General features: G+C 35.1%; 2 protein-coding genes across 2 annotated transcripts; one reads left to right on the top strand and one right to left on the bottom strand.

The window, feature by feature from the left end:
• Positions 1 to 492: 492 nt before the first annotated feature.
• LOC130640844 (beta-1,4-galactosyltransferase 2-like) lies at positions 493 to 10,650 on the bottom strand. The gene is made up of 7 exons (XM_057447411.1): positions 10,035 to 10,650; positions 8,492 to 8,625; positions 7,321 to 7,437; positions 3,917 to 4,104; positions 3,237 to 3,359; positions 2,533 to 2,637; positions 493 to 2,365 (listed from the first exon to the last, which is right to left on the bottom strand). The coding sequence occupies exons 1-7, from the start codon at positions 10,513 to 10,515 to the stop codon at positions 2,218 to 2,220; spliced, it is 1,296 nt and encodes a 431-aa protein (XP_057303394.1). The 5' UTR covers positions 10,516 to 10,650; the 3' UTR covers positions 493 to 2,217.
• A 5,005-nt stretch (positions 10,651 to 15,655) lies between these two features.
• LOC130640845 (proliferation-associated protein 2G4-like) lies at positions 15,656 to 27,799 on the top strand. Its single transcript, XM_057447412.1, has 13 exons — positions 15,656 to 15,857; positions 15,994 to 16,122; positions 18,117 to 18,222; positions 18,304 to 18,373; positions 18,551 to 18,643; positions 22,009 to 22,072; positions 24,610 to 24,688; positions 24,816 to 24,973; positions 25,052 to 25,103; positions 25,369 to 25,463; positions 25,734 to 25,791; positions 26,131 to 26,200; positions 27,221 to 27,799. Exons 1-13 carry the CDS (start codon positions 15,761 to 15,763, stop codon positions 27,356 to 27,358), a joined length of 1,209 nt encoding a protein of 402 aa, XP_057303395.1. The 5' UTR covers positions 15,656 to 15,760; the 3' UTR covers positions 27,359 to 27,799.
• The last annotated feature ends 33,149 nt before the right edge of the window (positions 27,800 to 60,948 follow it).

Here is a 60,948-nt window from a genome sequence, read left to right as displayed (position 1 = left end):
GAAAGTCCCGTACCTACCTCTGGTCTCCGTCCAACAGCACTAAGTAAAAAATAATTAAAAAAATCCATTCGCTTGAGCTCTCCGCCGATATAAACTTTGAGATTTCTCTTAACGTTTTTGAAAAACTGTCACCTCGTCCGATCAGCGAATTTGATTATTGTAGTTTCTTTTCTTTGTTATTTAGCGACCTGAGGATACTGTTTGCTCAATAATATTTCTTATGTTATGGACAACCAATACATCAGTACACATTTTTTTCGTCGTCCAATAATTTTTTTCCAGATGATGAGCTATATTTTTATTATAAAAAACCTATCGCGAAATTTAGGTTGCACGGAGCTTTTTAAATTTCAGAGTTCATTTAACATTGGTGTTCAGCTAGTTTGAATTCACATCAAGGTATATATTCCTTCTAGTTGAATCCTCCTGCAACGTCCATTTTGAAATTGATCTATGTTCTAGCTGGCGTTAAAAATAAAGAACAACAAGGCATCAATTTAATTTTTATTTCTGTTCAAAAATTCATAATTTTGAAACATAAATAAATTAAGGTAGACAGTGTTGGTATCTTTCCATACATTACATTATTCTCTCCTAACTGCGTAAAAACAATTCTAAAATTTCAATATAAAAACCTTAAAAAAAACTCGAAAACGGGGCATACTATTTCGAAAGCAGGAAAGATAAAAAAGAGAAAGCTACACTTCGATAAATCTTACAATACGATGTTTATATCGTGTCTTATAAGATAAAAAATGTCGCACAGAGATGACGAATTTTTCTGGAGGTGACGAATAACTAGGATGTTTACATTTAGGCCACGGTGTTGAAAAAAAACATTTTCTATTTTACCCAGAGTTAAAAAACATTAAAAAAAACGAACTTCAGCCTATGAACGCCGAACTCAAATTTAACGAGAGGAAATATGACAACAAAAAAATACAGAAATGAAATAATGACTACCTTAACGCTAATTTTTGCGCGTACTAATTTTCGCGCTTTCGCTGATTTAAATGAATTCGCAAAATTAAGAGGGAGAAAGTTTCATTCACATGTTAAAAAATCATCAAAATGCGTGTCCAGACACAAAGGATTATTAACAGTGTAGTGTAAGTTTCATTGTAGAGATGCTTTTTAATTAAAAAAATGTGAACTTTTTCCTTTATTAGGGAAAATTATATCCTCGTATTTTTGCACAAAAATCCGCGTAATTAAATCCTCGCGAAAACTAGTACTACAAGATACGCTAGCAAGGAATACGAATAGCGCGAAGCTGAAGAAAAACATTAAAATTTTTTGAAAAAACGTAACATTTATACTCAACTGAAAAGTTTCCATTTCGACCATCTGGTCACGCTTCTTAAAAATTCACTAAAAACTTTCCATTTTACTTGTTCTTTCAAATGTTGCTAGCGCAAAAATAAAACGTATACATTAAAAAAAACATTATAAATAAAAAAGGACTGTAAAATATTAACAAAATCACCCTCAATTTGTTGATAAAAACGGTGGTATCAATAAACATGAAAACGAGGGCTTAACAGCGATTATTCTAAAGATGTCCAGTAAATTTGGGAGCATTTTGCAGCTAGGGTGAAGCAATGTAAAGCTAACCATGAGTACGTTCGCACATTGCGATGTCATTCTAGAGGGACAATTTATTCCAAAATATGTATACAAGTAAAGGAGCGACTTCACGAGGTAGTCAGCTAATATAATAACAAACAATTTGAATACCTTCTTAATGTAGCTATTTTAACTTCAAAGCTTACGTTTTTCAAAGTTGTTTTCTTAATGAAATCAGTTGGATTTGAAGAAACTTGTAGCTCAATTTCAAAAGAATTGAACATCTCGTTGGTTTTTTGTGTATTTAAGAATTAGCAATACAAACGTGTCTACTATTTATATCCACATAATCATGAAATACCAGCCCCTACAATTAATATGAATAACATTGCATACAATATATCATAGCAGTAGAAACTATCCTTAACAGTCTTCAACAGAACTTTTACCAATCCATGACTTAGCGTAAAATTATTTGTAATGCATGCGATGATGAACTTGCAACATTTTAGTCATTAAAAATTATACATCGATTGATTATTTACAATTTGAAACGATTTCTTGCCACCTTAACTTCGACAGATTATCTTCACTTACTATTTTGAATAGTAACTTAACATTTCCAAGATATTTCTAACAACCCTAAAACAGCTACCTATTGGACATATACATACTTCGTTTCATTTCTACTCGTACGTACGTTACTATAGGATCTTGTACTACTTCTTTAAGATTATATTTTAGTGTGTTCAACCCATCCGCCACCATACGTTGCTTAGAATTTTGCAGTAAATTCATCCTAAAAGAGAGTCAAGTAGTTTCCTAACAACAGCGTAGAGGGCCGGGCTTGAAGGGCTTATCACGAACAAGTTAAGAACAGTTATTTTAACGACTATGTTTTTGCCTTTACAATTTTTCTACAAGGGCACCTATGAAATAAGTGGAGAAAATCGATATTTTATTTACCTGTTTGGATCAGCCTTAGAGCTTTGGAAATGATGAATTCGAACCATCGTATATCTTCCAATTTGAATTGATGGTCTTGTCAATTTAAATCCCATTTGTGTTATTCTAAAATAAAACAATGCAAAAAATAACACTAAATAAAAACTCTTCCATTTCGTTGGTATTGTCTTCCATTGACATGTCTATTTTCAATTTCCTTAATTTCAAAAACATTTCCAAACACTATCACCTCGTCAAAATTATGTAACACAAATTTGAACGTGGTAAGGTGCCAAAATTTTGCAGTGATCATTTTGAGCATGTTTTAAGAACAAAAATACAAGGATTGTATTTTTGCTTATCAAGTGCTATCACAAAATAGATTTGAACCATCCCCATCGCAAAAATTCTACTCTCTCCTTAATTTTTACCATTTTGTGTGAAGTCCTTTTCCGAAATATTGTTACAACACAATGTTTTCTTATATTTTAACAATCCTTTACAGACGCATTTATATAAATTGTATTTCTTCAATGCTTCATGAGTTGGAAGTTAAAGTGATCAAGTCTTATCAGTCGTGTTTCTTATAGTATGTTTGTTTCATGCAAAACACCAGTGCATAAGTAGTCATTATTCTTCACCTAAAAAGTTTGCCAGCATATAAAAACTGTGAAAAAAATTGTCAAAATTACTACCAATTCAGATCGATTGAAGGGAGATCATACCTTGCATACAAGTCATCGTCTTCGCCACCCCATCCCCAAAACATATTCGACATTCCGTTTATTTTTTCGAAGTCATCTTTGGTAAAAGCACCAACTCCTCCAAATATGGTTTGATATGGCAACCTAAAAAAAACAAAGATGTTTTTAATATTACAAAAATTTGAGTATACTTGAGGGGGAGAATTTTGTGTCTGTATATATTACTTTCATGTAACCGAAAATTATTGCACAAAGTCAATCACTCTACTAATTTAGCAGTAGTTTCGCACCTCCTGTTCTTCACAAAAACAAACTTCGTGAAAATTGATGAGAATTTTTCATCGTGGGGGAAAGAAAATTTGTCCTTCCATTTTTTAAAAATGTCATAGAAAAGAAAACAGAAAAATTTAGAGTAACAGCAGTATGATTACTGCCAAGTGGATTTCACATTGTGTTTTATTTAGCAATACTTGCTGCTGGTAAATTATCCACATGAAATACTTATTTGACAGAAGGTTTTACTGTCTTAAGATCCGTTTACACGTTAAATCTCATTCTGGGATAAGTTTCATTCCAGGATGAGATTTCATCCCGCCTGCGTGTAAACGTGGTCATAGTCTATCTTGTTGTCAAAACACTGTATACACTTAACAAGGAAACTATTTAGGACAACTCCCAGTGGAAAAAGAAACTTAGCTTACTTGTAATTAAATTTATCGACCCCAACTGACATATGTCTTGGTGATGTAGGGCAGCCATAATAATTACGATCGTCTTCGGGTAAAAGATCAACATCAGTAAACACAAAACAATCAAAGTCTGCCAGTTTCAAGGCTTCAACAAAACCAACGTTAAACAGTCCAGCTCGATTAAACGGATCTTCTAAAAGCTAAACAGATTTAATAGAATATGCCATCTTTATGGATTCTAGCTATAAAAATTGTAACCCAATGATGAAATGTATTATTGAACAATTAAATACATCGCAAAACTCTCAGAAAAGAAGACTTTGAAACGAAAAAAATATTCAAAAATGTCCAAAGCTTCGCATCGCTTTAATACGCAAACAGAGATAAAAAAAAAACGACTATGCCACTCCTCTGTAAACAGACGAGTGAAATAACATATTTACAAAATTTAAATTTCGGAGGTACATTAAAAGGATGATTGTTTTTAGAGCCTGTTTTTATACAAGAAAAAACAGCTAGGAATAAATTAATTCATACCAGCGAATCCTATAAAGGACTCAGGAAGAGCTTTAACAGCAAAATCTTTAACAAAATAAAATTATATAATTATAATGGTTTATAAACCGTTTATCCTGTCATTACACAACCAAGGTTATTGTTTCCCAGAGTACCAACTGAATAAACGGTTAATAAACCATTTTAGTACCTGGTAGCTAGCAAATAAAGTTACAAAAACAATGGGCAACATTTGGATAAAAGAAAAATTAGAACATGTCTGTGCAGAAACCATGTCTCTCAACAATAGCATAGCAGTATTGGATACAAATTGGCAAACTTAATGCTACGTATGTATGGATCGTTTCCAAGAATTTTGCCTAAATTTTTCAAAAAAAAAAAAAAAAAAATGAAAAAAAGTTTCTTTTTAAATCCTCATTTCTATGGTAAAACCTTCTACAGGTATACAATTTTCAATATTTAAATGACTTCCACCTTGATCTATTCCAGAAATAAATATTTGTTACTCTAGTCCCGCCAGGTAGTAATATTTTGCCCCATACGTAACAGCTCTTACTTTGGAAGTTTATCACTCTAAACAAATGCTTTCGTTCAAAAACTTAATTGAAAACACTTTCAGGGGTCCTAGGGCACATTTTGTAAAAGAAATTTTGTTTACAAGAAAACCCAAGATAAAGAAAAACAGTTTTGTGTTACGTATCGGATATTTTTTACCGCCAGGTGCTAATGCCAATGCACTTGAAAACCAAAACAGAGGGCGTACAGGAAATATAAACTTTCTAACTGAATATCACACATCTGTGTTACTTTATGACTGAAAGTCTTACATATTTGTCAAGTCAAGGTTTGTTATCTCAGTTAGGAATAACTTAATGTATCAAACCAAAATTGTTCCATATGTAACATTTTTAATTTATTTTGCTTTCAAGTGCTTTTTTTAAAGCTATATTGAGAGAAAATCTAACTAGTCATGATAAAAATTAAATGGCTTAGAAAACTGCTGAACAAAGTACTGTATGTTAAAGGCTAAATCAAATTAGTTTAATCTTTGAAAAAGTTGAAGAATTGTTAAGGTTGAGTACTTTGTCAGACAAATAGCATTCTTTATTAGTTTTGATTTAAACAATTATAACAGTCAGGTTGTCACTGGGAGAAAGCATTAAAAAGAGCTCACTTTATGTCCTCTTTTTAAAAAAGCATTACGTATGGGACATTTTGTTACGTATGGGACATCAGTTTTTAGGGAAGGGTGACAAAGTACAGGGAAAATGATTTTTGACAGTAATAGGTTCTCATTGTTTCATACCATTGAAAAAATAATACAAATATACAGGCTTGGACAGGAATGCCGTGCGATCACACGCACACGCCTCCACACACGCCATTATTGTTTTTGGCGTGCACATGATCGCACACCTAGAAAGTATTTTGGCGTGTTCTTAAAAGGTGGTGACGATTTAACCAATGAACCCCAAACACTGGAGACTGCAAAAGCCTTTAAACATATAAAACAAAATAAGCACGTTTCTGTAGCTATACATCTCCCCTAATAGAACTTCAAAAATTAAAAATCGAAACATGCAAAATAACGAGATAATTCAAATCTGCCTCTTTTAATTAACTTCGTTTGGCCTCTATTTCGTTTTGTTTTTAACTTCCATGTGACATCATGGAAGTTTCATACTCCATGATCACATTTACCACAAGTAATAAATGTGTGCCAGGTGCCGTTTAAAAACAAAGCAAGGCTGCACATTTCAATAAGCCAAATAAATCGCAAAAATGCTGATGCTAAAGAAAACTTAAAACATATAAAACAAAATAAGTTTTTTTAAGTTTGTATTATTATTATTATTATTTGTAAAGTCATCACAAGAGATTAGGAAAAAAAATGCTTCTGGTAATAGAACGTCGATCGCTTGTGCTTGAAAATAATTGTGTCTGTTCCGCCTGAAGTGCAGTTTTGCAGACTTGCTTCATCTGCGCTCCATCGGTGTTCACCTCCACATTAGTTAAGAACCGCATGGCTGGATTTCTTGTGTAAGACCTGGTTAACAACGACAACGGGGCCAGGCAATAGAGATTCATGTCTACGTAGTTCTTTTAACAAACTTAGGAGTTGGTGAATAAGCTAGGATGACGAGGTTGGCTATAAATAGGCTTACTCGTGGATTTTGAATGATAGAAAATAAAATGTATGCACGCCAAGTATTTAAGGCATGTTCTACGCATGCCTAACTTCACTGTATGGCGTGCGGTCTGTTGCACTCTCCAACAAGATTTTGGCGTGTGATCGCCCGCACGCCAGAGATTTTAATCCTGTCCAAGCCTGAATATAGGTGTTCCGTATGGGACATTTATGGTGGTTAAACCCCAATTCCATAGCTTATTACTCTAATATTTCTTACAGAGTTAAGTAAAAGAAAATCTTGATATTGTCAAAATAGCAGGGACGCAGAGGAAGACATAATGGCTAATTTGGTTTGAAATTTATAATGTGAAATTTTTTATGGGCATTTTTAGAAAATGTTACGTATGGAACACGAAAGTCTGACCACACAGTCTAGAAGCCAATATAGCTGACTAGTTAAAAATGATTTTTCTTAAAAAAACAAGAATTTTTCCTTAAAAACTAATACAACTAGAAACACTAACTTTTCATTTATTCAAAATAACTGAAAAGAATAAATATGAAATGTTTGAATGTGATTTGGGGTATTTAGCTATAAATATTTCCACTAATAATTGTTTTGTTTTTTGTCAAAGATGTGATGGGCTCAATAGAACAGACTAGTATCTCAACAAAAAACCACATTTAATGAGTATTGAAGCTGTCTGCTAAAATATGGAGTCATGGGACACTTTTTTTTAAAATTTGGGAAACAACCCATATTTCTCACCTGGTCAACCACTATGATTCTGTAGTAAATCTGCTGTCTTTGCAAAAATGGATGCATATGTCTCAAAAATATCTTCAACTGTTCCAAACGATTTCGGTATGGGATGATAACAGCAACCTAAGGTAAATGTCATTTTAAAAAAGCTCTTATGAAAAGAATAGCAAACACCACTTCTCCATAAAAACATAGTTATCAATATAATTGTTTTTTATATACATATATATGCAGAATGTTATTCTTCCAAACACTTTGTAGGTTGTTAATATATTTTGTTCATTTTGGCCACTATTCAATACTTTTGTCATAATTTTTTAAGATTCTTAAAGTACATAGACACAAGGAAAGTGCACATGTATATGCAACCAAGACAAATAAAAAATCCTATTAGATATAAAGGTGTTACATTATTAATAAACTAGTTATAAGCCTGTAAGAAAATCCATTTCAGCAGGACAAATATGGTAAAGAGCCATCACTTGAATTTTGATGACCTGACAACACACAATATAGACATTTGTTTACACTTTACCTCTGTTGTGTGGATATAAAAATGCTGATAATGAAAATATATCATGTACTTTTTTCGAACGGTTCTGAAGATGGGTTTAAAAAACATTTTTGAAGTCAGCAAATATCTGCCTAAATACAAAACTTTTTTTTTAATAATTTGTATACCCGTTGCCTCCATTGTATAGAACTTGAAATGCTGATCAAGACTATAAGATTATGTACTTTTGACAAATGGGTTACAGAGATACTTGGGTTTAAAGGTTTTTTGAAGAAGTTATAAACCTGTCCGTTCTAAAACAGGTGGATTGACCCAGCTTTAGGAAATTAGTTCCATTTTTGTTTTAGGTGGTCCCTAGTTAACCAGAAAAGAGATGACATTTCCAACCTTTTTAGTGCAATGCAATGGCATCACTAATTTGATAAAAAAACATGTTCATCTGATTTATCATTGTTGTGACATAACGTCGAAATAAATTATTTGTCGTTTAGCAAAATTTCTCATTTATTTCTAAGGAAAAAAGTGCATATCATCATTGCTTGAATTTTTGTATTAGTATATAAGATGATTTTTAAGGCACAATCATGTTATTTTGAGGAATTTTTGGAGTTTTCAAGGCCTGGCAGACACACTAGAGTTGTGTATACAAGTGATCAATAATACCTTTACTCTTGGTTTACATGTTGTAGGTTCCCACCAACCACCATTTTCAACAGTCCCTCCAAAGTCAACACTGAGAATCTTTTCTACATCTTCGATTTTCTTGGGTATGGTTTGGTCAATAAATAATGGTCCAACTGATTAAAAAAATAATAAATATTAAAATTAAAAAAAATATTAAAATATTTTAACTTGCACATCTTTTTAGGAAATATTTTTATATAATAATCCAAATACAAGGGTAGACATTGAAGTTTATAAGGAAAAATAAGTTTACATTGACATATGCTGTGACAAGATAAATATGCTAACATATCTCCTAAAAATATGAACATCAAACACATCAGTCTTTTTCAGGACAGGCGTGCAATCACACGCTTGGCACACGCCTAAATCGTTTCAGGCGTGTGATTAATCTTACGCCTAAAAAATAAATATTGACTTTTTAAAATCAACCTATAAAATCCATTTTGTAGCGTGCGATGATATCCCTCGAAATAATTTCCAGTTTGGTCAGACATGTCCGTAGCTTGTTTTGAACTTTCATTGGACAAAACGTCTGATAGATTTCCCTCTTGTTCAACACTTTTAGATCTCAGAATTATTGAATAGTCGTGGCCCTTTAATCCATGAGCAAGCCTATTCATAGCCAACCTGACCATCCTAGTTAATTCACTGACTCCTGACTTAGTTAAAAGAACTACGTTGACGTAAACCTCGTTTGCCTGGCCCCTTACACAAGTCTTACACATGGTCTTACACAAGAAATCCAGCCATGTGGTTCTTAACTAATGCAGAGGTGAATGCAGACGGAGCACTGATAAACCAAGTCTGCAAAACTGCACTTACAGGCGGGACAGACATTTTATCATGGATTTAATTGTATAGATAACTTCCTTATTTGACAAAACAATTGGAAATTATAGCAGGTTCGAATTTAATTGATATTTTTCTTTATGCCATAAGTGTTACTTTTATTCAAACAATTTTAAAAACAAAACCTACATGCGGTATAATTTTTCTCTGTCTAAATTTTGTTAAGTTGTAGCTGAACTTTCTGAATGAATTTTGAAGTTTTATTAAAGCCATGTGGATAAATATTTTTTTTAATTTAAAAACGATGCATATTTTTGCCTATTTGCTTGGATAACCTGAAAAATAAACAATAAATTTATGAAAATGACAGTATAGTCATGCATACTATTTTGGACATGTAGAAAAGGAAGTTAAGATTGAGAGAGTTGTTATACCAGTAGATCACAGCTCGATCATAGTGTTTGGGGTTACGATTCAAAACGTCCCTCTCTTTTCTACCGCAAATCAATGCTCAATGAAGATTAACCTTGGAGCACGTATCGCAGGCGTAAAATCCTTTGCACTTGCGTTTTACATTGCATGTGTTACTTTTATTTAAATGAAAACATATAATACTTGATATATAAAATCATATGCACTTATCTTAATTATTCCTGCATCAAGTGTTTCGTAATATTGATTGATTTTTAATGGACACACATGAAATACAGAAATTATTAATGAAGCTTACCTAAATTTACTCCTCTTTTCGAGCAAGCAGGTAATTTTGATATATCTTCTTTCTTTTCCTCTTTTTTGCTCAAAGGTACGTTTTTTTCAACATTTTTATTTATGTTGACAGCACTTTCAGTAACTTGTGTAGTCTCTGTATTATGCTTTTCTGAATTAGTTTCTTCTACATTTTTTATATTAGTCTCATCAACTTTAACATTCACAACAGGTACTTTTTCCCCGTGTTTCCGAAATGAGTCTTTATTTTTATCTTCAGTGTCTTTGTCTGCAATTGCATCGTTAATTGCTTGTGTATTTTGTTTATTCTGTTCAAATTGTCTTGTTTCTTGATTCTCGTTAAAGTGATTATGAGTGAAAACATTAACTGAATTAACAAGTCGAAAAGACTTTTTATTGAACACAGATAAATGTGTTATAAATAGTACTACAGATCCACATATTATAAGAATTACAAATAGTCTTAGTTTTGATACCATCATACTGTACTTTTAATTACATATCCATATTCAACCGAATTTATATCACTATTAATTTAATAATTTTTCTATGATTTCTATAAGCAAAATTTCAAAAGTGAAGAATTGCTAGCATTACCTAGTTACAGTATAGAATGGTATGGGTACAGGTACAGGTACCGTATAGAGTATAGTATAGTATATATAGTATAGTATAGTATAGCATAGCATAGCATAGCATAGCATAGCATAGCATAGCATAGCATAGCATAGCATAGCATAGCATAGTATAGTATAGTGTAGTATAGTACAGTATAGTATAGTATAGCATGATGCACTATTAGCCTGGACGCACAACGGAGCATAAAAATGATATTGCCATAGTGCCATTCTTTGACGAGTGCACGTTTTTTGATAGCGCACCTACTAATTATTTGACAAGCCTGAAGAGTTGCTAGAAACAACATAGACTTTTATGTAAGCAAACACTCTTTTTTCTATACCAGTACTAAACGCCAGTCAGGTCTATATGCGAACATTCCTAAAATTGGCTAGAAAAGAATATATATGTTGAATACATATTACACATCATGCTTGCATTACACATTTAATCATGGCATAAGAATAGTAAAAACAAATTTTGTTCTGCCCTCGTCACACATCATTTTATAAATGTTTGACTGTGTTTTGAGATAAGGCAATAAGTTGATTTGGCAGAGTCCTTGATGTAGTGATTGATAGGGGGGATCTGAAAACATAACTTACCTTAGCGCTCTAAATTTTTACATATATACTGATAGTTTTTTAATCTATTTTTTACGTGTTGCGTAATTTATTTTGTTTGTTGTACAAATATTAAAATCTTAAAAGCTATAGACAAGTTTACGATACTGACGGACTCAATTTTGCAATCACCTTTCTTTTTTTATGTTCAGACTCATGTTCAATTTTTCACAATTCTATTATATTGGCACACATCCATCAGGCAATGTATATTAACATTTGATCATGCTTGCTTTAAAACTTGCTTTTTTTCAACTGCAAGAAGAATATCAGGAACATTATATAGCATTTAATACATCTGAATTAGGGATTTTGTTCCCACCTATTCAAGGTTAAACGGGAAAATAATCCCAGGTATATATAATAGCATTACACAACTTATGACAATGTTTTGAGCTTTCTAAGATCTGTTTCGATGGTTTTAAAAGAATTTACGACAATGTTTTTGCTTTTTACAATCCTGTTTTGATAGTTTAAAATGAACTGCGGTGATGTTTTTATTTAAAAAAAATTTGCACAAACTAAAACCATCAAACGAAAGGTCAACTGCTAACTTAAAGCTCATAACACTAATAACAAAAGCAAAAATCAGCAAGTAATTCTTTATAAAGTGTAACAAAGGTAATATTCAGATTACAATGATGGCTATCTTAAACTTAACGGTATATGAGTTGCAGTGTGAGAACAACAGACATATTCACATATATACACAGAAAAAAATTACAACAGCAAGACAAAGCGCAAGAGTTATAACTATTAAACTATGGTGTTATGAAGTGACGATTAAAATATTAGGTGAATAAAAAAACAAAATCAAAAATTGGTTAAGTCTGCTCTTAAACACAGAGAAGATATATTTCAGAATGCTATGATGGGAAAACTTGATTGCATTCCCTAACAGATACCTCAACAAATCAGAAGAAAAGGTCAACTGCTAAACTACGTTAAATAAAAAAACACTGAAACAAAAAATAGTAAGGTCTGCTCTTTAGCAGGAAAGATAATAGTTGAGAAAAAACAATTCCAATGTATTTTCAATTTATATTGCTAAAAATCTACAAATTAGGATAAATAGTCAATTTAGCCTGTGGTTCTTCTTTTCTTGCCTGTCCGGATGCCGCGTATACACAGAACTTTTTAAACATTAACAACGTACCTACCAGTCAGCATAAACTTTTAAATATGTTTTTATTCCCTGGTCGTATCATGTTTTGTATTTCAATAGAAGGAGTAACTTCAAATTTAGCTTTGTTGATAAAACCATGCTTATTTACCAAGGTTTTATAAAATTACATGTTTTTAGCCAAGTTATAGCTTAATTTACCAACAAACAGCATTATTAAAATGTATGCAATCAAAATAAGGAGTGGAAAGATTCATTTAATGTTGTTTCTAGCAGCATATTTAGCAAGGGAGTTTTTGCGTAAAAACATGTATATATATATATACGTTCTTTATCAATTTTTTAATTGGTTTAATAATTGGATTTGGTCACATACATATAGCTACAGATGAAAATCTTGACTAAGTGTGTAAATTTTGGAATATTTTGCTTTAAACAAAAGTAATTTGCCACATTAGGATGTCATTTACGCCTAATTAGGAAGTGCAGTTTATTTATAGTGACAGCATATTTAAAAGTTTTCCCTAGCTCCTCCTTTTTTAATCGAGCTGGAAGAGCTTACCGCTGAAAGTAAAAATTTAATTCCAGTTCCTCTTAGATCTTATGCTACACCAAAAAATCTTTGTGCATGTTCTGCATTAAAAACTACTTTACCCTGTGCGGGTCATGTTTTTTTACTTACACAATAGTGCTCGCATGCCCATTGTTCTCAAAATGAAAACAAAACAACTAAGTCAGCCGGAAAGTGGTCTATAGTTAGATAGCTAGCATCTAGCTAGCTAATAATATCACATATATACAGTATTCGGTAAACAATTTGTATATATAGCTAATTGAATAGAAAATAGAGCAGACAAGTAGTAGTAATCAATAGACAAAAAGTACATGATTTTATAGAAAAATGATTATATAAGTATTGTTTTAAATAAGTCTATTGAAAGGAGATCACCACAAAGCAAAATAGCTTAAATGAAAGTGGTGACCACCTAAGAAACAGGACATCACAAAAAGGACAAAATACAAGAAAGGACTGGGACTAATACAAAACACAAAGGTAGGGGTTTATGTAGATAAGTCTAGTCAAATAGGAATTTACCCAGAAAAATTTAAGTACAAGGCATGATGCAAAAAATATGGAGGCTGATACAGTTAAAAAATATAATAAAATTTAGTAGCTGTTTAAGAAATGCTGATATAGGATAGGTTTTATCTCAGAAGTAGATTTACTAACAAGTCGAAAAGGAAAAGATTTTCGTACCTCATTCCATGATTTTAAAGAGTGAAATCTAATAGACTTTTTCCCAAATGATGTTGAAAAAACAAAAGTAATTTTAAAAGCCCTTGTTGATCAGCACGAGTGTGTTGAGCATGAGAAAATTTAATGGAAAAAGTATCTTTGATAGTGTCAGGAAGGCTATTATGAGCTAAGTTGTGCAGAAAAATAATATTTTGCGTAGAGATCATGTCGGGGAACTTGAGAAGTCCGAGATTGAAGTAGAGTGAACTGAGTGGTGTGTAGGGAGTTCCAAAAGAAATGAGTCGGATAGCATAATTTTGGAGAATTTCAATACGATATGTACGATAACTTTTTTGACCCCAAACTTGTGAACAATATAAAATACGTGAATAAAAGATGGCATAGTAAATCAGCAGGAGTATATTTTTGGGGACAAGGTGACGGATTTTGGCTAGAGCTCCATTAGCTTTCTTTAGACTAATAATGGTATTATTAATTTGTGATTTCGAGCTTAGGTCAGAGACTAGAATGATTCCAAGATATTTGACTTGATCACTGAGATAGATTTTTGTACCATTAACATTTAATTTAAAGTTGAAATGAAGTGGTTTAAAATGACTTTTGAAAATAACATATTTGGTCTTTGTTTTGTTGAGAGAAATCTTATTGGCATTAAGCCAATGACATAGGAGTTTAAGATCTATATTTAAATGCTTGGCGAGTTGTTTAGGCGATTTACTGATGTGATCATCAGCAAAAAGGTGAACTAAAGAATAATTGATAGCAAAATGAAGATCATTTATGTACACTAAAAATAAAAGTGGACCAAGTACAGACCCTTGTGGCACACCATGATTGATAAATTTCTGAGAAGAGATGGTTATTGATACATACAAATACACCTTTACGATAATTCGGGAAAACTAACACTCCATCGCAGCTTATTTAGCGATCGGAGGAGGTAAATATCACACTTTTATAAGAGTTTATTAATGAGAAAATACGTTTTTTTGTGATAACTTTTCTTGCCGCATTGTGTTTTTAATGAAAAGTACACATAAGTTGTATGTTATTATTATTAACGTTTCCTGAAAATTTGAAAGAAATTAATACGACGGAAGTTAAAAAACTCCTTTTTTCCGATATTGTAAAACAGTGGAGAGCCGTAGGAACACATGTACAATTGAATTATCGTAAAGGTGTATTGTTTTCTATTTGTTAAAAAAGACCTAATTAAAGAAAGTGGGATGCAACAAGTGGGATGCCACAAGTACAAAGACTCCTCCCCCTTATGTTTCTTTGTTCGTTAATTTGCGATCCCCTTCCTCCATCAGGACAAATTGAAAGCTAAAAACATTTTGAATTCCTCATACATCATAGTGCGTTAAGCTATAATAACTCTAGCTAGCTACCACCTCTAGTCTAGACCTACCTAGGTAGTTTTATTTAAATAAAAGAATTGGATGTAGAAATGGCATCTTTTTGTGGAAAACATAATAACTTCTCTTTCGTGTAATGATACTTGCATAAAAGTTTGTGGCGCAAGGTAATATGAAAAAGAAAATGTAAAGAATCCTTTTCTTTCGGTCACCAAAATAAAAGCGAAACATGCAAATGAATTTAATACGGCAACCGACAATCTCCAGCGCGAAAGTAGTTCATGCCAGGCTCATCTGTTACCCTATAAATAAAATCAGGAGCAGTTAAATCACAAAACCAGGCCCAGTGAAAGGAGACATGGAGGCGCTATACTTTTTTTGCAAAGAAGTGATTTACAAAAAATAAACTTTTCTTCATAGTTAAACTTGTTTAATTTTAAATCAAATAATATTAAACGTTTTTTTCACTTTTAATCACTGCCGTCTTTTTTCTAAACTTTTAAAAAAGTCTCACAGATCACTATTTATTTACCAATTTTTTGATGATTTTTAAAAATTGAGATCTTTCCCAAGAGAACTACTGCAAGGTTATACAGCTTTTGGACCCAGGTTGTTTAGTATGATAGTTAACCCGAACGGCTTGCGAGGTTTTTTCACGTGTGGAAGCATTTACCAAGGCGTCCTTTCATACTCTGTTTCTGTCAACCGGAAGGTACTGCTTAACTTTCCACATAGCTAACGTTAACTATGGCTGACAGAGACAACAGCGATGATGAGCAAGAAAAAACTATTGAAGATGAAGTTGTTGTCACTAAATACAAAATGTCTGGTGACATGGCAAATGGTATGTTGCCTTTCTAGTGTCTGGCAGGCTAGAGGAATGTTGAAAAGCATGAGTAGGCTAGCTTTATAACTGCATAATATAGCTCATTGTGGAACAATTTTGAAATTATTTCTATAGCTCTGTTATAATATTTTAGCTATCTTGAAGAAATTGATTGCTGAATGTAAAGATGGTGCATCTGCACGTGCAATTTGTACGTTAGGTGATAAGCTTATTTTGGAAGAAACTGGTAAAGTTTATAAAAAAGAAAAAGAATTAACAAAAGGTACCAGTTGTTAGCCTGTAAGAAATTCTATTCTCCCAGTCAGAATGTCACATGGCACAACTTTCGGTTCGGTTGAGTGAAATACAGACATTTCACAGTTATATCCTCACAGAAGAAGCTTTGGTTAACCAGGAACTAGTTACAAGTATCTAACTTACACTAAGGCCACCCTCAAAAATATAATTGGATAGCCGACTCACTTCGAAAGTCGAGTCAGGCAGTAAATTTGTAAAAAATAAACCAAACAATCCACGAGCAATCTTTGACACGCAACAAACCCGCCATTTAACTTTTCAGTCGTCCTATGAATTACGGTTGTTACGTCCGAATGTTATTTCTATAGGGGACTGCGTTGCTACACCTGCTTCGCGTTTATACGACAATACAAGCAAAAACCATGCGAGCGACGTTGACTGACAAAAATTGAACTTGAAACGGACGCTAAAAATTCACCTGGCGTACATTTAAAACAAATAACAAAATATGGTTGCAAAATATAGTATTTTTGTAATTTTTTGGGAAAAATTTTTATCCGACCGACTCACTTTTGTAATTAGAAATGACGCTAACCAAACATATTTTCGACGGTGGCCTAAAGCCAAACTAGCAAAAACTCTGAAAAGTACACAATATGACACGTTTGAAGTTAAAAAACTTTGGTTCAATGAAAAATTTATTTTTAAAGAGGTGTTACCCTTCAAATCATAACTACCTGAAAAATATGGACAAGGGTGCTGACGCGCCGAAAACGCTGTATATGTGCGGGCGGTTTTTCAGGATTTTTTTAGGGTTTTCATCTGTAACTGCCCGGAAAAGCCTAGGCCATCCGAAACTTCCCTAAATGCAACATGTGCGAGCTTATTGATTGTTCTCATTTAAATTTTGTCGTGAGGAAGGAAGGTGCTATTTTGTCGTTGTACTCTCAGTTTATTATTTGTAGGATTTTATTACAGCTATTTATAAAATAAATGATATAAAAAACATTTTTTTCAGAACTCTACTCGACATTAAAGGAATAAATTATACATGGTAAAGAATGTTTTAAAAAAATGTTGTTTCCGGATGACAGGGCTTGAACCATCCTTGTCGTCTATTAGTAATTAAATTGCTTTTTAAGTAGTTCAAAATACAGCTGTACACAATCATTTTAACAGTCAAAAAAACCCAAAGGTAGATAGATTTTGGAAATGGTTTCTCTAATCAGAGGTTTTTTGTGCAACTACGGAAACTCATTCCATACCTCCTCTTTATCCGTAACTAATATTATATATATGTGGTCACATATATATAATATAATATTCATGCCGGGCTATTACAGCTGCATCAATGCCAGGAGGTCGATTCAGCTCACCCCCTTGTATTTTAAAAAAATTAATACATATAGAACTTACCACAGATGTTGCCCAGACCTGAAGTAACAAACTTGATCAAAGAAAGTGCTGATGTCAGCGTTATAGCTAACGATGTCACAAATTTGCTGAAGTTGCTATATATTAGCCCACATTTGAGATTTGCAAAATACTTGTATTAATTGGTTTGTATTTAGTCACACCAATGTGACAACAGCAATATATAATAAGAATTCCTTGTGATCTTATCAAATAATTCAAAAAAACTTTAAAAAAATTAAAAAAAATAGTTACTGTGGCAACACTTTTCCATATTTTTCAACAAAAATTTTCTTGAAGATAAAAGCTAAGAAAAAGTCATAAAATATTAATAAAATAATAAGTTAAAAATAATGTTAAACATGACAGCACCAATAGGTTTAACCCAGAGTTCCTGATAAACTACAGTTGTTAAAGCAATTATTTATTAAATTGTTAGCATTGGTGGTAAAATTTGGCAACCTAGAAAGAAATCTTTCACTTGTGAAGAGTTTTAAATCCCCTTTCTATCATGTACGCCTCTAACATCCATGTTAAAAGTCTGCATAGGGTCATAATATGCTTATAATAGAAATTTTTTATAAAGTGTTGTATTTTTTTTATTAGGTATTGGTTTTCCAACGTGTATTTCAGTCAATAATATAATTTGTCACTTTTCGCCACTTCTCAGTGAAGCAGATATAGTATTAAAAGACGGCGATTTAGTAAAAATGTGAGTTTTACATTTTTATATATCTAATGTTCTTTTTAATTGTATGAGTAGCATGACATATCATACAGATTTTCTTATTAGAGATATTGGTGTACATATTGATGGTTTCATTGCTTGTGTTGCACATACAGTTGTTGTGGGAGCTTCAAAGGTACCTGATGTAGAGTTTTTGTTTGTTTCCTTTGTATATTATTATGCCTATATTATATGCATTTCATTTTGATACCTTAGTGTGAAAGTCCTAGTTCGTATAAAAAGTGTATTAAATGGCTTCTTTTGTTTTGACATTAAACTTCTTTCTGAAAAATAAATTTGTATCTGGTTTCAGGAAAATAAAATAACTGGTCGAAAAGCTGATGTTCTGCTGGCTGCTTATTATGCTGCAGAAATTGCTCAAAGACTAGTCAAACCTGGAAATACAGTAAGTTTGATCAGACTTAGATTTCACAAGTTACTATTTATAGTTTTATTGTCATGTTTTCTCTTTTTGATAAAATAATTAAATATATACTATATACTTTCTACAGTAAACAATGAAATGTAAAAAAAGTGGGAAAAGGCGGGATGAAATAATGGCGTAATTTAACCCTAACCCTAACAAAAGAACGAGTTTCAACTCATTACAAAAAGTTGAACCAATCAGATTCTTTCATATATAATTGGCTGAAAATCATGTCACGCACATAGTTGATTCAACTAGATATTAAAGAAACTGTATCTTAGAAATTTTGAATCTGTGGTAGTAAAAATTATTTGAGAAGTTGATGTGGTTCTTCTAATGATGTTTATACAATCCAACTCAGATTATATGGATGTTGACAAAATCAATTGTCTCTGAAGAAGACCATACTCTTAAAAAACAATGATTTGATTTGTCTTTTACCTGTTCCAATGTTCGATTTTTTTATCAGACAGTTTCGACGGTTCTTGATAATGAAAAAATACTGAAGTTTTGTCATTCCAGCTCTAGTGATCACACTTGCACTCTACGCATGTGTCTAAAACAGACTTATCATGTTGTATTCATATGGTGGACATGACTCATCAAAATCCTTTAAAGTCTTCTTTTTGAAAAACCTAAGTCCTCTATTATCCTCCAAAGAGTTAAAAATGTGACCAAATCTCCTCTTCAACTCCTTATTTTTTCCAGAACACAGACAAGAGTTTGACAGTTTTGCTGGTGATGTAAACTGTTAGTTCTGTCCTTTATGTTAGCAATACACCCCTCATCAAAAGCTTGATTTTAATTGTTTTTAGATATTTGCCTTACAGTAATGCTCTCCTAATCATATTTATTCTTGACATCAAAAATTAATACACTTGAAAACAGAGGAAATAAAAAAAGTTGATCTATGAAATCCTCTATTTTTTTAAAACCTCTAACTTTAGTACAAAATCTCCTTTAAAATCCTCTTTTTCTTGGAAAAACATTTTGTGACGGTTTCAGGTCTTAATTAACTGCGTAGACCAATAATTAATTGCATAGACCAATACCACATGTGTTAAAGGTTATTTTTTGTAGGCAGGTGCATGGACACCATAGGATTTGGGTGTCTGTTTTGTCAGACACCTAGACTTTTCTTTATTGAGTGTCTGAAAGCACATTAGTTTCGTGCTGATATTTATCACTGCAATCTTGTGAAGTAAATGCCTCTTCCCTATGTGTTTAATGACAGCATTATGGTATCACATGGAGTTGTTAAAACTGTTGAAATTAAATTAGATATTAAGAATTTAAAAAAGTAGCTATACACCTGCCATCAGGAATAACATTTAAATTTGTATTTAATACATGTTTAGACATTTAATCAAAACCGTTCTGGTATTTTGAGTAATATGGTTTTCTAATGATGTGTATACAATCCAACTCAGATATAAAGTTGTTGACAAAATTAGTAATTGCTGAAGAAGACCATTAATTATTGCAAGAAAAAATTTTGCTCATCTGTTAAATTAGCATTATTTTGTGCATTTGCAAACACTGTGTTAGATTATTTCATCTGCTGGGCACATTTCCTTTTCAACAGTCTTAGACCTAAAAAATATTCAATAAATATTGCATTAGAAGTTTGGTCTTAGAGTTATAGTAACATAAATCGTATGTCTTCTGATGATGAATACAATCCAACTCCAATATTTTAGCATGTGGAAAGATTATGAGCTTTATTGCTGAAGGAGACGTAGTTAAAAAACAAATTATTACATGTTGTTCACTCATTTAACCTGGACAATGTCATTTTCGTCTTGTGTCTGCTTATGAATCTTGTATAGTTTGCAAAAAAAGTCATTCAAAAAGACATTGAAAGTTATAGCACCCTGTGATGCTGCTAAATGTGCTTCAATATGTCTTCAATGATGAACATAATCCAACTCCAATATTTTAACTTGTGGAAAATTTATGAGCTTTATTGCTGAAGAAGACTTGTTTAAGAACAAACCATTACATTTTGTTCGCTTGTTGATCCTCTTGAGATTTTTCCCATTGATTTTGGTTTTACCAAAATAAATGAAAAAATCGCCGCAACTTGTTTTTAATTGTTTTCCGATGATGAATATTATGTTAGTTTTGTGGTGACAATGCCCCTTCCCTAAGTGTTTAATGAAGCACTATGGTATGGTATGGTATGGACTTGTTAAAACTGTTGAAATTAAATTAGATATTATTAAGAATTTAAAAGTATCTATACACCTGCTATCAGGAATAAGTTTTAATTTTGTATTTAATACATGTTTAGACATTTAATCAAAACCGTTCTGGTATTTTAAGTAATATGGTTTTCTAATGATGTGTATACAATCCAACTCAGATATAAAGTTGTTGACAAAATTAGTAATTGCTGAAGAAGACCATTAATTATTGCAAGAAAAAATTTTGCTCATCTGTTTATATTATGACATTTTGTGCATTCTTTGTGCATTTGCAAACACTGTGTTAGATAATTTCATCTGCTGGACACATTTCCTTTTCAACAGTCTTAGACCTAAGAAATATTTAATAAGTATAGCATTAGAACTTTGGTCTTATAGTTTAGTAACATAACTAATGTCTTCTGATGATGAATACAATCCAACTCCAATATTTTAACATGTGGAAAAATTATGAGCTTTGTTGCTGAAGGAGACTTATTTAAAAACAAATTATTACTGTTAAACTTGTTACTTGTTAAACCTTGACAATGTCTTTTGTCTTGTGTCTGCTTATAAATCCTGTGTGCAAAAAAATTCAAAAAACTTCACAGCACCCTGAACGTGTGGTACTGCTAAATGTAATAGTGTTTTATGTCTCCTGATAAAGATAAGTTAAAATTTTAAACTGTGTTACTGTTATAAACAAACCCCTGACTAATAGAGACTTAGGTATTGATTTCCTTGTAGAGTAGTCATCTTGTCATATTCTTTAAACGTGTGTGATTGGGGAGATCTATGAAGATATTTTTTAAGGACTATTATCATCCTTCAAAGCATATTTAGCTTTATAGATCAGGGAAAAATATTTTTGTTGATTTTTCTTCTAATCTTTATTATTAGGCCCTAAATAGTGATGATAAAAATATGAGTTTAGATACTGAAGTAGACATCAAATACAAAACATGCAAAACATCCCATCGTCAACGAAAGTGACTTAGGGCCTGGAGGGGGGAAAAAGCAGCTCAGGTGGACAGTAAACAGAACAATAAAAGTAAAGTCATTCATACACCATATTACTCAGACTTAGATTAATGCATTTGTACATGTGTTTGGTTTATTTAAAAAGAATTATGCTCAACCCTAACCCTTTTTTTATAGAATACTCAGGTTACAGAAGCAGTCCAAAAAGTTGCAGAGGAATTTAAATGTAAACCTGTAGAAGGTAAAATGATATTATATTTCTAATCATTGATTAAAACTGTCTTTACCCGCATTTCCTACATTCCTGGCAAAATTGTTGATAACATTTCCAATGCAACATAAGTTCATAAGATAAACAAAGATGCAAGCCCCCCTCCCCCCTATTTCAATGTTGAAGACAAGGACTGGCTGTGGGTTGAGTGGCTAGCTGCATTTTTCAAACTGTGACAATGACTTTAACATTGAAATTGCTTTCATTCAAAAAAACAATAGGATAGCGAGTTCCTTTCAATTTGCGCGAAAATAATTGCTTCGTGTTAAAAACAAAAGCATAGCAAGAAACATTGTTTATAAACAATACTCTGCGCGAGGAAAAATTAAACTTTTTAACAACGAAACTAATTATAGTAACACGATTTTGATCTCAATATATTTAAAAAACACAGCTCTTTTAAAAAACAACAAATTCAATAATCTAAATATTTAAAAAAAATAATGCTACTTTTAAAACTTTTAGTAATTTTTCTTTATCGTTGAAACATATTTTTTAACATGCGAAACTTTTAAAAGTTCTTTTTCTAAAAAGCAACGTTTAGCAACGCAAAAGGAAAAACCCTACATTCAGGACTTTTCCCTTCACGATTAGCCAGGAGCGAGACCCAACATAATTTTTCTTACCACCGGGAGATTGGAGTAGTTAAGGTGGGAAAAATTACGCTGGGTCTCAAACGATTTTTCTGCGGCCAAAATCTGGCTGCTCTTTTTGATTGGCTAATTCTATTGTTTTTACTCACGTGGTCCATGTCGGGGAAAGCCCTTTTCATCCGAGTATTCCAGCAAATGGTTTCACTTACATTTATCAACTCGAAGAAAAAAGCTTAGTTATATAACTAGGCTACTTCACGATAAGATTTCGAAAACAAATTAAATTTTGATATAACTTTTGACGTTCAGGAAAGATCAAAACATACATTGTGAGAACATTTTGTTTTAAATTTTAATACCGAAGAAATAGTCTAAAAAATAACTTTTGACGCGCATAAAAGGCGAAAACGCTCGTTGTGGGAACATTTTGTTCTGGTAAAAATAATCTAAAAAATAAATCTTGGAAAAAGAGTTAGTACAAACTTAAAAAATATTAATAAAAGAGCTATAAAATTACATGAAGTCACTGTTATTTAGTTTCGGTCGTCGCAAATACTCATTCATAGCATTAACTGCGCCTGTCCAATCGATTTTTGGTTCGTTTTTGAAAATTCTCTTATGAGATTTAAAAAGGATAGCCTTTTGTATGAAAAAGAAATGTAGATAATTGTGTTTTATAGTATCACTCTACATTTTATTGTTGTGTTTGTTTTTTTTAGCGCGCAACAGCTCTATCGCTTGAAAAATTTAAACAATGCTTCCAACAAACAATGTATCTCGCTGTCTATTTAATTTTCCCGCAAATCTTTTACTTTATAAAACTATCAAACCATGGCTTGCTGTGTCACATTGAGAGAGTTGATAACATTTTAAATACTTAAAACACTATCTAACAAAGCAAGAAGGTTTAAAAGAGAAGGAAACACATCTTCGCAAAAACATTTCTATTGCCGCTATTCGTTTTTAAACTTTTAAAATGCGATCTAAAAAAACATTTCTATCGCCGCTATTCATTTTTAAACTTTTAAAAAGCGATCTAAAAAAGCTTTTCTATCAAAATTAAAGTTTCAATCTTGTTAAAATATAATAATTTCTATCGCTTAAAAGCTTTATTTAACTTGCGCAACCAACAAGGCCTTCTCGCTAGTTTATTTAGTTTCCACGCAAAACTTTTATTTAATAAAACTATTAAACAATGGCTCTTCCTGTCACATTGATAGAGTTGATAACATTTGCAATTATGCTATTGGGAATAGTTATGTTAACACTATTTAACAATAGTTACGCGCAGTTATAATAAGCTATTTTTTCTTCAAAAATCTTTTGTTTATTACGCGCAAGTTAATGACTTACAAGACTCGCAAAATAATTAATACGAACAAAAGACAAAGGTGTGAAACTTGAACGTACGTGTACGCTTAATCTGGACTGTACTGTAGTATTCTTTAAGTGAAAGCCTGCACTGTTTTAAAATACACATACCATAATTTTGCTGGTTAGTTTATGTCAACAAAACAGAGAATCTCTACATATGGGACAACAGAAACAAAAAAGATAATTAATCCACGTGTTGGGGCTTTTCTCAACCAATTTTGGCCAGGATTGATATCAAACATAATCCTTCTGTTTCATAAAAACAAGTTAGGATTGTTAACCCTTCAAAACGCCTTACAACAGTAATTAAGGCGCTAGGGATGAGGTTCCTTTACTTTTACGTACTCCTCTCATTCTCCTGTGATGCATTGTAAATATATTGCAGAGATTCTGAAGCTGCCAGAACAATTCCACTGTAGCATGTTTTTTATGTGACTATGGTCGCATTCAAACATACAAGATTTTGCTGAGCTAATTTGACATTTTTTGGACGACTATTATATGAAATGCCTAAATTTTTTGTCTTTGTTATCTTTTTAGGAATGCTTTCACACCAATTACAACAAAATATTATTGATGGCGATAAAACCATAATTCAGAATCCAAATGATGCACAAAGGTATGCCTTATTAAGCTTAACCACAGACACAGTAATTATCTTTTTCACCAATATATACTTGAGCAGATCTTCAGCGTATTTTTAAAAAAATGATGTGCTAGGTATTTGTTTTTCACTTTTATTATAGAAAGGACCACAAAAAATGCGAATTTGAATTACATGAAGTTTATGGAGTTGATGTGTTAATAAGCACAGGTGATGGCAAAGCAAAAGAGCGTGAAACGAGAACCACTGTTTATAAGAGAACTGATCTTCAATACTTGCTCAAATTAAAAGCATCTAGAAGTAGGGAGTAATTTTTTTGTATTTTTAAAGAACGTTTTAGCTGAAGTACATATGAAACCTGTATTTTTTTATTTTTAGATTTTTACAGTGAGGTCTGCAACAAATTTACTATGATGCCCTTTACGCTAAGGTATGTGAAGAATACTTTTTAATACCAGTAGAAAGTAAAAGCTTGCAATATCTTCAATTAGTAGCACCAGGAAGTTAGCTAAGAAATGCATGGCCCGTCATTTTAAGGTGAAACGTTGCCAAGATGTACAATGATGTTTTAGAATTTCTTCACCTGACTGCAAACTGAAGAAAAATTATCATTGCTGAGTGCATCAATTTCAGTTTAAAAATGATTTTAAAAAATCTATAAATGGGAATGTTACCTCTATGATTTTTGTATTTAGAGCATTTGAAGACGAAAAGAAAGCTAGGCTTGGTGTAGGTGAATGCACCAACCATGAGCTGATTATACCATACCCAGTTTTATATGAAAAAGATGGTTAGTTTTTCTCCTCCTTATCAATTTTCTACATGGAAAGTTTTTACACTACACAAAAATTTCCTTCCAATTTCTTTTGATAAAAATTTTTGCTTAATGCGAGAGTTTCGAATATTTTTACTTTGCTTCTAGTCCTCATGTTACTATGCTGTAATAATAAATGCTCTTTCTAATTTTGTATGTAGATTGAAAAACGTTTTGCACATGTATACTTCTGTTTCTAAAAAATGTGGTGCAAAATATTTCACTAAAAATGTATTTCTCTACTAGGTGAATACGTTGCACAGTTTAAATTCACTGTTCTGTTAATGCCAAATGGCCCATTAAGGTGAGTTTTTGTTTTGCTCGTGTTGCCAGGTGATTTCTTTTCTTATTCGGGAAGGAACTCTGGAATAACAGGAAAATTATTCAATTACCTTTTTTTGCAAGAAAAGGTGAATAGAATAGCTTTTTTACAGTAGCGGGAATAGAAGGTGGGGTTCTTATTTGTCTGTTACATATCCTCTCTCTCCCTCTAAATAATCTTCTTTATTTATCCTACTCATTCTTATTGTAACCCCACCATGCAAGAAAATTTTTCAATCATTAGCCCTGTAATCTATACTAGAGTTAAAATTTTGAGCAAGCTTTCGTTGTTTCGTATTTAGCGTTACTTTTTATCTGCTAGAATAACACATGGAAGCTGGGATCCTGAATCAATACAATCTGAACATAGTATAAAAGACGAAGACTTAAAGGTAAAATGTCTCCTTCATGAGATTTTGTTTGTCTTGTTGCCTAGGCAACCATATATTTCGTTAAAATGGAATATATTGCCTTGCCCGATGCAAAAGATAATTGAAAATAAATTAAAAATGTGTGTAACTCAGAGGATGGACTCTATTTTCTAATTTACTGCATTCCGGGACTTTTTCTCTGAATGATACTTAAAAATAATATTGTTTTCCCGGGAAATATTTATAACCATTAAACAATGTGACTTTCCAACGACAACAATTCCCCTCATGAAAAATGATAGTCAATATAACCGTTTATTTACTAATAAGTTATTTATATTCAGCATAACCTTAACCTTTCGGATTAACAGGTAACTTAAAAGATGCTAAACATGTGTAAATATCTGGTTAGCGACTGCCCAAATCATTCGAAGCTTTGGAACTGTAAATTTCTTTCTTAAAATGCGTTCATCATAAATACATTCTATGCAAAGCTATATCACGTTGATAAGGCGATTCTTGTTTTTATGTGAGGATTACGCTGCGATGTCCCATCCCGGAATGTCTATCGACCCATATCCTATATTTTAAACTATGGAAAAGACACCACGGGCACCTTTCGACGATAATGGATAAAGGCTTATGCCTGCCCATATTATCCGAGAAGGTTTTAAACAATATGGGTCGGGCGATATATGCCTGCCCATGTTGTCTTAAAGGTTTAGACTTTATTGAAACTTGCGTTACCTTGTAAATTTATTTGAAAGGTGGTCTCATTCAATGACTCAATAGTCAATGCAAGATACATTTTCTGAAAATTAATCCAGCGGTAATAATGTAATCCCGACAATATGGTATGGATTTGGAAAATATGGGTCGGAATAGGGACTTGCGTTGCAATATATGTTCGCTATTATCTTAATCAGCGCATATCTCTTGATCAGCGCAAATTTGTTATCATAGTTCTATCGATACACTGCAATCAAGATGGATTCGCAAGTTGAATGTGTATTTTTTTTATTTTATTTATTTATTTTCTAGAAAATATTGAGCTCGCAAATTAGCAAAAAAAGTCAAAAGAAGAAAAAAAAGAAGGCTGCCGCGCAAGCTAAAACAGATATGACGGAGAAAGAAAAAACGGACGGAACCGAAACTGCTACAACGCCAGTAGCTTCATGAAAGAATAGTTGTTTCGTATAAATATTATTTATCATAAAGGTGATGAAAGTGTCGTAAAATAAACCACTTCGTTCCGCCTTTTAGTAAAAGTTTATCAAATTGTAGGCAATTCGTTTAGCGAGTAATTCTGGCCCGGTTTTAATTTTGTGTCAAACGCAAAATTCGGTAAAATTATTTTCAAAGGTTTTATATATTCTGACATTTCAGACGTTGATTAAGAAAAGCTTTAAAGTTTAATAAAATGACAAATTTTGTTCACTTGAAAAAAATTTATTGGCCCTTTTAAACATATTTTCCTATTTTCATACATTCTTTCCTTATTTAATATTTCATGCAGACGAAGTTTTTAAGAACCTTCTCTTTCGCTCACTTCATTATTTATGTTGTATTTTTGAGCGCAGGTTTTTATTGTGAAGATAAAAAATATTTTATGAAGCAAAATATCCTATTTAGTTTTACTTCTTTGTCAATAATATTTTTAAAAATACATTGCGATACTTTTGCTTTGTCAGGTAAAAATATTTTATACGAAGGTTCCGACAAACTTTCGGGCTGTTACATAAATGACAGGGTGGGTTGATTGCGTGACGGGACAGATGCCGAAATCCCTGCTCTCTAAATAATTTATATGCCTTCCCGGCTAATCAGAGCCCTGCTTGGGGCAACTGGTTCGAGTAGGTCGGGTGCTTGAACGAGATAATTTCTGCATATTTAAATTGAATTAATTAGAAATGTTTTATTTACTGTGTTTTGTAACAGGTAATTAATTAGCTGTCAATATCAAATGTCTGAAAACGCAATATGCAACAAAAGAAATGTGTAATCGCGTCAGTGCTCGCACCAGAATGCAAATGTTCATGCACATGCTGTCTGCTTACCTTAATGTCCTTTATTCTGTGCAGAAAAAGTAAGAAATAATAGAATTTCCAAAAATATTCTGTTTATGTTGACAATAACCATTTTCAGCTTTTTAAACAGCTGCATTATTTCCTCAATGTATAAAAGTTGTTCTTTACTATATCTCCGCTTCTTCACCCTCGTCCCCAGGTTTCTTGACTCCTTGATATGAAAGATGACGTCGTCTTCTCTCGTATCAAAAGGACAAAAAACCCTTTGGACGAGGGTGTCCACTTATTATTTAAAACTTCAGAGGAAGAATGAAAACAATCTCAGTAAAAAGTGACTACTTTTCTTTCAATAATATAAATTGTTTTTTCAAAGTTGACAAAAACTTCACTTCACTTTGACAAAAAGATCAGCAGGCATGAAGAAGATGGTGATGAGGATGTTCTGTTGGACCCTGTTTGCCCAAAAGTTAGCAATATTCAGGAGGCATTGCAAGTGCTGCATGACTACATGCTCTTCACTCTATGCGCAACGAAGATATTCAATAAAAGCTCAATGCACTCTCAATTTTAATTGACAGAGACGTTACGGCTACAATAACTATGATTGTATACCTTTCTTGTTAGAATAGAAAAGAAAAAAGAAACTCCAACTATTTTCACTTATCGGCCAACCCCGGAAGTCGAACATTCGATAACTCTAACTATTTTTTTGGTCCCTTGGAGGTTCGAGTTATCGGGAGTGTACTGTATAAGGCCGGCTGTCAAAGTACACTCAGCTTTTCACGGTCAAGTGCCCGCTTCTAACCCTCTCAAATATAGAGGAATTCCCGAGATTCCGACGACATGAGAAAGGGAAAGTTCCTACTAAAATTGTTTTTTAGTTGGTATGTACTTATAAAGAAACGAGTTGGTATAGAAATTCAATCAGCAAACTATACAGCGCTGAATCAACGCCAGTAGCAGCAACTCGCGAAGCTGTTACCGATTGACTGCTAAAATGCGAGACACTGTTAAGGGGACAACACCACATGACGAGATAGAGCAAAAAGTCCAAGAGACCTACTACGACGCTAATGATGTAGAAGAAGAATACAGCAATATTAAAGACATTTAGCACATATTCGACGAAAGAATACAGATGCTTGAGAATGGCGATCGTGTCATGACATGGCGGGTCGGCGAGGATCTCAACCAACCGCTACCCCACATATAGACCTGAGAGTAAAGGTCGGTTACAGCTTCAGCTCAACATTCATAAGGGCGGAGGGAAGTCATCTTCATTTTGGAAGAGCAAATACACGGGGCACTTTTAAGCCTGGCGAATATAGAAGCTTTTATAGAGCAATGTGAGATGCAGCATATTGACCTAAAAGAAGCAGAATTTTGAAGCAAGGCCAACTTACTAGCGGTAAGAACTATAGAGACCCCAGGGTCATACGAAGAGAAAATCCTCTTCATTCATGTGCAGATCAAGATCATCGCTGCCAGGGAGCCCTTGTTAGATTGCGAGTAAGTGTTAGACTGGTTGCAAAAGAAAAAGTGTATCTACAGCTTTGACAGGGGGATAAAAATCTGACAACTTATGTGTGTGGCGATGTTTTGCTGTACACTACCATTGAGATAGAAAGCAGCGCGAGTAGCATATGAAAGAAGAAGCTCTTTAACTAGCTTAGGAGTACTATAGAAATCCAAAACTTAAACGTAGGGGCGTGCGCTCTACGTAGTCGATAGATATGGAACGTATCGCAAAGTACTTATCATTAACATCAGAATCTATGAACCTAAGACGAACTCAGAAAGAGCTCGTTGGAGACTCGTTTATGACCAGAACCAGCACAAGGAAGGGCTAGATAACATTACTCTTGGGATGTTGGACAGACACTCTATCTACATTAAAAAGATCGAGGTTTTGGCGAAGGCACTGGAGTGCGAGTTATGCTGCCAGCTCTTTACTTAAGTCTGGGTTCTGACAAGACACAAGAAGACAAGACGACGATCATCTGCGAAGGCAAGAAAATGAAGCATTTGGCAAGCTAGTCAGAGAAAGTCCTTTACGGCGAGAACTTTAACTACACCGCCTCACAATAAGCAGAATACATATCGATGGAAACAGTAAGACACATTCACCACGCACTCTACGAGCATGGTGAAGAAGCTACGAAAAGGAAAAAAGTAGTAGACGGGTATTAAACACAGACCAAGACCGTTTACAACTATCCTGGTTGCAAATGGCTTGGGTGCCCCTGTCACCAAGAAGAGAACACGTACTGCCATGAAAAGGATCCACCCTAGTTTAAGCAGTCATTCAAAAAAGAGTTCACACCATACCGTCACTACATCTTCTTCGACTTCAAAGCTCTTCTGTGCCTATAAATCAACAGCATGCTACAAACTTAACGCATGTATCGGTGCATTTGCTATTAAGTGTTAACATTTATGATAGTCTAAATGGTCACCCAACGTTCCTAGAACACGACGATGCCAAGGTTATGGTAGAACGATTCGTAGAAGGATTGGAAAAGAGACAAGCTCTCATCGTTAAAGAAGTAGAGAGAATGTATTCACCTCAAGACTTTAACCTGCTTTTATTCAAGACTCGGGTTGTCTGGTACGTGTTGGTGAACCAGGTAACGGTGATCGATTTCAACAGTGGCAAGTACGATATCAACATGATCAGGCGTTACGTTGTCAATCAAATTGTTAAAGACAAGATTTAAATAATCACAGTAGCGAAGAAGGACAAAATCTGTAAGTTTCTTACGACGTCGAATTTCAAATTTCTCTATATCAACAATTTTTTCGCTCCAGGGATGAACTATGACAGATAGTGCAAGTCACTAGAGTATAAACTGCAAATGCTCGCATTTCCGTATAACTGATTGTCGACCTACAACAATCAGACTCACGTCTGACCTGTCGGGTTACGAGCACTTCCATGGAAGGCTAAGCGGTAAAAATACGCTATCCCCAGAGTACGAAACCTGGAAACTCAAAGTAAGGTATTTTTTAAACTGTTTTCACTCCTTCAGCATGCTTTAATGTTGTGGATTGATACCACAGTAAAACATCACCGATTCATCCTAACTTTTAATAAATGGATAGCCGAGCGGAGACACTCTCTGCAAAGTTTGCATTCCTGCCAAAGTCGAACGTACATTTATTCTCGCAATAGAAAGACTTTATGTATCACAACTGATAGCCCGATGTTAAAAAACCATTTCACTCGCGTACCACTTCTAAACATTTCACCGGTAAAGTAAATAAATAATTAATTTTGATACGAACGTATAAAGCAACCGGTGAAACAGAAACGAACTGGTGCCGTTAAAAAGTTAATGGATTGTATTTGCGAGTGTTTTCACTTCTTCAGTGAGCATTAAAGGCGTGGATTGATACCACAGTAAACATGACTAAGTCTTAATATTTAAATAGAGAGCCAGTCCAGCGAGCACGCTCGCAGAAACGTTTAAGCAGACATGCCAATTTTGGAAGAATGTTATTTCTTGTAGTGAAAAGGTCTCATTAATCACAATGATTACCCCAAGGTTTAAAACCATCTCGCCCTACGGCAAATCGTTTCGCCGGTAAAAGCAATGAAATTCGGTAATATATTTGGAACACAAACAAATTGGTACCGTTAGAAATTCAATGCAAGGCGCTGTTTGATACCACAGTGATCAAAGGTTAATTCGCCTTTTCTTTTGACTAAACCGCAAACACGTTTGATGAGGAGTTCAAGCAGTTTGGAATGTTATTGTTGGAATTGGAATGTTATTTCTTACAGTCGAAAGGCGTCATTTATCACAATTATTACACCAAATTTAAAACCATTTCACTTACAGCCACAAAAAGCAATGGAACACTATAATATCGGAAGAATATCACAAAATTCATGTAGGTACAAATGTGTGACGCAGTTGCTGGAACACGAACGGACGGGTTTCGTTAGATTTGATTTAGATTTGAAATAATTTAATTTCTCGCAGTCGAAAGGTCTCAGTTATCACATTCATTAACCCAAAGTGAAATGCTGTTTAACTTGCATCCCAGGGCGAATTGTTTCACTGGTAAAAGCAATGGAATTCAGTATTATTGGAAATCTACGTCGGTACTAATGTGTGATGCAACGTTTTGAACACAAACGGCTGGTACCGTTAGAAAGTCAATAACATGTAGTTCTTGAATCTAATTATACTTCTTCACTGCACGAGAAAGAAGTGAAATAGTACCACAGTAATGGTACTGTAATAGTAATGACTAATTCGTTTTAATTTTAAAATGAATCTCTAGCTCAGCGGGCGCGGACGGCGGAGCTTAAGTAGTCTTACCACAATTGGAAGAATGTTATTTCTCGCAGTCGAAAGGCCTGATTTGTCACATTTGTTATCTAAAAGTTTAAAACCACTTTACTCGTGGCACACGATCAATCGTTGCAATGAGAAAGGCGATGGAACGCAGTATTATCGGAAGATTATCGCTAAACTTATCTTGGTACGAATATGAGGTGGAACTGTTCGAAAACAAACGGACTAGTACTGTTAGAACATCAATGAAACTGTAGTTTATCAAACTGTTTTTACTTTTTCTTTTTATGGAGATGGTGTAGTGGTAGTGCATTTGACTTGTAATCATTAAGTTTTAGTTTCGAATCCCCACTTCCACAAATGTTAAATGTAGTGTTGTCAGCCTATTTGATGCCATCTGTCCGCTAACCGGCTTGTGTGGCCGGTAAGCAAGCTAGATAATGATCTGTGTATTTTCGGCGATAATGTAACATAGCTCAGTCGGAGAGGAGGAATATGAAAGGTTTTTTCAGGATCGACTACACATTCAGTCATTCTAATCGAAATATTTTGCAAGCTACCTTGATAACGCGTCATATCTTGTATATTAAAGTTCTGAGTAAAGGTAAACATATATATCTTGTTGAAATCTAACAGTCTAACAAGAGAAGAGGTAGATGTTATGTGGGGATTTAAAAGGCCGTAATTCTTTGGATAACGACAACGGTCTGTACAACATGTACGTTTCCCTTTGTGTAATGCCTCTGTCAAGAAAAATGTATCTCCTCTATGCTTTTACACTTTAACAAAACTGTTCCAAAATTTGGCTAATCGATAACATCGGTTAATACATAACCATCTTTACCACATTTTCCTAAAAATAAGTAAGAATGATTTTTGTATGGATTCATTACACAAACAATACATCAACCTTTTGATGTGTGTACATGATTTGCTGCTTTAGAAAAGTGACACTTTTCAGGATTCTACGTTAAAGTCAAAACAACGTACCAGGTAAGGTAATGTAACAGGGTAATGAGTGAAAAATATATATTGTGGCTTAGCTAGCTATCTAGCTGATTGGACATTGATTATTACTTTAATCAAGGAGGTGCTATAATTAACTAGCTTTGTTGCTCACTTTCTAAGTGACTGACTATTAACGTAAAAGCCAAAGAACATAAAAAATATTTTTTGTGCTGTTGCCGTTGCATAGAGAACATTGTGAACGTCATTTTGCTAGATTTAATATTTTTGTCACATAATTTGTTGGGCAGCTGCTTTATAGCTTCTAGTCAAGTTTGTATTCTTTTTGTTGTGAAAAAAAAGATGATAATGCGTTGAAATTGCGACTCAGGAACGTCAGTATTAACGAAGAAATTTCTTAGTGAGTAAACCTTGCAATGAACTGAAATTGCTGAACTGTTTTGGACCCCAAAAGAAGGTTATTTAGTAACTTCACCAATTTGACAATTTTCGAGTGCTCTTGTGTAAAAAACGACAAATAAAAAGTGGGCGTTGTCTCTTGAGACATTTAGCAATATGATGTGAACTCCGGAAAATCCTGTTGACTTTTCATAGTTAAATTTAGGAGTTATGAACTACCTGCATCATGTGTATAGCCATTTTTATATTGTTTGGAATTATTCCGATTTAAAAGTTTCGCCAATATCAGTGTAACTTTTATTTTTAACTGGATTACTTCAGTTCAGTTTGTTGTCCACATTTTATGCTAATGTTCTAAAAATAAAAGCAGTGCAAAATCTTACTTTGTAATGCTGATATGAGATGACTTTTGGAATGGTACAGTATGAATTAGTTGTTGTTTTGCAAGGTATTTTAGCAATTTTCCAATTTGCAATCTTTCATTACACGCAGATCGCTATAATTTAGGCCATCTATATTCAAAAGATTTGTTTGTTGTAAGTATCGCGTGTTTAGGACCTTATCAGTGATATGTTTCATGTTTGTGCATTGTCATCTCAAATGTCAGGAAAAATGTGCAATTGCTCAGAGTGGTCAGTATAGTTGACACTGCGCATTTTTTGATTGATATACAGCGCAATTTTTATGCAACGCTGCACACTTCTTATCAGAAACTACCTAAACATTAACCAGGAAATAATGAATGGCGTGTGCTATATCCAGGCTATGAGCTAAAAGGTTAAGAACGATGGTTTCGGCTCTGATGAGGTGGCGTCATATGAAATTTTGTTTTATAATTATATAAATGTATAGTTTTATAGGCCACTAAGTTATTTGTACTTGCGATTTTAAATGTTTTGTGTCTGTTTTCAACATATTTTTATTATGCAGAATAAGTTCGCGTAAAAGTTTAGATTTAATTCTGACGCTAAGCTAATAGTTAAGAAGCGTTTAGTGATGGTAAACCATATTGCATAACTAGATGAACATATTATAACTTACAGTATAGAATATAAACTTTTGAAAGGAGAAACAAGATGTTTGTTGGCTATAGCTAGGCTAGCTATCTAGTCAACAATAAAGTTGCCATAAATACACACTTAATATCACAAAGTATTCATAATTTTTTCACACTACCAATACTAATACCCTCTATATGCTTGTATTTACTAGTTCTTTCAATCTGCGATTTGAAAATTATAAAAACAACATTTGTTGATAACTAAAGCCAACACAGCAAGTAAGCGGCGTGCAAAACTTTGTTTAAACGAACCTCGTTTTCATGCAATGTTTTAATCTTCCGCCATCTCGGCTTATCAAAAGAGCGATATAGAAAAAGGTTTTGACATTTTCCTAAATTTTTGTGGCCAAAGCAATATAGATTTTTACTTTAGTTTACCAGTACTGTGTAGCTACAACCCAAGACATAAAATAGCAAAAAAGAAGGCCGTAACCTCGAAGATTGTAACAACAACACATTAAGAAACCCGTTTCTACCTAAGTAACACGTGCTTCAAACTTGCCAATGCTCAACGCATACTTAAGGACTTTTGCGTTATTTGAGATCCGAATTTTTATATAGTACTAATTAATGCTAACGTCAGTCAAGTTTTTTCCCGACAATTTTAGACAACGAAAGAGATTATTTTATATTGGCGACATTGTGGAAATTGCGCCATTGTGACGTTATTTTTTTTCTCTAGACATCAGCTGAGTAAAAACTTTGAAGGGCACTGTGAAATGATGTTGTCAGGTTAGTTCGAGATATAATTACTAAACTCTTTTTTATTTCCATAAGTAATCCATAGTTTCCATTCTTTATGTTCCATCTGGTCGGTTAAGTTTTTACAACCATGAACGATGATTAAAACTCGATAGTCAAGAAACTGTTGTGCTCTAATACAAGCGATATACATTTTAAGTAAGGATTCGTGAAAACCTTGAGACAGAGGGACAGTTTGAGAAATCTAACCAGCTGTTTAGTAGGCTTTTTTACTTTTTTGATTTTCGTAACCAGTATATTGGTTACGAATTAACTAGCGTGTCTGGTTGTTTGTTGCGATATACTGATGCGGGCTAGCTAACTAGTTTAGTAACTTGCTAACTATTATATTTTACAAGTCAAGTTCTTCTTTTCATAAACAACCCAGTTGCTACGATTATGTTTAAAGTTGTGCCAAAAATTAAGCAACTTGCTTACCAACCTTCAGTTCTTACATCTATGCTATGATCTCTACAACCTTCCCACTTAAACTATAGGAAATGTCTTCCCAGAAACAGCATACCATGTTTAAACAACAATCTAGTGTGCTAAACTCACTACTGATGAATAGAATGGATTTAAAAAGTCAAGATTTGGTTTACATTACGCAAACAGCTAAAGAACTTGTATTTCTCGCATTTTTTTGGCTGAAAAAATGAAAGAACTTATCAGGCTGTAAAAGGTTCTAAAAACAGGAGTCTCTAGCCAGAGGAACAATTTGATGAGAAGAATAATGCTGGAATGGCTGAACGATGAGAAGAAAAAAGTGCAAAGACTCCTAAAATTTTACTGTTTCTAAAATTTAACACTGTTTACAGTTTTCACAGTTTTAAATAAAGTTAAAAGTAACAGTTAAGAGTAGCTTTGTTTCAAATTCTCCACAAATGAATTTCAAAGTTAAATAAAGTATTTCTAAAGTCACTAAAAAAACTACTGTATTCTTAGGAATATATTTTATAACCTCGTGCAACTATTGTACATTTTATACCTAGTAAAATATGTACTACTAAATAAATAAATAAATAAATAAAAACTTTCCCGCTTCGTTTACTACGCGGTTAATTGGGACATCGAAATTAACATAAGACATTGAGAGTCCGCTGAGCGTCGTAAAAGTTCGGCTGAATAATTCTGAATGCATCGGCATCTGTTGCTACTAATTATATTCATGATATTTTTAAATAATAGGATTGTAACGAAAAAACATGGATTTTAAAGTGATTTATTCTTCTAACTGATTTCTTTCAATTTTGTGTATATCTACATAAAAATTTATTATATAAATGTTTATCGTGAAAAATCTTTAAAATTAATTTCCATCGCATTTAACCAATAGTATTCCATCAAACATGTTATTTCTCTATTTAACTCAGACTGAAGAGAATTGCATCATTCGCAAAAAAAATTACTTGTCACACAACTTCGCATAAATATCTGCACATGATTCACCACTGTTATTAGGGAGGTATTCACCAAACAGTGTTCCACCATAATGCAGTCTCAGCTCCTGTCCTTTGTGCACAGTGTGACCTATTGCATTAAAGATGAGGAAGGGAGAATTGGCGTTGTATTCTGGTACAGTAAAGAATCCGCGACTGACATGATATTCCATAGATGGGTAAAGTAGCTTGTTTCGATCATCTGTAATAAGAGCCGCAACATTTTCCACATCAAAGGTCCCAGGTAATTACATCCCCACTTTGTTAGCGGTGTGTTTTCTAAGCATGTTAGACCATATCCACCAACATGTACCAATTTTATGTCAGTCATTACTGCATCATGTGGTATTTTAAATGTTCCAAACTCGTTTGCATGTGCTCCAAAGCAGACATTGCGTTTCAATAAAATCCATTCACATAAGAAATATTTTCATATTAACAAGGATTCATTCTTTATTTTTAATTTTTTTTAACTATAACATAACTATAACATGGTAATCCTGAACTGTCATATTATTTTACTCCATTTAAAGGAGGTGAACTGCGGCACGGCTGCGGAATAAAAGTTCAAATTTAAAGACCAGATCGACTGCCATAGTCACCTCTATAATAAATCAATTTACATGTTCCAGCCATCATAACAAAAGTAGTCTAGAAGCAAAGACTAAGAATGTTTTATGTTAAAAATGTTCGTAGGGTTATAAAAATTTGATGTTTTTACATAAAAACAGTAAACTTTCACCTAAAACTTTGCAGAAAGACATCACACTAGACCCAAAATATGAAACAGTCTGTTAAAAATACCAGTTTTGTTTATACAGTATACTCTCGATAAGTGGGACACTCAAGGGATCGAACAAAAGTGTACTACTTAGCGGGGGTCCTACTTATCCGAATTTCCTTGTAAGTAGGGTTTTCATACAAAGGCTTAATTTGTCCTAGTTATCGAGAGATTTTTTGTAAAACTTAGCGAACAAGAGGACTTTGAGGCTAAGTTCATAAATAAGAAATGGTGATAATTGCATTTACTTTTCTATTCCATTCAATATAACATAAGATTACACTACATTAAACGGAAAAAAATTCTGTCAATTTGCTTTGCCTGGAACCAGCTATTACTTCATTTTCGACAATTCTAGAAACTTCGTGTCAATCATCATGGAATAGTTCATCAAGGTATCAATGGCATCGTGTAATTGAGATGTGGTTGGTTTCTCCAAAGGGCTAGCTCCATCTTGACCATTATCCTTCTCGTCTTTCATTTCCTCGACCTCATTTCCCAGAATATCCGACAAGATCTCTTCATTGGACATCAAACCTTGAGTTACAGGAACTGCGTCATCGAAAGAGGCGACATCTTTAGCAGACAAATCTTTGAAATTTTCATCCAATCTGCTCAGTTGACGGATGGTATCATTCAGCGCGCGAAACGGATCGTCGGATGATAGCGTGTTTTCATCGATCTCAATAAATCCAGTTTTTTGAAGCGGTTTTGAACGGTTTTCTCTGTTACTTCATCCTAAGCCAACACCAACATCTTCATTGCATCCCACAGAGAAATTTGAGGGAGTTCCTTTTTCTTGTCAATTGCTTCAATCATCTTTTGGATCACTTTCACTCTGTACTTTGCTTTCAAAGAACGGATTACTCCATTGACTGAAGGACGGAAGTGGTGTTAGAAGGAAAAAAATATCAATTGCTTTTAACCCCCGATTTCTGGATGACCTGTGCAGTTGTCAATGATGAGCGCGATCCTACGATTGTCCTTCTCCATTTTTTCATCAAGTTCCCTGACCCATTCTTCAAAGAGCGTTGAGTCCATCCAACTCTTCTTCTGGCTACAATAACGGCATGGCAATTGCTTTAAGTTTTTAAAACATCTCGGCTCTTGCGATTTTCCGATCACGAACATAGGGAGTTTTCCCCTTACATGCTAGCTGCAGCTAGATCAGTCATTCTGATCTTGCTATGTTTACCTCCGGAACATTTTTCTTCTTTAAATAAAGAGTTTTGTTTGGCAAAGCTTTGAAAAGTAAACCAAACTCGTCGACGTTGTAAATATCCTCCTCTGCATAATTTTTAAGGATGGTCATAAGTGTAGTTTTTGATTAAAATCAATGCAATGTCTTCTGTTTCAAGAAAAAGAATATGAAGTCCGAAAATCCGAAGTTTTTGCCTCAAGGGACCGAGAAAAAGTGTACTACATAGCGGGCGTCCTAGTTATCCGGGGTCCCAGTTATGCAAAGTTTTTTTGCTTGAGTAGGGTAAGCAAGTTCAATAGAACGAGAAAAAGTGTACTACATAGCGGGCGTTCTAGTTATCCGGTGTATCACTTATCGAGACTATACTGTATCTTTGTTCTGAATTTTTTTTATAATTCAGTATTTTTACACATTTGCAAAACGGGTGGCTAAATTAAAAAGCAATAGAATATATTTCTCCTTATTGTGATGATCACGGGTCAAAACACAGAAAATAAGAAAGTTAAAGATCAAAATAGCAAAAAATGTTGAACATATGTGAAGAACATATTTATTATTTGACACTACTAAACGTATTAAAAAATTGATATTTTACTCTATAATTACAGATAAAGAAAGTAAAGATTCGTAAAAAAAAAGATGTTGCGCGTACAACAGTGACGTCACGGCAACCCACAGGAACCTCCCAGCAAGTCAACGACAAGTCAACGACAAGTCAACGACAATCCCCTATTAATCCAGCACCATCCGATACCATTCCATATTAATCTACATATAGACGTCAGATGACGTCATGTAGAAGAAAAGGTCTAATATTTTCTAGAGCAATTCCCTAAAAATCAGCACACATCAAAGTATACAGCAAATGAGTAAAAAGGGACTTTCCCTTATATTCATCAAAAATCAACGCATGCGCAGAAGGAATTTCCCTAAATAACGGCGTTAGTTTTGAGCGTTATGACATCTTCCGACTTTGTAAAAATTCTGTATAATAAAGAGAGAATGGAATCAAAAACTGATAAACAATTACGTGATATTGCAAAAAGTCATGGACTTAAAGGGCATTATAGACTACGTAAAGCTGAATTAATTGACTTATTGGACATACCACAGAGGCCAGCTAGAAGGGCCGGAAAACGAAAGCCTGTCAGGCCTGTAACCATACTACCAACGCCAGACGCTGTTCCGAAACCTATAAAAGAGAGGGTCAGGGGGACCTATGAGGCCTTCAAACGCAAGGTGATGGGGCTCTATGATAGGTAAGCAAATACAAGACCTAAACTGCATGATGAAGTCGAACAGGAGGCTAACGAGGGCTATATAAATGAACGGCCGGGACACGACTTCACACCCCAGGAACGTAAACATGCTCTTCACAGGACCTTCAGGAGTTTCCGACTGACGTTGATGGGTATATTGGGATGGTACGATCCAATGTGCGAACCTTGGTTGGGGGGCAGGTAATAAATATGGGGTCAGCGAAGATACAGCTGTCGCTATGGATCGTGTGGAAAAAGAGGAAGATGAACCCGGAGGAGGCCAATGATGGGGAGTAATATGGCCTAGTAGTATAGTATTCCAGGGTAACAATGTAGATGACGTGCTAGATGGGATGTTTGCCCAGGTGAAAACACATGTTGAAAATCCTGCGTTACCACAAAGTGGTTTCACCATCTCCCAAATACTATATCTCGACATAAACTTTCGCAAATTGAGGCTAACAAGTGGTTCATCATATATACAAGCACCTAAATGGATAGTTTCCAAGAAGGCCATTATTAACCCAAAAAATGATGATGAGGAGTGTTTCAAATGGGCTATTATGGCATCACTCCATCAAAGAATCAGTAAGCTGAGACCCTACGTAGGTCTTTATAATTGGGATGGTATTGAGTACCCAACCGCTATCAAATCAATCTATAAATTTGAGGCGAATAACCTGACATTGCGGTAAACGTCCTCTATATAAATGTAAAGAGTTTCAATGTCCTACGTCGATCGGCGCCTAACGGGCGTGGCAAGCAGGTGAATCTACTGCTTATCACCAATGATAAAAAGACACATTACGTAGCCATGAAAAGTCTCTCACGTCCCCTGGATATTGAGACCTCAAAAAATACTCCAAAAATGCACTTCTGCCTAAACTGTTCACAGGCTTTCCCCACAATTGAATCGAGGGACAATCATTATAGGCACTGTAAGGACCACTCTGCAGTCAAGATTACAATGCCAACAGAGGTTGAAGGGCTATATTGATCAAAACACTGACTTGAGAACAAACACAAAGAACGAGTTTAAAAAGGATTTCTACAAACTTATGAACCTCTCCGTGTTTGGCAAGACGATGGAGGATATGCGCAATCACCGCGATATTCAGCTGGTTACCAATGAGGACAAATATACAAAGCTTGTGATGAAGCCGAATTTTAAGAGTGGTCGCAGGTTTAGCAAAAACCTGGTAGGCGTTGAAATGGGCAAGATCGAGGTGAAGATGAATAAGCCGGTGTATATAGGACAGGCCATCCTGGAAATTTCAAAGTTAGTCATGTATGAATTCTATTACGATTACATGAAGCTCAAATACGGTAGCAAGCTCCAACTATGCTATATGGATACGGACTCGTTCGTATACCGTATACGAACCCACGACTTTTATGAAGATATTGCAAACGATGTTGGGGCACGATTTGATACAAGTGCATATAATCCTGATGATGGAAGGCCTCCCCCAATAGGGAAAAACAAGGTGGTAGGCCTCATGAAGGACGAATTAGGTGGTAAAATCATGACTGAATTCATCACCCTAAGGGCCAAACTCTATGCCTCTAAGAGCCTTACCAAAGAGGGCGATGACAGGAAAGGAAAGGGCGTCAAAAGATGTGTCACCAAGAATTCGATCACTTTCGACGACTACCAACGATGTCTGGAAGAGGGCGTTGATATATACAAGAGCCAGGTCTTGATCCACAAGGGTCACAAGGTATACACGCAAGAGGTGAACAAGTTGGCACTTAACTGGGCAGATGATAAACGTATCATACAGCATGATCAGATGACAACGCTTGCCCGTGGCCATTACCGCCTAGTGTCCACAGGGGAATAAAATGGAAGTGTGTTTGTATATAGCCATCCTACTACCCTATGCCCTGATCGCATTTTGCTTTTTTCGATATCGCCGTATAATAAAGATGTCATCCGATATTGCACAAGTCTCTGACAATGCCCCTGCAGAATATGAGCAGATAGAGAAACCTATCGATAAAAGTCAAATTTTAAAGGAGGTCTTACGCAAAGGCAAAGAGCATCTCCTGCCTATAAATTGTACGGAAGCCTTTGTTGATAAGGCCCCAGAGGAGGTCATCGATAAGGTACATACAGAGTATGTACAGCGGGAACTCCAGGAGAAGGGGGAGGGCACTGTCTACCCATGTTATCGGTCTCTAGGCCAGCATGATTGGAAACACTTTCGATATTGCCAGCGTTGACGAGCTACGCAGGAATATCGAGAAGGATCCTATAGTCAGGGACTCCATGACAGACCTTGGTATTCTAGTATATTGCACCATTGGGAGGTGCTTAGCCCCACTCCTTGTAGCAGGCTATACAGTCCGACATATGGGAAAAAAGAAAGAGAACGTGGTGAATGAGGCGGATACGACGAAGGAGACGGTTCTAAAAGAACAAATGAGTGAAGAAGATCAGAAGAAAGAGTCATTAATAAACCACCAAAGCATCCAGGAAGGGTTGCGCAGGGGCACAAGTTGGCGGCACTGATGAAGAAGAGGAAGGAAGAAATAAAAAAACAAGAGGGTACTGTAGAGCCTGCAGTCAAAGCCTCTTCTGAGGCCAGTACAGCAAGTCAACGGATATATTTCTATGGAGTTGGAGCGATAGCTGTGATTATTATAGGAGTAGGTGCCTGGTATATGTTTGGCAGGGGTAAAAATGGTGAATCCAACAAGCCGGCGGCTAATCCGGAGCCCCGGCATGACAAACAGGGTAAAACCAGGCCTATCCCCAGCATGCAATTAATGTTAGCAAAAACGATACTTACTAAATGACAAGTAAGCATGATGACAGCAATATGGGGCCGAAGGAAACGATGGTTATTGACTCTTTATGCGAGTCTGTCAGGCTCGTCTCGTACACTATCCTGATTGCTATGGGAGCAAAGAAGGGTTTGGGGGTTTCTAGACCCGGGGCCAAGATGAACCTGGATGATGGTCTTAAACTAGACGGTTATATGACGGCAGCGATCCTATTAGACGAATATGCAATTAAGCAGGGATGGTACAAAAAAGCACTGACCTCCAAAATAGATCGCCCGGTGAAATTTTTTATTTGTCATGGAGACAAATAAAAAAATAATGGAAGAGGAGGCCAAGCAGTGTTACAAATGTTTAAAAACCCTCCCATTGAACCAATTCAAGTCAAAGGGCAAAGGGCAACTGACAACCTGCATTCCCTGCCTTGATCTCGGTAGGGTATCAAAAGGCAATGCCAAACGCCGCATCTATATGCAACCCCTATATGAATTAATATTTCTCTTACAGGATCGTATTCAAGCCCAATTTAATGAGGGATATGCCTGGGAAAATTATAAGAGGCATGTGAATAGTAAAGTACGCTTCAGACTTTTAATCGCCCAACGCTTGCCGAGGTCACCAATGCATTACGACGGGCACAGTATGCTTTAACAAATGGAGATCAAATGTTGTAGGATCTGTAAGCAAATATTACCGCTTCATAGTTTTAAAATTAGGGACAATGGCCGAACCAAGACCTGTATAGGTTGCCTAGCTAAGGCCAAGGAGAGGCGGGCTGTAGCAAATAGAGTATCTAAGACGTTGAACACGAGTTGGATCCCCTTGCTATTGTATGTGAAATCGGGGGCTTGAACAGAACGAGAATTACTTTATCCCGTATGATCTGCTGACGTACAACATTATACCACGGTACGTCGAACTTATCGGGGATAGCCCAGAGAAGGCCGGCTTATTGAAAGATTTCGCAATGCCCTGCTGTGCCTACGGGGCAAATTAAGTTATACTCTACCACCCCTCAAATACAAGACTCGAGGGACTAAGCTCTGCTCTACATACCGGGGGTCCTTGGTGAATAACCATGGGCGTGTATTGATTTGTTCTACATGTGACGGGGTATACCCAAAAGTTTATAATCGAAAGTGGTCGAATTACTGAAAAAAATGTTGGATGTCGTAAGAGACTCCCACACGGCAATCTTTACAGGCCCTACTTCGTGTGGCAAGACACAACGTGTTTTGGATCTACTTGACCTCTGCCCTACCCTGAGATGGAATACCACCTACCTTGAGAGGGCCAAACTCTGGAAAGACCCCTATGTATTTCTGATAGACCCCGGAAATGAGCTGTTTGAATGGATTTAGATATTGCCGTCGTTATTCGTGGCCGAGGAGAGTCTCTTGATAGTCGATGATTGTATATCGAACGAGGATCTTGATAAATGTCGACAATCCCTACTTGAATTGGCTATTTCGGGTAGACACAGAAAGCATAGTTTGTGGCTACTCACGCACAGCTACACTGCTCTTCCGAAGAACATTCGGAGGCAGAAGAAACAGCTCTTTCTCTGGTTTCCTCATGAGCGCAGCGACATGAGGCTAATTGACGAAGAGACGAACCTGATCCCGGACTGGAGCGAGATCAAAGTTGAGCTGAAAAAATCCAAACATGCATGCCTTTTTGTAAGATTGGAACATCCTGAGAATTGGAAAATTTTGGATTGAGCACAACTCGCGCTTGTCCCTAGGGGCAAAAACGAGTTAATATGGAGGATAATAGGAAATGCGCACACTGTAAACACTTTTTACCTTTAGGCAATTTTAGAATCAAGGTAAACGGTCAAACTACAAAATGGTGCATCAAATGCCTGGATAAAAAGAAACAGCAGCGTGCCAAAAACAAGTGCCCCATCAAAGGCAGAGATCCTCCTGTAAAGAGTGCAAAGGTAGCCAGAATTGCCCCCATCAAAGGGTGAGATACAGGTGTAAAGAATGTGGCGGTGGTAGTCTCTGCCCCCAATCAAAGGCTGAGATCCCAATGTAAGGAGTGTGGCGGTAGTCAAATATGCCCCCATCAATGGTAGAGATCCCAATGTAAGGAGTGTTGTGGAAGTCAAATACACCATTTCAACATATAGCCCGCCATTATGAAATTGCGTTAGAGAAAGGGCCTGGGCACCATAAAGGAGGAACGGTAATTGAGCTTCCTTACGGATTTTGCCACTTAACTTGAGAAAACGAAGTATAAACATCACATTTTTAGTCTCTAAAAGCAAAATATAATAAAATAAATTTAATTATGCCTAACGTAAATTGCGCTGTTGTAAGTTGCTTTAACAACACTAAGAAAATCAAGAAATGGAAGGAGCAGTTATGTGAGGTACATGAAAATGTTAAACATAAACAATGTGGTTGTGACCGACCTTTTAACATATACTGTTTCCCAAGTATTCGATACAACGAGCAAAGGGATAAATGGACTAATGCAATGAAACGAGAAAAAAGTGACAAATCAAAATGGAAACCAAAATCAAGTGATCATGTGTTCTCTATACACTTCGTTTCTTTTTACACAGGCTTTATTTTATTTTTGTCAAACTGCTATGGTGGTCGTTCAAGTGATAAATTTATAACAAAGGAAAGTAGTTTTTATGAACTTTTAGAGCGAGGTGATGAAGTTATGGCAGATAGGGGCTTTCAAATACAGGAAGAATTATTATTGAAATTTTGTAAGCTAGTTGTTCCTCCTGGTGCAGGATTAAGGAGCCAAATAACCAGTGCAGAATGTCGAAAAACAAAAGATGTTGCAAACCTTAGAATTCATGTGGAACGAGCAATAAACCGAATAAAACTTTACAAGATTCTAAAAGGGACCAATTACTATGTTGCGGCATGCTGATGATATTGTTTTATCGTGTGCTGCATTGTGTAATTTAAAGCCTGTCCTTATTAAAAAGAAAAAACAATCCTAGCTTTTTTTTATTTGATCTTATTACGATATATATATAAAAGTTTTGGTAAAATATAAAGATTTTTTTTGTAAATATTTTCTAAAAATAAAACAAATATTTCTACAATATTTTTTTCCTATGTTTGTTCACCCGGTACTGTTTTAGCTAAGCAAAAAGTTAATCAAGTGGTGCTACTTTTATCAGGTGCCCATGAGGATACATTAAAAGCTGTATATTAAACGCGAATGAAATGCCATAAAAATTCAAATTTAACCAATTTGCTAGCTAAAAATATACAATTATTTCCTACCCGAACCCGGCGTTAAACACGGAAGCATAAACAGAAAAGCAGAAGCAATAGCCAATCAATTTGCAGAATATTTTCATTTTAACCAATCAAATTTCTAAAGAATTTAAACATTGTTGTTACATCTTTTGGTTCCAGCGCGTTATTTTTTAGATATATCGCAGACGTAATTGAAGAAATGAACATAATATTTTTATTCTTTCGTCTCTTTTAAATTTTTCTTACAAGTTTAAGGTTCATTAAAAACACTTTTTAAATAAAAAATTTTATAGTACTATATCAGCTTTTCTCTCCAATCACTCCATAAATTCTCATCAAAAACAATTTTGTCAACAACTAAAAGTAAGAAACTTTTAATCCAGTTACAGACATTTGTATCTGATACTGCGTAAAGAATTTGGGTGTTTTTTTTAAGTGAAGCACTCCATTTTCATCTTTGCTCAAACATGGTTTGCATCTGGGGCAGTTGACGATATGTGATTAATTGAATAAGGGCACTTGCTTTCTAAGCATGCTTTTGGACAGCAAGAGCAACTAATTATTCTGTCCGGAGACTTCCACCTATAAATGGTATCTCACTGTCCAAATACAAACCACATTCCGAAAATACCACATCCTTATGATCTGATTTGAATATGCTGTAAAATGTATTCACGGTATTGCTTTCCATTGTACGACCGTACTTAAAGGTAGTGTCTGCTAAAAAAAATTAAATTTGAGTATCAAACAATATATTGGAAAAAAAAAAAAACCTGTCTTTAAAGTTCGCTAACTTCATCTTTTGCCAACATAAACAGAAATATATTCTTGGCCATGTTGAAACACAGCGTTAAACTTTTCAAATGACTTGCGCATAAAAAGACTGGGTAAATAATTTAATATGCGTAATTATGCATTTGACGTAGACATTTGTATAGAAACCCAGACGCGCAGACGGCGAGTAAGAACACTAAATCCAAACTTATTTCCTAGCATTATTTTTAATTGGATTATAAAAATAATTCAGCTTTTTTTAAGAACATCTAAGTTTTGGCAGAGCTTAAATGTGTTTTTTTTTTTTACAAAATTCAGGAAAAAATTGTTCCTAATACGTTTGAACACCTTTGAATTTAACTTGATCTTTGAAGTGTTTTTTATTAAGTTAAAATATCAAGATGATATTTATAGGCTTTTACTGTGAAATAAAAACGAGTTATACTTCACAATTCTATTCTCTTATATTTTAGCGATCTTTCGGTTAATTAGTCGCGAGAAGGCCCTTCTTCTGGTGCAACTTTAAGTTCTAGCTGACGCTTTCGTCGGTCCTTCTTGCTCTCTTACTTTTTTTCGGTAGCGCGGGCAGTAATTTTTTTGATAATGTTCGACATGTAGTTGTAATTTTTCTTTTCTTTTACCACCTTGGCCACAAATCGTTTTGTTGGCTTTGATTATGCCACAAAGAATAATGGTTTTATCCCCCCTTCTTTATCTATAGCGCATTTCTAAGGAAAGAGAATTTAAAAACAACCAACGATGTTACTTCTTGTTCTGTTTGACACAAGGAATTAGCAACCTCAGGTACAGCTTGAACAACAATGCTTCGTAATAACGGGTGTTTATATTGACTTCCGCGATCTTCTTTTTCACTTTCTGTTTGCACGCCTATTGAAAATCTTTCATCCGTGCTGTCAAAATCGACAGCTGAGGAATTGATAGTCTCTTCATTTAGAGAAGTCTCTTGAAACGCTGCTTCAACAACCTTTAAAACAAGCATTGCAAAAAAATGAAACAATCTTAACAACAGCATTCACTCCATTCTTTTATTGCTTCAAAGAACGCGGAAAAAGAAGGAAATGTTATTAATAGGATTAATATACCTCGTTTTGAATGCTCTTTTCAGCTCTCTTCTTTAAAGTTGGTCGCGACTTTTCTTTTTGTTACTTGTAGGGGAAACGAGATGGTGAAACGCCTTTCACGAGACATCGTTTAAAACAAGTCTAGATGTGTAGTGCAGTCTGTTCTGCATTTCCCAACTTAGGTCAAAATCTTTTTCCCTGTCAAAATAATCGGAACAAAAGAATACATTATTTGAAAGATTTTTCCTGCTGATTGCCCTAACCCAAGCAGCCCTTACGCTTGGTTAAGTAGGAAGCGAGAAAAAACTTTTGTTTTTGTTCTTTTTACTGTTATTCTCACAACCAATGGCAGCACACCAAGACATTGTAACATCAATAAATGAAGAAACATATCTGCTTCGGTAAACACTGTATAGAAAATCTTCCGCGCAAATTTTGCCTTAAGGCCAATTCTCATGGTCGATTTTGGAAGAAGTTTACTCAGCATGCGAAACGAAGAAAACTTTGCTATGTTCGTTTAATTTAGAAAACTGTTTATAATTAATTTTCCTTTTTGGAGGAAAAATTAATAAACAATGTTCTTGTTTTATTCTTCTTGCTTTTCTTCATTAAATTTTTTCTCTGACACGCAGAAAATTTACCAGATACGTGCGTTTATAAATAATTCGTTTAGTTTTAGTCTCGTTTGTAAATGGGGGTAAAATTATTACTTTGCTTAATTTTGTACATGGATTAAAAAAAACATAAGAATAATTTTGTTTTATTTTTTTCTGTACAAATCTCTACGTCATGCGGTGCATATTATAACAGCCTCGTTTTCGTTTTAAAAATCGTAAATAAAAAGTAGCGTGCGTTGAAGGTGAGCAAGCAGGAAAGCTTGAACTTTATTAAATAATATTGTTAGCTCTGATAACTATTTAAAGTATTAAGACTGCAATTTTTTTTTACTTTATATACTTTTATGCTCAACTAAGTAAACTATTATTCTTTAGCAGACAGTACCTTTAAGGGCTGGTATGTTGGGGTCCACAAATGTTAAACCAGAAACTTTTATGTTAAGTGCCCACATATCAATATATCCACTATATAAGCGAGTGGCCATCCTTGGATATATTCATTTTGGATAGCACATGTGCTTTAGATGCAGTAATAACTGCTTTTCGAAGTAGAAACCAAACTTTTTATTAGCAGCTTGTTCACGTGTTATTTTCTCAATTTCTTTTCACTGACTCCTTTTAACCATGTTCAATAAATTCTGATTTATTTGATGACATAAGAGTTATGTCATCTATTCTGATTAAATCTTGTGGTTTCGTTTGCTCATTGTCTGTCTCAAGTGATTCACGAAGGAATTCAACTTCAAATTTAGGAGCTACAGTAAATAGAACACTCTCTGGTACAACATCTTCAATAGCGGCAGCAATATCATTTAAAGTTAATTGCTTTAGATGGTTAGGGCAAGAGAGTTATACTTTTCTTTAGTTGTGTGCACCAGTGGCCTTTTTTGCTTACCCCGTTGTGCAAAGTTTTCACGTGAAAAGTCCAAGTTTTTTATTTTTGTTGGAGCGACGTTTGCTTTACTCGTACACGATAGTTTTGTCAATCCTAAACGTACAGCCGCCTCAATTCTATACATTGCAGCTGCAACATGGTTGCAGCTCTGACCCATCCCTGCCATACATGTGCAGTGACAGGTCTGATTTTGACATTTTTTTTCTCAATCACCAACCACAATGCATGACTGATATTTGCCACATTCCCCTTTGAATAAACAAAACTTGCTTCCTGATAGCTCATGGCATAGTAAAGGTTTTAGCCAACCACTTTTGTAATAGTTGTATGCTTTGGAATTCTTATAATCATTTAAATCTTTGCTCCCTAATTCTGCTGGGTAAAACATAAGATAATTAAAAATATCTGGGTACATAAGCATTGGCCAAAATGACATCCCTTCATCTTCATTTAACCACCCATGTGGGATTGTATAGGGATCAGGAGTAGCTAAGCCGTCAATTTTTAATTTCGTCTTGTATTCATTATTAAGCTGATGCTCTACTTCTGCTGCTGTTTTTATAGGCTGTATGTTATTCTCCATAGCCGAAAACACTCGTGCTACAAGTTCCTTTTCCCTTCCATTTAATAACAGCCCACGAACTCTTAAAGTAATCCTTAAGTTCTTCTAGTTTCATTTTTTCTATTAAGTCATAATCCATTTTAATTACTTTCTAATTGTCGAATATCTGATGTTTATACTTCGTTGTCTCAAGTTAAATTGCGGGCCTCATTCATTTTGACCCCCACTAATGGAGTCCAGGCCGCGACCGAGATTACTTAATCAAAAAAGGTTGATTTGGTGTATATGCCCCCATCAAAGGCAGAGATTCCAATGTAAAGATTGTTGGGGTGGAAGAATCTGCGGCGACCATCACAAACATAAGACAATATGCCCCATTTGCAACCCCACTGGACATCTCACTAGTATTGTAAAAAGCCGAACTTACAACGCCCTGAAAAAAAACTAGGAGCTTAGTTCCCAGGAGTATCTCGGGTGTAATATCTCTACCTTGCGGACCCATATTGAAGACCAGTTTGTTGAGGGTATGACCTGGAACAATTATGATGGGGGGTGGCATATTGATCACAAAATCCCACTTCAATATCGAGAAAATGGGGTTGTTCCATCGCTTGATGAGGTAGCTAAAAGGCTGCACTATTCCAACACTCAGCCCATGTGGGCAAGCGAAAACGTATCAAAGGGCAATCGTTTCATCTCAGAATAGGTAGCCCGCATCCCACCAAAAAATTTTCACTACTCTAGCGGGTAGTGAAAATTATTTGCAAAAATGGGTGGGGGTAGCAGCTCTTGGTAAAGCTTCATCCCTATCACCATTCCTTTACATGTTGCGGAGGCACTTCAACGACGTCAGGAATAAGCATCAAATCTTCCGAGACGAACCTACGATCAGGACCATGCCTCAAATAATATAAAAGACAAATACCCGTCACAATGCGGTCCAGTCTGTACGTCTTTTTACTGCAACAGGCATCAGTTGCGCGTCTTTTCGCATCTGCATGTTCCTCCCCGGGCTGTATCAGATAGAGGTATAAACCATCCTCATGTAGAGACCTTTCCTCGGGATATTCCTCACTTTTCGTGAGTGGTACATCATCAAGCTTAATCGCTTTGTTAGGTTTCATACCAATCATGAAAGTCTTGGCATTGTTAAGACCTTTCACGATAGTATACAGATGCTTGACCCACATCTTCAAAAACGATTTTTCATTGACTTTCTAACGGTATCAGTCCGTTTGAGTTACAACGGTTGCGTCACATATTCGTACCAGCATGTATTTAGCGATATTTTTCCGACATTACTAGCGTAAATCGCTCTTAAAAGTGAAACGATTGACCGAATGATCTAGTTGAACTGATTTGACCATATAAATGTGAATAATGAGACAAATGAGCCCCAAGAATCAACATTCTTCTCATTTTGCTATGACTGCTGGAACTCTGCAGTTACACTGGACGCTCTGTTAGCTCTTTATTTAAGTATTTATTTCGATAAGTCATTATTTAGAGCGGAACCAATCCAAGACGTTACCGCGCACTGAAGGAATAAAGACAGTGTCAAAAACTACATTTCATTGAGATTCTAGCTGTATCAGTTCGTTTGAGTTACAACGGTTGCGTCACATATTCGTACCAGCATGTACTTAGCGATATATTTCCGATATTATTAGGGTTAATCGCTTTTAAAAGTGAAGCGATTGACCGTGGGAACTAAGTGAACTAATTTTGGACTTTGACCTGATATTTGTGATTAATGAGACAAATGAGACCCAAGAATCAATATTCTTCTCATTTCGCTATAACTGCTGATACTCCGCATTCTCATTCGACGCTCTGTTACCTCTTCATTTAAGTATTTAGATCGATAACCTATTTTTTACAGTGGGACCAATCGAAGCCGTTACACGCGCTGAAGAAATAAAAACAGCTTTAAAAACGATATTTCATTGACTTTCTAGCGTCATCAGTCCGTTTGAGTTACAAGAATTGCGTCACTTAATTGTACCACTATGTATTTAGCGATATTTTTCGGATATTACTAGGGTAAGTTGCTTTTAAAAGTGAAACGATTGACTGTGGGATCTAATTGAACTCATTTTGGACTTTGACCTTGTTAATGTGATAAATGAGACAAATGGACCCCAAGAATTAACATTCTTCTCACTTTGGTATGACTGATAGAACTCCGCAGATACACTGGACATTCTGTTAGCTCCTCAGTTAAATATTTAGTTCAAAAAGTCATTTCTTACAGTGGAACTAATCCAAGACGTTAGCGCGGGCTGAAGAAGTAAAGACAGTTTTACAAAGTACATTTTATTGACTTTTTAACGGTATCAGTCCGTTTGAGTTACAACGGCTGCGTCACATATTCGTACCAACATGTATTTAACGATATTTTTCCGATATTACCAGATTACATCGCTTTTAAAAGTGAAACAATTGACCGACTGATCTAATTGAACTGATTTTGGAAATTGACCATATGAATGTGAATAATGAGAAAAATGCGTCTCAAGAATTAACATTCTTCTCATTTTGATGTGACTGCTGGAACTCTGCAGTTACACCGGAAGCTCTGTTAGTTCTTTATTTAAATATTTAGTTCGATAAGTCATCTTTTAGAGCGGGACTAATCCAGGTCGTTACCGTGCACTGACGAATTAGAGAGAGTTTCAAAAACTACATTTCATTGACTTTCTAGCGTTATCAGTCCGTTTGAGTTACAAGGGTTACGTCATTTATTCGTACCAGCATGTGTTTAGCGATATTTTTCCGATATTACTAGATTACATTGGTTTTATAAGTGAATCGATTGACAGTGGGACCTAACTAAAGTGGTTTTGGACTTTAACCTTATAAATGTGATAAATGTGACAATTGGACTCCAAGAATTAACATTTTTCTTATTTTGGCAAGAATGCTGAATCTCCGCAGTTACACTGGGTGCTCTGTTAGCTCTTTATTTAAAAATTTAGACCAATAAGTCACTTTTTACAGTGGGACCAATCGAAGCCGTTAGCGCGCACCGAGGAAATAGAGACTGTTTCTAAAACTACATATCATTGACTTTCAAACGGTATCAGTCCGTTTGAGTTACAACGGTTGCATCACATATTCGTACCAAGATGTATTTAGCGATACTGTTCCGATATTACTAGGTTGCATTGCTTTTAGATGTGAAACGATTGTCCGTGGCACCTAATTGAACTGATTTTGGACCTTAACCTTATATATGTGATAAATGAGACAACTGGACTCCAAGAATGAACATTCTTCTTACTTTGGTATGACTGCAAGAACTCCGCTGATACACTGAACATTCCGTTAGCTCTTCAGTTTAATATTTAGTTCAAAAAGTAATTTCTTACAGTGGAAGCAATCGAAGCCGTTAGAGCGGACTAAAGAGGTAAAGACAGTTTTACAAACTACATTTCATTGACTTTTTAACGGTATCTGTCCGTTTTGATTTACAACGAATGCGTCACATATTCGTACCAACATGAATTTAGCGATATTTTTCCGATATCACTAGGTTGCATTGGTTTTAGAAGTTAAACGATTGACTGTGGGACCGAATTAAACTTACTTTGGACTTTAACCTTATAAATGTCAAAAATGAAGCAATTTGACTCCAAGAATTAACATTGTTCTCACTTTAGTACGACTACTGGATCTCTGCAGTTACACTGGACAGTCTGTTAGCTCTTTATTTAAACATTTAATCAATAAGTCTTTTTTTAGAGTGGGACCAATCAAAGCCGTTAGCGCACGCTGGAGGAAATAGAGACAGTTTTTAAAAGTACATTTCAATGACTTTCGAACGGTATTAGTCCGTTTGATATGCAACAGTTGCGTTACATATTCGTACCAACATGTACTTAGCGATATTTTTCCGATATTACTAGATTTTATTGATTTTATAAGTGAATCGATTGACCATGGGACCTAATTGAAGTGATTTTGGACTTTAACCTTATAAATATGATAAATGAGACAATTGGACTCCAAGAATTAAAATTTTTCTTATTTTGGCAAGAATGCTGAAGCTCCGCAGTTACACTGGATGCTCTGTTAGCTCTTTATTTAAACACTTAGACCAATAAGTCACTTTTTACAGTGGGACCAATCGAAGCCGTTAGAGCGGGCTGAAGAGGTAAAGACAGTTTTACAAACTACATTTCATTGACTTTTTACCGGTATCAGTCCGTTTTGATTTACAACGATTGCGTCACATATTCGTACCAACATGTATTTAGCGATATTTTTCCCATATTACTAGGTTGCATTGGCTTTACAAGTGAAACGATAGACCGTAGCACCTAATTGAACTGATTTTGGACCATAACCTTGTAGATTTGATAAATGAGACAATTGGACTCCAAGAATGAACATTCTTCTCACTTTGGTATGACTGCAGGAACTCCGCAGTTTCACTAGAAGCTCTGTTAGCTCTTTATTTAAATACTTAGATCAATAAGTCAACTTTAAAGTGGGACCAATCCAAGCCGTTAAAACGCACTGAGAAAAGAAAGAAATTTTCTAAAACTACATTTCATTGATTTTCGAACGGTATCAGTCAGTTTGAGTTACAACGATTGCGTCACATATTCGTACCAACATGTGTTTAGCGATATTTTTCCAGTATTACTATGTTGCATTGCTTTCAAAATTGAAACGATTGACCGTGGGACCTAATTGAACTAGCTTTGGACTTTAACCTTATAAATGTCAAAAATGAGGCAATTTGACTCCAAGTATGAACATTCTTCTCACTTTGGTATGACTGCAGGAACTCCACAGTTACACTAGATGCTCTGTTAGCTCTTTATTTAAATACTTAGATCAATAAGTCATTTTTTACAGTGGGACCAATCGAAGCCGTTAGCGCACGCCGAGGAAATAGAGACAGTTACTAAAACTACATTTCATTGACTTTCAAACGGTATCAGTCCGTTTGAGTTACAACGGTTGCATCACATATTCGTACCAAGATGTATTTAGCGATACTGTTCCGATATTACTAGGTTGCATTGCTTTTAGATGTGTAACGATTGTCCGTGGCACCTAATTGAACTGATTTTGGACCTTAACCTGATAAATGTGATAAATGAGACAATTGGACTCCAAGAATTAACATTGTTCTCACTTTGGTACGACTACTGGATCTCTGAAGTTACACTGGACAGTCTGTTAGCTCTTTATTTAAACATTTAATCAATAAGTCATTTTTTAGAGTGGGACCAATCGAAGCCTTTAGCGCACGCTGGAGGAAATAGAGACAGTTTTTAAAAGTACATTTTAATGATTTTCGAACGGTATTAGTCCGTTTGAATTGCAACAGTTGCGTTACATATTCGTACCAACATGTATTTAGCGATATTTTTCTCATATTACTAGGTTGCATTGGCTTTACAAGTGAAACGATAGACCGTGGCACCTAATTGAACTGATTTTGGACCTTAACCTTATATATGTGATAAATGAGACAACTGGACTCCAAGAATGAACATTCTTCTCACTTTGGTATGACTGCAGGAACTCCGCTGATACACTGGACATTCTGTTAGCTCTTCCATTTAATATTTAGTTCAAAAAGTATTTTCTTACAGTGGAAGCAATCGAAGCCGTTAGAGCGGGCTGAAGAGGTAAAGACAGTTTTACAAACTACATTTCATTGACTTTTTACCGGTATCAGTCCGTTTTGATTTACAACGATTGCGTCACATATTCGTACCAACATGTATTTAGCGATATTTTTCCCATATTACTAGGTTGCATTGGATTTACAAGTGAAACGATAGACCGTGGCACCTAATTGAACTGATTTTGGACCATAACCTTGTAGATTTGATAAATGAGACAATTGGGCTCCAAGAATGAACATTCTTCTCACTTTGGTATGACTGCAGGAACTCCGCAGTTTCACTAGACGCTCTGTTAGCTCTTTATTTAAATACTTAGATCAATAAGTCAATTTTTAAAGTGGGACCAATCCAAGCCGTTAGAACGCACTGAAAAAAGAAAGAAATTTTCTAAAACTACATTTCATTGATTTTCGAACGGTATCAGTCCGTTTGAGTTACAACGATTGCGTCACATATTCGTACCAACATGTATTTAGCGATATTTTTTCAGTATTACTATGTTGCATTGCTTACAAAAGTGAAACGATTGACCGTGGCACCTAATTGAACTGATTTTGGACCATAACCTTGTAAATGTGATCAATGAGACATCTGAACTCCAAGAATGAACATTCTTCTCACTTTGGTATGACTGCAGGAACTCAGCAGTTTCACTAGACGCTCTGTTAGCTCTTTATTTAAATACTCAGATCAATAAGTCATTTTTTACAGTGGGACCAATCGAAGCCGTTAGCGCACGCCGAGGAAATAGAGACAGTTACTAAAACTACATTTCATTGACTTTCAAACGGTATCGGTCCGTTTGAGTTACAACGGTTGCGTCACATATTCGTGCCAACATGTATTTAGCGATACTGTTCCGATATTACTAGGTTGCATTGCTTTTAGATGTGAAACGATTGCCCGTGGCAGCTAATTAAACTGACTTTGGACCTTAACCTTATATATGTGATAAATGAGACAACTGGACTCCAAGAATGAACATTCTTCTCACTTTGGTATGACTGCAGGAACTCCGCTGATACACTGGACATTCTGTTAGCTCTTCAGTTTAATATTTAGTTCAAAGGGTATTTTCTTACAGTGGAAGCAATCGAAGCCGTTAGAGCGGGCTGAAGAGGTAAAGACAGTTTTACAAACTACATTTCATTGACTTTTTACCGGTATCAGTCCGTTTTGATTTACAACGATTGCGTCACTCATTCGTACCAACATGTATTTAGCGATATTTTTCCGATATTACTAGGTTGCATTGGCTTTACAAGTGAAACGATTGACCGTGGCACCTAATTGAACTGATTTTGGACCATAACCTTGTAGATTTGATAAATGAGACAATTGGGCTCCAAGAATGAACATTCTTCTCACTTTGGTATGACTGCAGGAACTCCGCAGTTTCACTAGACGCTCCGTTAGCTCTTTATTTAAATACTTAGATCAATAAGTCAATTTTTAAAGTGGGACCAATCCAAGCCGTTAGAACGCACTGAAAAAAGAAAGAAATTTTCTAAAACTACATTTCATTGATTTTCGAACGGTATCAGTCCGTTTGAGTTACAACGATTGCGTCACATATTCGTACCAAAATGTATTTAGCGATATTTTTCCAGTATTTCTATGTTGCATTGCTTTTAAAAGTGAAACGATTGCCCGTGGCACCTAATTGAACTTACTTCGGACTTTAACCTTATAAATGTCAAAAATGAGGCAATTTGACTTCAAGTATGAACATTCTTCTCACTTTGGTATGACTGCAGGAACTCCACAGTTACACTAGATGCTCTGTTAGCTCTTTATTTAAATACTTAGATCAATAAGTCATTTTTTACAGTGGGACCAATCGAAGCCGTTAGCGCACGCCGAGGAAGTAGAGAAAGTTACTAAAACTACATTTCATTCACTTTCACACGGTATCGGTCCGTTTGAGTTACAACGGTTGCGTCACATATTCGTACCAACATGTATTTAGCGATACTGTTCCGATATTACTAGGTTGCATTGCTTTTAGATGTGAAACGATTGACCGTGGCACCTAATTGAACTGATTTTGGACCTTAACCTTATATATGTGATAAATGAGACAACTAGACTCCAAGAATGAACATTCTTCTCACTTTGGTATGACTGCAGGAACTCCGCTGATACACTGGACATTCTGTTAGCTCTTCAGTTTAATATTTAGTTCAAAAAGTATTTTCTTACAGTGGAAGCAATCGAAGCCGTTAGAGCGGGCTGAAGAGGTAAAGACAGTTTTACAAACTACATTTCATTGACTTTTTACCGGTATCAGTCCGTTTTGATTTACAACGATTGCGTCACATATTCGTACCAACATGTATTTAGCGATATTTTTCCGATATTACTAGGTTGCATTGGCTTTACAAGTGAAACGATTGACCGTGGCACCTAATTGAACTGATTTTGGACCATAACCTTGTAGATTTGATAAATGAGTCAAAAGGACTCCAAGAATGAACATTCTTCTCACTTTGGTATGACTGCAGGAACTCCGCAGTTTCACTAGACGCTCTGTTAGCTCTTTATTTAAATACTTAGATCAATAAGTCAACTTTAAAGTGGGACCAATCCAAGCCGTTAAAACGCACTGAGAAAAGAAAGAAATTTTCTAAAACTACAATTCATTGATTTTCGAACGGTATCAGTCAGTTTGAGTTACAATGATTGCGTCACATAGTCGTACCAACATGTATTTAGCGATATTTTTTCAGTATTACTATGTTGCATTGCTTTCAAAAGTGAAACGATTGACCGTGGCACCTAATTGAACTGATTTTGGACCATAACCTTGTAAATGTGATCAATGAGACAATTGAACTCCAAGAATGAACATTCTTCTCACTTTGGTATGACTGCAGGAACTCCGCAGTTTCACTAGACGCTCTGTTAGCTCTTTATTTAAATACTCAGATCAATAAGTCATTTTTTACAGTGGGACCAATCGAAGCCGTTAGCGCACGCCGAGGAAATAGAGACAGTTACTAAAACTACATTTCATTGACTTTCAAACGGTATCGGTCCGTTTGAGTTACAACGGTTGCGTCACATATTCGTGCCAACATGTATTTAGCGATACTGTTCCGATATTACTAGGTTGCATTGCTTTTAGATGTGAAACGATTGCCCGTGGCAGCTAATTAAACTGACTTTGGACCTTAACCTTATATATGTGATAAATGAGACAACTGGACTCCAAGAATGAACATTCTTCTCACTTTGGTATGACTGCAGGAACTCCGCTGATACACTGGACATTCTGTTAGCTCTTCAGTTTAATATTTAGTTCAAAAGGTATTTTCTTACAGTGGAAGCAATCGAAGCCGTTAGAGCGGGCTGAAGAGGTAAAGACAGTTTTACAAACTACATTTCATTGACTTTCTACCGGGATCAGTCCGTTTTGATTTACAACGATTGCGTCACATATTCGTACCAAAATGTATTTAGCGATATTTTTCCAGTATTTCTATGTTGCATTGCTTTTAAAAGTGAAACGATTGACCGTGGGACCTAATTGAACTTACTTCGGACTTTAACCTTATAAATGTCAAAAATGAGGCAATTTGACTCCAAGTATGAACATTCTTCTCACTTTGGTATGACTGCAGGAACTCCACAGTTACACTAGATGCTCTGTTAGCTCTTTATTTAAATACTTAGATCAATAAGTCATTTTTTACAGTGGGACCAATCGAAGCCGTTAGCGCACGCCGAGGAAATAGAGACAGTTACTAAAACTACATTTCATTGACTTTCAAACGGTATCAGTCCGTTTGAGTTACAACGGTTGCATCACATATTCGTACCAAGATGTATTTAGCGATACTGTTCCGATATTACTAGGTTGCATTGCTTTTAGATGTGAAACGATTGCCCGTGGCAGCTAATTAAACTGACTTTGGACCTTAACCTTATATATGTGATAAATGAGACAACTGGACTCCAAGAATGAACATTCTTCTCACTTTGGTATGGCTGCAGGAACTCCGCTGATACACTGGACATTCTGTTAGCTCTTCAGTTTAATATTTAGTTCAAAAGGTATTTTCTTACAGTGGAAGCAATCGAAGCCGTTAGAGTGGGCTGAAGAGGTAAAGACAGTTTTACAAACTACATTTCATTGACTTTTTACCGGTATCAGTCCGTTTTGATTTACAACGATTGCGTCACATATTCGTACCAAAATGTATTTAGCGATATTTTTCCAGTATTTCTATGTTGCATTGCTTTTAAAAGTGAAACGATTGACCGTGGGACCTAATTGAACTTACTTCGGACTTTAACCTTATAAAAGTCAAAAATGAGGCAATTTGACTCCAAGTATGAACATTCTTCTCACTTTGGTATGACTGCAGGAACTCCACAGTTACACTAGATGCTCTGTTAGCTCTTTATTTAAATACTTAGATCAATAAGTCATTTTTTACAGTGGGACCAATCGAAGCCGTTAGCGCACGCCGAGGAAATAGAGACAGTTACTAAAACTACATTTCATTGACTTTCAAACGGTATCAGTCCGTTTGAGTTACAACGGTTGCATCACATATTCGTACCAAGATGTATTTAGCGATACTGTTCCGATATTACTAGGTTGCATTGCTTTTAAATGTGTAACGATTGTCCGTGGCACCTAATTGAACTGATTTTGGACCTTAACCTGATAAATGTGATAAATGAGACAATTGGACTCCAAGAATTAACATTGTTCTCACTTTGGTACGACTACTGGATCTCTGAAGTTACACTAGATGCTCTGTTAGCTCTTTATTTAAACATTTAATCAATAAGTCATTTTTTAGAGTGGGACCAATCGAAGCCTTTAGCGCACGCTGGAGGAAATAGAGACAGTTTTTAAAAGTACATTTTAATGATTTTCGAACGGTATTAGTCCGTTTGAATTGCAACAGTTGCGTTACATATTCGTACCAACATGTATTTAGCGATATTTTTCCCATATTACTAGGTTGCATTGGCTTTAC

This window comes from Hydractinia symbiolongicarpus, chromosome 4, assembly GCF_029227915.1.
Source record: "Hydractinia symbiolongicarpus strain clone_291-10 chromosome 4, HSymV2.1, whole genome shotgun sequence".
NCBI lineage: Eukaryota > Metazoa > Cnidaria > Hydrozoa > Anthoathecata > Hydractiniidae > Hydractinia > Hydractinia symbiolongicarpus.
Note: the sequence above shows the minus strand (reverse complement) of the source record. Positions and strands in the feature narration are given on the sequence as shown.

Bases quoted from the DNA above. Each gene is read 5' to 3' on its own strand.
- LOC130640845 (XM_057447412.1), top strand. From the start codon at position 15,761: ATGGCTGACAGAGACAACAGCGATGATGAGCAAGAAAAAACTATTGAA. The intron at 16,123-18,116 runs GTACCAGTTGTT...TTTTTTTATTAG, and splicing joins AGAAAAAGAATTAACAAAAG to GTATTGGTTTTCCAACGTGT. The intron at 18,374-18,550 runs GTACCTGATGTA...ATCTGGTTTCAG, and splicing joins TTGTTGTGGGAGCTTCAAAG to GAAAATAAAATAACTGGTCG.
- LOC130640844 (XM_057447411.1), bottom strand. From the start codon at position 10,515: ATGATGGTATCAAAACTAAGACTATTTGTAATTCTTATAATATGTGGA. The intron at 2,638-3,236 runs GTATGATCTCCC...GTTTTATTTTAG, and splicing joins GACGATGACTTGTATGCAAG to AATAACACAAATGGGATTTA. The intron at 2,366-2,532 runs GTAAATAAAATA...ACTCTCTTTTAG, and splicing joins TCTAAGGCTGATCCAAACAG to GATGAATTTACTGCAAAATT.